The sequence below is a fragment of the Fundulus heteroclitus genome, chromosome 17 (genome assembly GCF_011125445.2).
Source record: "Fundulus heteroclitus isolate FHET01 chromosome 17, MU-UCD_Fhet_4.1, whole genome shotgun sequence".
Lineage (NCBI taxonomy): Eukaryota > Metazoa > Chordata > Actinopteri > Cyprinodontiformes > Fundulidae > Fundulus > Fundulus heteroclitus.
In genome coordinates, this window is record NC_046377.1 from 9,168,047 (window position 1) to 9,240,135 (window position 72,089).

Sequence of the window (72,089 nt, forward strand, 5' to 3'; positions counted from 1 at the left end):
GTGACGTCAGCTCATTTGTAAAGGTCAGTGGAGAGACCAGTGACCTCATCAACTTGCACCTCGGCTTGAGAATGGTTAGAGACGAAGGGTCGTGTTTTATCACGGAACTTATATCTAGATCTGCCTGGCCACCCTTCACTGCACCAATACGATCCTTGTTCCTGCGTATGTGGCGATAAGAGTGATGGTGCATCTTTGCTCTCTGCTCATTAGCCGTGGCAACGATTTGTCATGCAGACATAGTTTGTCTGCCTCTTGAGTTAAAGTAGTTTACCAGAGCAGGGTACGGTTCATTTCATATAAAGATGACTAATGGTGAACTACTGGCTGAACTTGTGTTTTGCATTTTTTTACTTCTCTCTGTTGGTATGAAAGCTGAAAAAAAATGCAAAAATTATTCTTTATTACATCCTGTCATACAGCCTGGCTTTAAAGTAATCGGCAGTGAACAGTTACCTGTCATGAATGGCCATAAACAGCGTGTTTCACAAAACAGTTCAGCCATAAAGCCACAAAGATAAGCCCTCTCTCCACTTGCTGGCCCTTTATAATTTACCAATTAAGTCTGCCATGTCATTTGTGGTCTTTCAAAAATGAAAGTGGGAATCAGCAGGGTCAGTTCACAGTGTTGTGATTAAAACGCCATCCAATATAAATAAAAAAAAAAAAACACATTGGTGACACATGACACCTTCTCAAATTTGTTCTGATATCAAGCCTCATCGCCACTGAAGGAACCATAGGTGGTTGAAATCCAGTGATCTGTTCTTGCTTTCTCGTCCTTCAAAGGCAGGATCTTAATGACGACAAGGAGTTATGTGTGACGCACCACATTACAATGGTCTCAATGAGTTTTTAGCCTTAAGTCAACCATCCAGTTGGTTGCACAGACTGTTATCGCCACATCTCACATTAAAACTGCAAAGCCAGCTAAAACTATTGTACCATGAAGGCGGTGGTGACCCTGCTGATATGTCGATAATTACGTGACTGTGACTATCTCGTTTGGCCGTTCAGCGGAGCAACAGCAGTTTGGCTGACTTCAACCGCATCCAGTGCTGCGCTTGAACGCGTTCATAGATGCGTTTATGGGTGGAGCTCACACGTTTGAGAACTTTGACTAAACACTGCTGGTTTTTACATGAACTTTAACTGAGGGCAGCCTAAGCTGATGTTGTTTAACGGTGCTCTATTCAATGCAAATGAAAGATTAATAACAATGTTTTCACAGACAAAGTTTGGATGCACTAAAGTGTTGCAATGTATTTTCTTTGAGCTGAGCTGGCTGCTCATGACATCTTTTTCAGTACCAAATATTAGTAACATATGAGTATCCCCTTGCTTTGAGCCAGTAAAGAGCTTTGGGGTTGTCAGACTTGATAAAGCGCTATAAAAGTAGGAGCCAATCTCTTGTGTCTCTACTCTGTCTTCTCTAACCCCCAGTCGGTCGAGGCAGATGACCGTTCACGCTGAGCCTGGTCCTGCTGGAGGTTTTTCCTACCTGTTAAAGGGAGTCTTTCTATCCACTGTTGCTTCAGTATGAGGGATTGCTGCAAAGCCATGGATAATGCATACAACTGTCCCTGTGGCTCTACGCTTCTCCAGGACGAGTGAATGCTGCTTGTCAAGATTTGATGCAATCAACTGGTTCCCTTAGATAGGAAAGATTTTTTTGACTAATTTGTATAATCTGACCCAATCTGTATAATCAGTTGGAATTTGACTTTGGAAATTGCCTTGAGATGACATGTTTCATGATAAATAATATTGAATTGAATCTACCATATTCTTGATTTAACAGGAAGCAAATAAAGGGAAGCTAAAACAGTCAAAATATGGTCTATGTTGTCAATTTTCATCAGAAATCTTGCTGCAGCATTTCGGATTACTTGGAGGCTGTGAACTGTATTCTGTGGACTTCCTGATAGGAAAGAATTGCCACAGTCCAGGTTTAGTGCTTTGTATTACAGTTTGTGTCATAGGCCTTCTTTTCCCAAACTTTGGTGAACATAGGCAGACGGGGCTCAATACATGGTGCTTTTAAATCCCTCCACTGGGTGCCGGTTTGTTAAACTCCCAATCAACTCCACTCAGACAACAGTTCACTGGACTTCCTCCTCCTCACTGGGCAAATCCCCGCATAAATCATGATTTGAGCTAGCGTTTGCTGCGCTACATTACATCATGGAGCAATGGTATGTTATGCCCCGATACACAAGTTCTTTATTCTGAGCGTTCTGTCACATTACTGAATGTTTTGTGTTTACTTTTGTTTTTTAACCTTTTTTCCAGTTCTAGTTTTAAGAGGAAAGTTGGAAAAATTATAATATATGCCTTTTAAGTAACGTGTTCCTGTGGACTTTTATATTCATGCTCAAGATGGGATTATTAAAGTATATTGGATTGTGATTGTTCAGCTTAATAGTAGTGCTTTCTGTGAATTTTTTTTTTTTTTTTACTTGTAAGCGTAAAAAGAGCCAGGTTGCGACACATGCCACCACTGCACTTTTAATTAATCATAGCTGCAATTCTATATCATCCATCCGTCTTCCTCCTCCTCTTTCTTTCTTTCTCGCCCTCCGCCTAAGAGATGAACCAGCAGTGCTGGAAGCTAATTTGAAGCCAATCAATATTAGTCTGTGTTTCTTCCTGTGTGTCAGCCCGGTTCGGTGCCCTTGTCTAACTGCGGGCGGAGAGAGGAAGCATATGCCGGGGGAAGTATCGCACGCTGACTGTAAATCTATGGCAGCCACTAAACACTACTCGGAAAAACACGGAGCTGAGTGCAAAAGGCTATCTGACTGCATCCAAATGAGATTGATTTCCATGCCAGATCCATTTGTTAAATGTGCGCGCTGACAAATAGACCTTTCACTGACTTGACGAACTGCAGAGATTGCATTTTAACTGCTGTTTTTGGAAACATAGGCATCTGAAGGTATGGAACAGACGCTTACTCGTGCGCACAGCCAAAACCAATGGCCACATAGTCACCGAATCCTCAGAAGTTAAGAACGGTCCACTCCCTTCAGCACTCCCCTCCTGTCCGCCCTCAGCCAGTCGCCGTCCTTCCCTTAAACAGCCAATAAGGATGCTGTCTATTCATGAACTGAAGTGGGAGCAGGCATGTGTAGGCAGCCTGCCACAGGAGGAGGTGTGTCTCTGTGAGCCAAGAGTGTGTGCACGGACGAGAGTACGCTCACACTGAGAGAGGAGGTGGTGGAGTAAAGAGTGTATGGAGGCATGCGAGTGAGAGCTGGGAGAGGGAGGGAAGAGCAAGAGGGAGAGGGAAGCCAGGTGCATTTTACTGAGTTAATTAGTAACTTGTATAGTTGTTAGAAATACAAAAAAAAAAATATTGGGTAACAAATGTGTGTGTGTGCGTGTGTGTGTGAGCAAGAGAGGGAGGGATCTCTAAGGATACACGGATGAGAAGGAAGAGTGAGGGAGGCGAAGAGGCGAAGAGGAGCCCGAGTGTGGATCGCCCTGGGGGGAGCTCGCACACGCCGCAGACAAGCGCACACTCTCCGGCGGGCACTCGGCGCCGTTTCCCTGACAACTAGGATGGGCTGCAATTTGTGCACCTTGCAAAAACGAGAGGAACACTACAAACTGCTCTACGAGATTGCACAGGTGAGTCAGACCTGGCGCAGAACCGGAGGATGTGACCGCACCGTATAGGGTGATGTTCACCCTCCCTGGTTGAAATGATTAGGTACCTGGGGAAGTGGATTCCTCTAAAGTGAGCACAAGGGAAGTGAAAGGAAAATGCAGGAAAGTGGTGGAGAGAAATGATTACTTCAGAACAGCCATGCAGTGTGAGATGTGTGTTTTTCTTTCTGCTTCAAAGTGAACGGAGCTAGTTATTTCTCCTCAGCAGCAGAAGATGTGAGAACAAGTTCAGCTCTTCTTCCTGCCAGACTCCAGGGGAAATCATCACATCTCCTCTGCCCGTGACTCTACAGAAGCAATACAGTTCAAAGGGAGTTCTGTGGGGTTTAAAAAAAGAAATGTTCTTCAGGATTGTGTTTATTGACCCAACGTAAGATCGGTCGTGTTTTGTTGCTGGTTTGAAAAGCCTATTGGGATTTATTTCTGCTCTACTGAAAGTTACTTTTTTTGTTGCCTTTTGTGTGTTTTAGTTTAGCTGTTTCAACATTAATAGATGGATAAATATTTTGTTTTAGTGACCACATACCGTTATACACGCAGACAGGATTCCAATCTTACAGAATTTATGAGCATTACGAACCTGCGGTGCATTGCAAACTCCGCTTTTCTTGAGGTTTCTCTCAAAACCTCCCTGTCAGACTTGAGGTCTGTTCAAAACAAACTGCTGTTCCCCCAGGGGACATCCCAAGATCTGCAGATCTCAGTTTTCTCCCTGTTTTTAAAGTACAGAATCAAAAATAGGGCTTCTGAAAAAACGTCTAACTCTTGTAGACGTTAAAGCCATCTTACTATCTATGCTCGTGTACTGAAAAATGTGCATTCTGCAGGTCTAAATGTAAGGACATGAAGCCGATTTTGTTGAACATCAAAACATGCTATATCTATTTTTATGCACTCCTGTTCTGAATAGTAGATGCGCATTGGCATCAAAGGTGTGGAATTCATCATCTTCTGTTGTCAGGAAAGGGTATGTTACGTTTGCTGTGACAACGCTGTCTCATTTATTTATCCATATGTAATGATTAACTAAACATCTGGTGATTTAGATTTAAATGCTCCATCAGTGGCCCCAGCAGGTCAAAGACCTACACTAATGGATGAACGGTTTTGTAACATGTCATATTGTGATGCGCTGAGACAAATTGTTTGTGAAACACAAGCTTTTGGTCTTCTGAGTGCGGGACAAGCGAACATCGGACCGGCTTTCATTCATCATTCAGTATCTTACACTGTTACAGACAGCGGGGAAACTCAGTAGGGCACGATCTTAAGGCATCAAATTACATACAGTGCCCATGCCTTTACATAGCTTCAGACACAAGTTCATCAGAAAGTCCTTCCAGTTGACTGCTGTTGATATTAATTATGGTAATGGGGAAAATCTTTATTCCTTTTTATGGTCTCAAAAGTAATAAAAATGCTGTGACTTCCAAAATCATCCATCAATGTTAAAACATTAACATGCTTAAACCTGCGCTCTCAAAATCCTGAAATCATTTCCTTTTCACGCTTACTGCCCCCATACATTTATTTGATGGTGCCATTGATGTTGGATGCCTGGGAAGCGTATGAGAAAGTAAGCCATGTCAATTAAAAGAAACTCTAGGAGGCTACAGCTCCTGTCTGCTGTTGATGTAAAAGGGAATTTACTTGCCCAAACAAAAGCAGAAGGTGCATTAGGTAACCAGCTGTGAAATCTAACACTACTAAGCGGTTTAAAGGTGAAGAGAACAAGAGCTTACAAATAACAGGCTTTGAACCATAATTAAATCCAATTTTTGAAAAATAAACTTTGTACACCACCTATCCATTGATATAAACAATAACCCATTTTTAAATAATGATACTCTGTGCACATAAATATGAACATTTTGTAGAAATGGTATTCTCTGCTTGGTTTACAGCTCTAACTTAGAACATGAACATCCTTTCCCAAACAAATTCACAAAGCAAATAACACCAGGCATCGTCTTGTATTCCATTCTCACCGTGTGAGACCCTTGAGCGAAAATAACGCTGTTCCACTGTCTTAAGTTAAAGTTTACAAAATAAATCTGTTGCATGATTTAATTTCTTTTATTTCAATTAGAAAAGCAACAAATGGATAATTACAGTTATCTACAACATTATTAATTGCCATTATGGTTTTAATACACAAACTGAAGTAAACAAATGGAGACTACACACATGCTAGATTTAGCACTCGTTTTTAACGAAGATGCTTGTGGTGCGTAGTTTTATAACTGTAATAGAGAAACACTAAAGTCTAACAAGCTCGTATTAAACTGTTTTGGCAGTCTGGCTGCTCGTGTCTTTGCCGAGAATTCGGTCTAAGCTTGACGGCTGTATTTTTAAAACATTATTCAGGAGTGACGGTGGCACTGCTTTAGTTCCCGTAACACGAGTTTCCTTGTTTTTCACAATGACAAATATTTCTCAATGGTTGAATTTTACTTTGTCGTGAGTGGGGGCAAAAGGAAGGAAACTACCTTCAGCCGGCTGACTGGCAGTGCACAGCAACGCATTGGGAAAGGGTAATGTTGCATTACTCTATGCTCCATATAGAGAGATGAGCGGCTCCAGCACTTTCACTGTCATCTCAGGAAAGCTCTTTAAATTGCATTACAGTAGCAGTGTGAAGGACAGTTTTCAAAACATTGGTAGTCTTTGCTATAGGAAACCAATGCATGACTAGGGCTGGAAAAGATTCCAACACCGTTTCCAAAAATCTTTATACATATGGCAAAACTTTTTCCTTAGCCATTTTTCTTAAAGCTCACTCTTTTGCTGAAGCTATTTATTGAGAGTAACTGTTTAAAAAGCTTATTTACAGTAGAAGGACTACAACAATTGGAAATAACTCTCTTCCTTTATGTTTTAGAATTGCCATTTGTTTTTGCTACCATCTTAACTTGTTTTCCTGGTTTGTCTGTTTGTTTAATTTAAATTTTAGGGCGGTACATTTCTTTATTTCTTTTATTTTAAGAGTTTTTACCCCCCTTTTATAGGAGAGATGGTGATGGGGAGGGGGGTCTTTCGGCCTCGCCCAGTGTAGCTGGGCAATCAGTACACAGGGCAAGCCATTTGGGGAGCCTAGCTATAGTTTGTAATGAAAATGTTTAAATGAACTGGGAGCAAATATTACTCGGGTTGCTATGCCAGACCAATACAATGTAATTTCAGGAAATATATCTTTGCATGTTCGATATAACATATATTACCAACACCCTTCTGAGGGAGAAATTAGATGTTAAACAACTGGCATTGTTTCTGCAGTATCTGTGTTCAATCGGGTTCCACTAGTAAACTAGATTTTATAGGGTACTCAAAAAGAGCCATAGCAACAAAAGAGCCTTTTGCAGTTTTTTATAGTGTAAAATTTCAGCAGATGAACCATAAAGCTTTGTGTTCACATAGAGATTGGCAAAACCAAACACTAAAATGGCCATAATGACACAGTTTAATCCCAAATTACTCTTGGCAAATGTCCTAGAGAGTATTATTTTTCTGCGTAAACACAAGTCAGCACACCCGCTTACAGCTGAATATTCTTTGACTGTCAACGGACACCTACAGTTCTAGTTTCCAGCGTTGAGGAAAGATGAAAAAGAGAGAGAAAGAAGAAGACAAAAGCCCCATCAGGCAGCAAGTGTGTCAGTGAGACTTTGGCCTGAAACTCGAGGCTCAGGCGGATTCTCCAAATCCAGAGAGACTCCTCAGCAATCCCTCTGTCTCATTTTACTTTCGTCGTTTCTTCTCCTTCCTTTTTTGTAGACTTCTCCTTCTCTATAACCTTCATTAGTTTGGCTCTCTTTCCACCCCGTTCTATTTCAGAATTACTTTTTTTTTTTTGCAGTCTCTCAACTCAGTTTTAGCACATACACACAACAATAAACGTGTTTCCCATATTTTACCTCCTGCAGTGATATTCAGTAGGACGCTCTATGCTCATTATGCCTGTGAACTACCGCAGGAAGCTGATAATGGCCCTAAAGCCAGGAGGGGACAGGTGTAAAGTGTGTCATATTAACACTTGTCTTGATGCTCCCATGCTATGTGTGGCTTCCCTCACCATGGTCACCGTGGTGTAGTTTTAGGAACCCCCAAAAGTGCACCATGCCAGCCAAAGATTTTTAACTGTTGAAAGAATGTGTTGTTGTGTCTTTAATTGTGTAAACCAGTGAACGAAAATATATTTTTTGAAAAGTCAAAGTTCAATTTCATGAGCTGCAACCACTGGCAATTACCACAACCCCTAAAAAATCAACACATTCCTGAAACAGAAACTGTCTGAAAACATGAAGTTGGCTAAAAGATCTGAAACATCAACACATCGTCTTCTGATTTATGTAACTGACATCTATCCGTCTGGCAATGTTTGTAAAGATATTTCTAAGACCTTGGAAGTCAAGTTAACTTCCAAAGTCAATACAGAAAAAGTAGAAACATGGAAAAGTGAACGACTCTAGGAGTGGCTGTCCCAGCAAAATTACCCCAAAACCACTGTAATATAAAAATATTTTCAGTAGCACCTGAAACTCTTGTGAAAATATTGGAGAAATATGATTCAAAGCACACCAGGAAGTCCACCTTTGATTGTCTCAAAAACTCCAAAAAGTCAATAGGGATGCACGCTTCAATAATAAATCGTACTGGTAATGGCCACAGAGTATGACACAATGAAATAAGATACACAAAGCACTTGAGCATCTAAAAGAACGCACAGAGCATTTTGCACCTTTGCTAAAAAGCTTGATATTTCACTGTAAGCATATCTGCAGCAAATGTTGTAGTTCACACCTCGCTGTGTTACCGTGCCAATTCTCCCCTCAAGAATTTTGCTCTCAGGACTGTGCTTCATTTAATTAATTAAAGACATTTATTTGCAGAGAAAGTGCTGAAACAGCTGTTTTTTTCCCCCCTTGACAATGTCAGCATTTAGCCTTGCAGTTTATCAGCCCTCCTCCTTGGTAGACACTGGGAAGCTAAACGCTCCTGGCCAAATGCTTTTACACCAATACAGATGAGTTATGCCATTGGACTTTTCCGCTGTGATAATGTCCTTTTTGGAGGATTTTCTTTTCCAGGACGTAAAATAACTTTTTGAGGCCTGAAACAATGGCACGTAAAATGGCAGCTATTTGGAGGTAGAGTTTTCTTTCCCTGCCTGTAACTGCTATGTAATATCGGGAAGAGACCTCTAACTGTTAAAAAAAAAAAAAACTGACTTTACTTTACAGAGACCAATTTGAGTTTTCACCCTGCAGGCCAGTTCCTCACAATACCAGCTATCTCTGCACACACAGCTGCACTATTCTGACAGGAGCACCGGGTGCTTGACCCCAGCTGCCCAGCAGCCACTGAGAGATTTATAACTCTCATCAGACCATTTACATTCAACATTGCATTTGTGATTGTGTTTGTGTGTGCATGTGCACGTGTGTGTGCGCTTGTGCAGCTTGGCAAAACTCTCTGCGTGGGGCTCCATTTAGGCCACAGCAAATGCTATTCCATGTATTTTGCTCGTGGCTGTGTTAAATTGTCCCACTGCCTCCGGCCGTCGATGTCTCAACGGGCCCACATGTTTTGTACTTTCAGTTTGACCAAAATCAGCACTATTATACAAAAGCGTGAAAGATGGCAAATTGTATGTGGATAACAGGGTTGGGATCCCCGCGGTATTATAACCATGAGTAAAAAATACCAGTTTCACTGTAACACGGTATTCAATTTAGATAGATAAAAAGAAATTAGCATGATCTAACTACTTTTATTCTAAACAATGTAGCAAAAAAACGTAAAGCTGCAAAATATGTCTATAATAATATTATCTATATCTTCATTGGTATAATTATTTTTGACTTACACTCAGTTTAGTTGTAGTTTGAGGAAACGTACATTATTTTTAACCCATTTTATTCTGTTATCACCAAGACGGCTTTAAACTGCTTCCAGTCCTCACACAGCCAAGATCTCTGTTGATGAATATTCAACAGACGTCAAGAACTCTGCTTTCACCCAGTGCTCCACTGTACTTGAAATATTGAAATGATTCAATAGAATGAATTGTCCAGGAACATGTTCAAATATAATTCCAAAGCTCTGTTCAGCAATAGCGGCATCTATAAAATAATCTGCATACCTCAGACTGGAAAAGATTACTGTTTACCCTCAATTATGCCTAATGTCGCGAATTTGCCTCATGCCTAAAATTATCTTCTATTATATTGGCTACATTCAGACCAGAAGTCCTAATCCCTAACCCCAATCATCAAATGCTTGACAGCAAATTAATATTTAATATTTTATGATTGTAAATAAATTCCGATTGTAGAAGTCTAATGGAATTAACGAGTGGAGCTCTGGTAGCCACAGTGCTGGTACCATCAATATTTGCTGTGATTGCAAACATTCTCAAACTACCAATTTTTTTTCCGTTTTATAAGAAGGGATCAGACCCTTCATTCAGTAGGCTGACCAATAAACAGCAACCGGTAGGGTAGGGGAAGCGCTGTGCAACTCCATCCCCTCCATAAGGCCAGAGAAACTATTGTTACTTTGAGACTTTCTGTGGTATCTAATTAAAAGGTAAATACAAATTACAATTTGTGTTGTTTTGAAACCATAACTCAAAAAAACCTTGATATTAGTAATTGACCAATACCTAGTGTACAATAGCAAATGCTGTGTTTTTATAAATTAAACAACAAAAAACAAAATCTTGCTAAAATAAGAGTAAAACCAAACAGTTTGCTGCAGATTCCTAAAGGATAAGTTCATAAAACATAAAAAATATAATAAAAAAATAAATATAAGATACATGAGAAACATATGACGTTAGTGTTGGATTTAACAAGAAATCTGGCAAAGCTTTTAAAGAGATATAATATAAATAAATATAAATATAAAAAGGATATGCACCGATCAGGCTTTTACACTCTGATGCCAGTTTTGCAGTGTCTTTGAGGTCTTGCTTGTAGATTACAATTTCCCCCCAAATACGAGTCTTTTCTTCTGAGGCATTTGAGTAAACCTTGTTTCAATTCAACAATTAAGCGTAACAAACATAAACCAGCAGAGGACATAAGAAAAATTGCTGCATTTTCCTCGGCTCCAAAACGATGCCTAGGTTGTTGGTTTGCAATCCAATACACATAATATAAAACAGTAATTATTGCATTTTAATTGGTTTCTACAAATGTATTTATTTTGATTGTGATACATAGAATTTGGATATGCACATACCCTCCCTCTCACCTAATGACCACTGGCGACACTACCCCCACCCCAACGCCACACGAATAAGTGGGTGTAGATAATGGATGGCTATATGAATCAATTAATGAACTTAACTAGCAAAACTAGTATAGTATAGTGTATTGACTTGTATAAGCACATGTAATATAGTATATGAGCAGTAAATTTGTTGGAGTTTGGAAACCTTGGGACGGCTTGACACCATTGACTCGTGCCTTATCCGGAGAGTCCATTGGCATGGTTAATGCTTTATCGGGAAGGTGAGGAAAATGGAAAGCGGTTTAACTGAACTTGTACGTGTGTGCTGTTTCCATGTCCCACACTATCGCAGGTCCTTTTCTGAACACGCTCCCACCCCCGCATACCTTATGTATACTGATCTGGTCTCTTTGTGCACCAGGCCAATCTCTGGTGTGAGCATTTCCTCTAGAGACAGATGCCGTGCCCCATGTCCAGCCTGTTAGACAGAACAGAGGGGGCTAGACGAAAAGCCCTTCACCCCCGCCGACTCCCAAGGTGTCCTGCAAGTGCCACGCGGAGCAGGGGAGGCTGGGGTCATACCCGCACAGCCGGCATATCCATATGCCCAAAACCGGACCTGGAGCTCGACTTCATTTGTAGGGATGTGTAGCGTCTGGCCAAAGAGGTTAGGGCTGTTTTTGATGGCAAAAAGTCCTAAAGCGCTGTAAAAAATAAGTTATATTGAAGTTATCCATGAAGACATAGAGTCAAAAAGGTGCAATAAAATCATGACATAAATGCCTGGTAGAGCAAGATGGTTTTCTTTGATTTATCTGTCGAGGGACCACTCTTCACCTGTTTCAGTCTTTTTCAATCGTTCTGATGAGGTTTTGAGCCACTGAATGAGCTGACCTTTCCATCTTTCTTGCGTTTTTCATCCAGACAAGTATGTTGCCCGCCTGTCTTCATGGGTCATTGAGGGTGACCTTTTTTTTTTTTTCTTCTTTTTTTTAACCTATCAGTGTAAATCCTCTTGAAAGTAGTGTATCCCCCCCTGAAAAATGTTTTCTTCATGTGACGAAAAGACCAAACATTTTCCGCATCTTTCCCGCCGAAGCGATCCAGCGTTAGATTTACTCGAGTGAAAATATTTTCTCTTCAAAAGGAATAAAACAATTACCCGAGCGTGAGGGGAAACGATTTCTGCTGCTTAACACTGATCATCTGGTGTCTTCCATCATGGTTATAACTGCTCATCGCAGCTCAGCGTGCTGATATTACCGCGTGATTTAGAGGTGCATATGTCGTCGTCGCTGGCGCTGTAGGTAGCGCGTCTTCTGGTTGCTCGCCAGAAAAATATGGGTATTCATTGTCAGTAACACAGAAAACACTATTAAACAACTATGTTTTGAGTAACTTCTAATAAACCGTGATACAAAGCGACGGAGTGATTAACAGTGACCAAATGCTTCTGTCCAGTGTTTATATTATGTTTCTTTATCTTCCAATCTGCCTGCCTGTGAGACTACATACACTTTGTCCCTCTATATCTGTTAGTAGGGGGTGGTGTGGGGGGGGGGGGTTGAGGCAAAGGCAGCAACAATTGCTGTTTTGCTCCACTGGCCAACAATCTCCCTCTGCGCTGGCTCTGATAAGCCTGGGATGAAAGCCCTTTCTCTGGGCACACTCACTCTCCTCGTTGCCTCCTCTCTGACTCCCTTCAGAGACGGCGAAGGATGAACAAATGATGCATGTGGACTCAACTGCACAATGGAAAAGCTGATATGCATATTTGCCCTCCTTATTTACCACACAGGAGGATAATAACAAAAGAGTCGGAGCGTTCACCAATTTTACGGCTTTTTCCCCCTCCCCGTTTTTTTTTATGACGGCGTAAAAATGTAATTCAAGGACTTGTCGGCTCTTTTTAAACCACCTAATTTGTTCACATTACCTCACAGATCGAGTCAGTGACCTACTAGGACGTTAAAAAGGTGTTTTCTTTAAGCATTTTGTAATGTTGCAGCGACACACTTTAGCGTAATTTCATGGGATTGCGTGTGATAGACTAAACCAAAAGCGCACATATTTGGGAAGTTGAAGAAAAAGAACACATGGTGGTTTATTAAAAAAAATAAAAAATCTGAAAATATTCACACCTTTTTACTCCGAACCCAGAACACACCATCGCCAATGTCAAACATGCCGATGGAAGCATCGATATGCGTGGCAGTTTCTCTTCAGCGGGGACTGGGAAGCTGATTAGTGTTGACAGGAAGAGGTAACTACAAGGCATAAGATGGAAGAAGATGTATTGAAAGCTGCAAAAATATGTAGACGGGGAAGAGCAAGACTATGAGTACAAACATCCAGTGATTAGATATAGGCATGTTCATCTATCAGATTGGCCTGGTTAAAGCATGGATGTAAAACTAATTCAAATTATGTGGCAAGACTGAAAAATTGCTCTTCACCTATGCCCTCCATTCAATGTGCCTGAGATTGAGCTATTTTGAAGAGAGGAACCAACAAATAAATATTTAGTTTGTGGTGTTTGAGTTATACCCAAAATTATTTCCACAGTCTATGCAGCGATTGGGATTTCTACATATTTTAATTGCTAAAATGTTTTTTGATATAATGGCTCTTTCCTTCCACTAAAAGAGCTGTAACTATAAATACGTCTGCGCTACTTTGTGTTGCCGTAGTGCTTAAAATCCTCACAAAAATGGATGGAAGTTTGTGATGAAAAGGTTTAAGGAGGTATCAATATTTCTTGGCATGGCCAATGAATAAGGGGGAAAAAGGGTTTTAAGAGGTTTGCATGGAGTGTACTGATCGGAGTAATGAAATGAAAGCTTTGAAAGATGAGCTGTCCGCCAGCGATGATTCCGTTAAATCATCACATTCTCTTCTAAATCATTCCAAAAGGGTGCCTGTGCAAATTCCTAGTTATCCGGGTAATCGCAACAGCAAACAGGCTTAAATCGGAGGCAACCAGACTTTCGCTCGCTTCTTTCTGAAGACGTTTTGACACCTACCATGGAGTCTTTGACAATTCTGGTGGCTCGCACTTGAGTAACCTGCAGTCGGTGCACTCCAAAACGGTGTTTCGTCCCCCCCCCCATCTCTTATTAGTGACCAAAACCTGTTTCGCATCTGTTCCATCTCACTGCCCCTGTCTGTTTTTTTTCTGCTCTTCTCTTGCACTCATCAATACAGTTTGACACAACCTCTGCTTCTGAGGGGCCATGGATTCATTGTTAGAAGGACCCTGCAGAGGAAAAGCTCCCAATTGAAGGCACAGAAGTGGCCGGTCATTCATGCGTGGCCCAGAAAGACAGTAATTTTTGTCTAGTGTTACACTTTGCTTTGAGACGATTACTATTATACAGCTTGAAGTCAGCCTCTGCCAGAATAACCAAATAATACACCTTATGGCCACATGCTGCAGGGTATGTTTTGTCAGGTTAGACAGATGCTAAGATGAACCATCTGGAGCAGTTATGGATGCAGTGCAGGCATTTGCTCCAGCGGAAATGCACACATACACATGAAATATGCACAAAGAAATCCCTAGACATGGAGCATTTAGAGGAGCGGAGGAAAACACTAAAACATAACTTTGCAGATGTAAAGAACCTCCAGCAGCCCTTTACATTTGCATAATATTTCTTCCGGTTGGATCTTGAGATTAGATCTTTGACAGCAAATTGGGATTCTCTTCTGAGACCAAGCGTCAGATCACATAAAACAGCGAGAAGTTCTGTTTTTCTTTTGTGTTTGTTCTCTTTTCCAAGAATATCTCTATTATGCTTTGTTTGAGGCGACAAACAAGAATAATGGCTTTATATTGCGACTCCCAGTGATTTGCAGCAGACTGCTGGCATTTTAAAGCTCTGTTATGTTCTCTATAGCCTATTTTTAAAGCCAAACAATTCTCCATGTGGTACGTTACAAACTTGCCTAAATGCATTGGACCATTTTCAGAACATTGTCAAGAGTGTTTTGAAGCTACTGCGCACACATCCTGGGACCAGGTGGTCTGAAGGGAGATCAGGTTACACCAGAGAGGTGGTGTTAATTTCTCGCTTAATCAGCTTGGGTTTAGAAGTCATTAAGCCCACTCAGAGCCTGGCTTCGAGTCCAGTTACAGATAGAATAACACTAAACCATCTGCATAGCAGGGGGGTGATTACATTTTGTGTGAGGTGTAACCATAAGCCTTATGCTGCTATGGGAAATATCCTGAGGGTGGAGAATGGTTTAAGCCCTGTTTGGTTCTATTTCGAAATGTGTGGCACAGCTTTAATGAGTCACACTCTTTTTATGTCTACCATGCATTACTATGGTAAATTAAGGTGCACAGCTTTGAATAAATAATGATGCACTATGTCTTTCTTTTCACCTATCTCTGTAGCATATGTCATCTGAACTCCAACTTAACCAGACTGTGAAAGGCTATTTGATCATGTTGTAAAATTAAGTGTCAACAAGATGAAAAGTAAGATTTGAAAACATATTGCACATATTTGCCACTGAGAAATGTACTACTAGGCATTTTATGCAACTGCTCTATAACTTACTTAATCTTGTGCTACTCTGAGCAGATGCTCCGTCTACACTGATGAAGATTTACTTCCCTTGGTATTAGCTGCTTTGACTGATGGCAGCTAGATCAATTCAGCTATAATTGTTTGACCTCCAAACCTCCACACTTACAGAACATTGAACTGTAATATATAGATGGTCTGTTGATCTTTTAACATGGCAAAAAGCGAAGTAAAGATCAGACAAAGGTACCATCCTAAAGTAGCATACCCTATCCTGGAGAATACTTAGCTGAGTAGGCAGGGAACCTAGCCCTACTTCAAAGTAATTCAAGTAGTAATTGTTTGACAACTTTGGAGTTACCTGCCAATAATAGCCTCTGTAATCAATAGGATTTGTCCAGCATGCTGTGTACTAACGGCAAAACATCAAAATAAAGAAAAGTTATAGTTCAGTAGCACTTTCTGTTATGCTGGGTAAAATCGTCCTTCCTTTTTACGTATTCACAAAAAAAGAGGTTCTCTGTGGAAGCTGCAGGCCTGTAAAAACTCCAACCAGTCTCTGGCATTCGGCCCGAAGGTCAGGAATTTGTCTGTTTTGTTCCTGCTCTCACCTCTCACCCATATATATATATATATATATATATATATATACTCACCCCCCTCTGTCCCTCAATTTCCAGGTGAATCGCCTTATTTATTCGTTTTCCACATGCCAATTATTCTGACGCCAGGGTGCACGCTCGTTCCTTCCTAGTTTCCGCTTGCTGGCTTTGCATCCGCACTTCTAGTAATTATGTATCTAGTGAGCTTATCGGCTAGGTTAGCAGTTAGCTTAGTGTTTAGCCATTCACTGTAGCTCCGCTGCTCTCCCCGTAGACTTTGAACATCACTAAGAGTTGCAAGAAGCAAACCACTTTCATGTTTATGATATGAAGAGGAAGGCCTCAGTAGAACTAAATAAGATCAGAGTGGAGATTTTTTTCACATGATCCCCCTGAAGAGCAGAAGAGCAAGGGAAGACAGTCTTGCTCGTGCACAGTTATTCAAAAAGGAACTTGGGGGAACTTCCGAAAAAATTGCCGAGCCTAACTTTAAGTAAATCACCTCCAACTTGCATAGTCTCAGCTCCAGCAAGTGCTAATAATCTGACAATCATGCACACCAAGTTTAAACCTTGATTCAAAAACATTAATACTGTATTTCATGCTCTGACCTTTTCAAACGCACTATTAAATTATCAAAGTACTTCTTTTCTGCCCGACCTTATTTTAAGGGCGATTTGTCTAATGAGTTTATATTTTTAACTAAGACCTACAGATAAACAAAGGACCATCCCCAGAAATTTGCAGGGCTCTCTGTCGTTTCATGCAGTTTTCTCCTAACATTTAAACATGCAGACCTGATTTACTTATCGCAGCTTCTGTTGGTAGAGCATCAATTCACACAGAATGAGATGACCTATTTTATATTTCTATCGGTCATTACCGACATAACATTGTTACATTCAAAGTCGCAAATTTGCACGGTCAAATTAAAGATTTGCACTCTTCCTGCAATAATGTTAAATGTTGTCTGAATCATGTTAAATTAGGAGTAAATTACACAACAGCAAATTTCTCACTTAACTAACCAGGCCTCTGTTTAGATGAAGGTATTTTTCATTGCGGGCACAGCTCTCTTCCAGCTCACATCGAGTGTGAAGTGTAAATGAAGTGTAAAGTCGTTTTTCTTCTCCACCAAAGGGCAGACTGAGGAAGCTTCGCGTTATGAATAATGCTAATGTGTTAGGTGCTCCCAGTGAACATAAACACGCATCACTTTAAAATGAAAAAGGGTTGAAGTTTAGTAGGAGGGGGGAAAACTTCACAGGCTCTAGGCTTCCATAAAAGAGAAAAAAAATTATATTTCTGCAAAAAGCAGCACATTAATCTTTAATTTCCCTACTCTTCAGTGTGTTTTTTTTTTCACTTTCCAGGCTTTAACTTTTTTTTCCACTAATTATCCCCCCAATTACATTTAGAGTTGACTTTTTTTTTGCCTTTAACCATTTCTGGGTTTGTATGAACAATAATCATATGACTGTGTTAAATGATGATCGAAGTAAGATGAAAAAGAATAGGATACTAATGAGGATCCTGAATGTCAAATATTAGTTGAAAGTAGCAGAAATCTTTAGGTGGCCTTGACCTTTTGTGACACCTCCAATGCCTCACTATTAAGGACGCAAGTTGACATGGGTCCACAGATGTTATTGGGAAGAAAGTTCAGGCTGGTTCACATGGCAGAATTTTCAAATTGTCTGCAGCTTTTCAAAGCCTGAGAGACACCACACGTAATAATAAAAAATCTTAGTTATAACAGGTTTGCTCATACAGTGTGTGGTGTCCTGTCAGACTGTAAGCACCACACACCACACACTCATGATCATTCAGATGTCAGACGGGAAATCTTGCGAATCCTCTCAAGATCAAATGTGAATTCAGAGTAAATAAACATCGGAAGAATCATAACGATTGTCTGTGGACTGATTTTAATGGGGGAAAAAAACCATTACAAAAAAGACGGTTAAAGGAGTGGAGACAGAGTGACGGGGGACGACGACAATCTAACATGTTTAATATCCCAGATGTGAGGTCGGATGGGTCCAAACCGTCTACTGAGTGGACCCAATTACTCTTACCTTATCATTGCTGTTCAAGTCATGCTGCAACATGACTCTAAACAAAGAGGTGCTTCATTTTGAGGGGCCTGAAAGTGGTCTGAAATCCTGAATTCCCTTGGTTCAGGATTTACTTTAACAGCATTTAGACTCTCATTTCAGTTTCACGGCTCGCCTTCATTGGCTAACATTACTACATCCAAGATTACCTAAATTAAAAGTATGCATGATATCAAATTGTTGCTCTTTTCCATTTGTGGCACTAGTGGGGAAAAAATGACTGCAACACCTTTCTTAATTATTTTGTGAACGAGTAATGGATTTGAAAAATAAAATCCCCCTGAGTTCCTTTCCTCAGGCTGATGGCCTTCAGTGTCCTTAGTGTTTTATTTATTTTGGAACAATTACAGTTGATGACTTGGTTTCATTTATTGGCAAAATGAAACCCTCATTAGACTTTCTACAGATTTTACCTCCCTCTGTCTTGCCTTGTTGTCTTACCAGCATTGGTCCTTCATCGCTGTCAATCATTAACCGCTCATTAAGGCAAGGTTGTGTCTCATCTTATTTTAAACACGCTGAGGTTACTCCACTACTGAAGAAGCCCAATCCCGATGGCAGTGTTGTTGGTAACCATCGGCCAATTTCAAAACGGCCTTTCCCCAGTAAATTACTCTAGAAAATTTTGCAAAGTCAATTCAGATACCTACTACACAAGTTGCTTGTTTTTTAGTCTTTTCAGTTTGTTTTTTAACAATTCCAATCTACTGAGGCGGCTCTTTTATAATGATCTTTTAATTGCTTCTAATTCAAGGAAGTGTTCTGTAATTATTTTACTTGACCTCTCTGCTGCCTTTGTTTTATCATAATATTATACTAAATAGGTTGAGTGTTTAACTTTTATCTCTGGAGCTGCATTAATTGGTTTTCCTCTTATTTATCTGGAAGGACATTTTCTGTTTTGGCGAACAAGTACACCTCCAGAACTGCCTCTCTAACCTGTGGGGTTCCACAGGGGTCGGTTTTGGGTCCTTTGTTGTTTGCTTTTTATATGCTTCCTTTAGCTGGCGGTATTTAATCTTTTAATGATATTTCTTGTCATTTTTATGCAGATAACAATCAGCTTTATATGTCTTTTTGAGCCTGAGCTGTCCAGCCATCAGCCATCAGCTGGACAAGCTGTTCACCCTTCTCCACTGTTTACCCAAGATGGCTGATTGGCTTTCCAGCAATTATCTTGTTTAAAACACCAAAACAAACTGAGACAATGATCACCTCATCCTAAAACCAGTCACACTCTTGTTCCAGCATCAAAATCTTGATAGAATTTTCAATTCTTCTCTGGGCCTTGACTCACATAAAAAAAAAAATCTGTGTCTCAACTCCTTTTCTTTCATTCAAGAACATATTTAAACGTGACATGTCGTCTTCTCAGCTGAGTTGGAAAAATGTATTCAAGCTTTTTTATCATTGTCCTTAGATTATTGTAACGCTCTCTTTCCTGGATTGAATAAATCTTCACTCTTACACCTCCAAACTATACAAAATACTGTGGCCAGACATTTGACTCATTCCAGAAAGAAAGATTATATCAACCTCATTTATTATGAGGTTGATATAATCTTGAGGTGTATATTCCTTACACTGGCTACCAATAGAGTACAGGATCCACTTTAAAATTATCACCCTAACAGATAGAGCACTAAACAGCCAGACCCCAGGTTACTTATATAATATTCTTACAAAATATACCACAGCTCGTTCCCTTTGTTCGAAATCTCAGATTCTGTTAGCTGTTCCACGTGCCAACACTAAAGACAAGGGGGATCGAGCTTTTTAATCTGTGGCACCAAAGCTTTGAAACAGTCTACCTCTGCAGCTAAGTTTAGTTGACTCTGCGGAGTCTTTTAACAAGCAGTTAAACACTTTTTTATTCAAACAGGCCTTTTGTTAAATGTTTATTGTTATTGCTATTTCATTTTAATTTTGTTATTTTTATTATTTCATTTTGTTTGTTTGTTCATTGGTTTCATGTACAGCACTTTGTGATTGCATCCTCTGTGAAAGGTGCTTAGGAAATATACCTCACTTACTTTATTTGACAGTAGGCTGACTTGGAAAAGCATGCATGCATGTGGATAACATGTAAACCTCAAACAAAAACATCCAGCCAGGAATCAGATCTGTTTCCGCTGTGCTACCGACTGCATCACTGCACAGCTACGCTGAAAACAGCATCTGTAATATCTTGGCTTTGGGGAAAAAAAACAATGTTTACAGAAAAAAAAAATCCAAATTGCTGTGAATAGGGCTGAAAAGACTGAGTTTGTTTGAGAAAACCTGCATTATTCTTTTAGCAGTAGTTGAGGAACATTACCTCATATTTCCTAGCTTTTTTTAAACATAAATAACATTATATTGCTATGGTAATAATCGTAACTCACTAAAACTATCAACTTCCATCAATGACAACATTTAAAAGTGCATCCTCATTTTTCCAATTTTTCATCACCACAGGTATATTTATTTTTAAAACTAAAAGTGATAAATATGTGAAAAGGCCTGAAGACAAATAGAGAGAATAAGAGAACGAAAGTTAAGCAGACATATTTATGCCATTGTGTTTCAATGTATTACATAATTTCCAGCCAAGGCAAAAGCAGGGATAACAAAGTCTTCAGCACATACTTGACTTTGTAAAGAAAAGATCAATATGACTATCAATCCTGTGAGTAGTAGAATCTGTAAAAATATTGTCTGACAGGAAGCGTTTAGAGATTTAGGGTTACCCTACCCAAGGATCCGGTGGGCAGGCTGGTCTGCCATAAATTCAACACCTATAGCAAATGATCATTTAAGTCAACTACTGTATTTTAAAACTAAAATTCTGACAGTGTTCAGGTTTGACCCTCTAGCTCTGACCATCATTGTTAACCGGATGTGTGTGTGGGCTTTCATCAGCACCAGAATCCTACTCCTACTGTAAATTAGCAAGCCATGCAGTGGTTGTGCTTGCCAGGCTTTTCTTCACACAAGTCAGTCCATATTTTGTGCATAAAGATTTAACCACACTACAGCAATTTAGATGTCAATATGTTGTTCTGAACAAATAGTGATGGGTCATGCCACTTAAGCTATATAGGTCCAACTGTAGCTACATTCATACAACCTCTTGTTCATTTTTCTCAGACGCAGAGAGTAAAACAGTTGCCAAATATTTATTGCACGAAGATCATTTGGAACAGGTTGTTAAATGTTAAATACAATCGACAGGCATAAGCAGATGTCTTATACAGACAGAAGATGTGTAACAAGAAAAATAATTGTTTGAAAAAAGCATGAGCATTTAACTTTATGCTCACAAACAACAGCTGTAGTTCCCTCCTTGAGCTATCCATATCTGTGCTATATGTAAATTTTGGAGTAGCTCATATGGATTTCTTGAGAGATGTTATTTTTTTAAGTTTATGTAATATATATATATATATATATATATATATATATATATATATATATATATATATATATAAAAACGAATATAATTTTGCCACAAAAAAATTATATAGCCACCATAAGAAAAAAAAAAGTTGATGCTAAGGTACAGGAGTAACTAATGTAATTAAATCGAGATTCTGAGTTACTCAGCTCTCAGATAGGAGAGTAAAACATAACCTCTTGGTGAACTCAGCCATCTGGATGAATTATGAGGGTCTAATCGGTGACCCCAGAGAGCCTAATTCAAACTCACTGCCAGCGTGGGTTGTGGGGCTCGAAGACGGGACCCTCTATTGTTACGCTCGACTCACTGGCTGTTGCTCTAATGGCAGATGAGAGATTAATGGCAATATAATGAGTTTGGGGAGGACACAGCGCAACAATAGAGTCCTGCTACAGCACAGGCCAATTACATTAGTCAGTCAAGGCAACTACCTGCATCAGCGAGAATACACCCAATTACATGTGCGCAAAATGTTCATAAAACACATTCAGGCATTCCCCACAGACACAAATGCATGCATATATATACACAAGCGGGAACCAAAGTGGCATTTATTAATTTTTTTCAATGAAGTGGGCTTTTTTTGCCGCCATTCTTCATTAATGCTCTACATGTCGTGAGGAGGGGGGGAAAAAACTGAGCCCATTCTCAACCTGCCAGCCTCCTGATGTGACAAAAGGGAGGCTAATTTATGCGTCAGTGACAGGAAATAAGGAGTGTGGCAGCGAGGCTGGGTGCCCACTTTTGGATTGCGATAATTGTGATTTGGTTGCTAGGAGGTTGAGGGTAATGAATGTCTTGTTGGTGCAGTTTGTCATAACCCGTGGCATCCATGGCTGCTCAAAGACACAGGACCTATTAGTTAACTGGCAGCGCATGATGCATGGCACCAGTAAGCAGAAGGCATCAGTTTGTGTATGAGAGAAAATTATATTAAAAAAAAAACTAAGATGGAGTTAATATGAGGCAAAAAAAAAAAGATTGACACTGCATCTGTAGAAGACCTCTTGAATGTTGTCATGAGATGTGTAGTCTTAAAAATGAAGTTGTTTTCATCTTGACCCGAAAAGTGGCGTCTTAGTTCCAATGACAAAAAAAAAAAAAAAGAGACAGCAAGACAAACCGTGTTTCTTTCCAGGACTAAAACCGTGAATCTGTATTCACGAAGCCTAATTGAAAGGAAGGCTGTCTTGCATGAAGAAGTGACACAAAGAGGAGAAAATACGAGGGTTCCTACTGCATTCACTGACGGATAACCTTTGATTTCCCTTCACTTGCATCAGGAATAGCTGCTTGGAATGACAATCACAAGTCAACAGTTTCTGATGCCGGTCTGCGTGCTTCAACTGCCTGTGATACGCCAGACCTATGAAGAAATGTCTTTGTTTGTGGACTGCTTCAGCAACATGCAAGACATTTTTTTCCTTACTTATTCAAATTAGTTTATTAACAATGACAGTGGTGGGTAAAGAACAGGGGGTGGTTCCTTATAATACAACAAATAAGAGAACAGTGAATGTAGAGGGAAATGTGGGGATTATTCTATAGAGACCACATAAAAAGCCTTCAGTTAATACAAAAAAGAAAATTTACCATTTTAATAGACTGGTTACTGAGCCTGATCTATACTGTTAAACACTACTTACTTACTTACTTACTTACTTATCCTCTTTAAGATTTTGGCGCCATACAAATTAAAATCACACCATGCATTTGTATTCTGATTCGATACTTTGCAGAACCAAATCTCACTGTAATGACACTTTTGGGGCAGCTCTCTACAAGCTTTGAAGTTCCAGAGACTGAAATTTCTCTAAAATATCTCAAGCTCGGTTACACTGGATCAAAAAGATTTGTGAACAACACTTTCCAAGTCATAACGGGGAGTCTCACCTGGATCAACGTTTGCCCATTCTAGCTCTAAAAATGCATGTACTGTATGTTTGGTGTTGTTTTCTTGCTGGAACATGAACCACATGTCCAGAGTCCTGATTCTTCTGCAGCCTCTGACATGTTTTCTACAAAGTCGGACTTTTTCTGTAGCTCCATCCATATTCCCATTAAGCCTGAGCAGCTTTCCATCCTCAAATTATGACGTTGTGGGGATGCTGTATTAAGGGTGATGTACAAAGTTAGTTGTTGCATTTAGGCCATACGGTCCCATTTTGCTTTTATTACCTGAGAATCTTATTACACATGTTTCTGTCGCAACACATAGCTTTCTTTCAAAATTAGCTTCATTCACAGCAGTTTGCCATAAAGGCCAAGTTTTGACTGATAGTTGTCCTTTCAAAAGAAACCCCCAACTGAGCTGTGGATCTCTGCAGCTCTTTACTATGAAGAATTACTATGGGATTTCGCCTGCTTAATAAATGCTCTTCCTGTCTGACCTTCCAGTGTAGTTGGATTGCTGTCTGTTGGTAGGTTTGCAGTCGTAAATAGCACATTTATAAATGACTTTGTTGACTTCTGAAGGCAATTAGTTGCCCTGGAATTACTTTTTTTTTTCTAGGGGTGTCAGGTGAAAGAGGACTTAACAGAATTGCAAACTCTACTTTTCAGAATTGTATCTGAAAATAATGTATTTTACCTTCCCTTTTGCAATTATTTACTACTTTGTTCGGATCTATCACCTACCATCCCTAAAATACAAAGAATTTTTTGGTTGCAATGTGAGAAAATGTGGAAAACTTTGCGAGGCAGTCTTCCTCGAGCTATAAAAAAAAAAATCACATAAACTACAACTGTGGCTTGTAAAAACGCGGGTTTATCTTTTACATTGTTGGTTAGTTTTCAGCTTATAACTCTAAGTACACATTACAAAAAAAAAACAAAAAAAAAAACGTTTTGCTTCAGGCTTGCAGAGTGTTGAAGCATCAGCTGCAGAGAAGCAAAATCAATCGGATTAAAGGACACTCGAGCGTAACTCGTCCTTCGTGATGAGAAGTTTGAATACAAGATAACCAGTTGAAGGACGACACACCAGTGTGATACTTTTAGCAAGCATCACTCAACACAGCCATATGGGACTTACAGCCTTCAGTTGTTGCTGTAGAGCTACTCGGAGCCTGCCAGTCTTTAACTAAAAAGGTACAGCTTTATCTTTAGGCTCCCTCTGACTGCGAGATCTAACGTCTGAACCTCTGCGCAGAGTGATTCCTGGAGGAAACGAGCTCTAATCTGCCGCACACAGATCCCGTGTGATGTGGAAGGGACTGACCTAAGTGGGTCTACTTAACATCCGTCTCGACAGCAGCTGCTAAGTCTATGTTTCATGTTGTCATGCTGATTTTCTCATGCGGAACTAATTGGTTGTTTTCGCCTGTTGTGCCGGAGCCACTGTCTGTAAAAACATAACTCAAGGACACTCGTGACAACTTGTGCGCATACTCACACGCGTACGCTATCATGGGGGTGTGGAAGAGAACAGGTGGGAAGAAGCGGACTAAATTTCATTCTGCTGGAGCCCTGAGTGAAATCTCCTTGAACCTGTTGCCATAGCTAATCACGCACATGCATACAAACCGACATGCTGAGCTCGCAACAAAAATTCCCCTCCACACACACAGACACACACACACACACACATATCCCAACCCTATACTCTCTGTCCTTGTCTGATTTGCATTTTGGTTAACACTCTAATTGCCTCTCATTAAATACCTTGTCACTTTGATTAATTGGTGTGATACAGAAATGTAAAACAGCGGAGCACCGTGATGCGCGGCGAGCAGTTGCTGATTGGAAAAGATGATCAAGTCTGCCTTAAAAAGATGCAAAACAGGGTGAAATGTTACTCGTGTAATTAGGAGTAAACAAAGTAAACACATTTGAGTCAGGGGTTTTGCTTTTTCATTTCTTTTCTTTTCTTTTTTTTTTTTTCCTTGTGGTCCTGAAGAGGTAAAAGTTTTGGAATCTGAGAGCAAGACTTGACAGTTTGTTTTGGTCTGCAGTTCTCTTCTCTCTAAAGGAACCACAAATGTATGTCAAGTAGGCTAAAGTTAAACAAAACAATAAAAACGAAGAAAACTGAAGTTTAGGCAACAGCTTTATTGAGTTTTATCTTTGAAGTGAGAAAAAAGTAAATCCTGAATCAAGGGAATTCATACCACCATCAGGCACCTGACGATGAATCACCTCTTTGTTTAGAGTCATGTTGCAGGCTACTTACTATACTATTCTTCAACAGCAGTGATGAGGTCATTTCTGAGATTCTGAATCGGATTTAGGTCTGTACTTTGGGCCATTCTTAACAAACGAAACTCATAAATATTGCTTTGATCCAAACCCTTCTGTTGCAGCATGTTTTGGGGTTGTAGCCTTGCTGGAAGGAGAACGGCTGCCGCAGGCTCTGGTCTTTCGCCGCCTTTAACATGTTTTCTTCCAGTGTTGCCCTGCAGCTAGCTGTATCCGTTATCCCTGCAACTCCGACCATGTTCCCTGACCCTGACGAGAAAATATCATCAAAGCTTAATGGTGTAACTGTGGTACCCTACTCTTCCCATTTTCACGACATGTTGAGCAGTGCCCTGTAAGACGGTCAGAGCTTTGAACGTTTGTTTATAATTTAACCCTGTTTAAAACTTTATCCATGACCTGCCTGCTCTGTTTCTTGGTCTTCATGATTATGGCTGTTCCAAAATGTTCTCTAACCAAACCTCTTATGTCTTTGTAGAAGAGCTGGGTTTCTATTAAGATGAAATCAAAAACAAGCGGACTGCATTTTCTAATTAGGTGGCCTCCAAAGGCACTTGGGGTCCACTCGGTTGTATTTAGGGGTATCAAAGTAAAGGATGCTGGGCAGATTTTTCAGAAAAATCATTGAAAACCTTGTATCATTTTCAAGGCTTTCTAGGCACTTTGAGGTCACCCGAACAAACATGATAACGAAATGCAAATAACGAGGCGTACTTTCTATTTACAAAGGGAAGTGAGTCCACCTCACTCCAAGCCCCTTTTCCATAACGCCTAAGAACTATTCATTCATTAGTCACATAGTCAGGGATGCAAAAATACAATAAGAAAATACATTAGGACTATCAAAACACTTATATACTGAAAAAGCTGCGAAATATGTCTCAACTCTGCACACTGCAAATAGAAGATTTCTTTGGAATCTCCAAACAACGACTAAAACTCATGCTCATTTCAACTCCCACTGATTCTATTAACTTTGTTTTCCCTGGTTGCTTGTCAGAGGCGCCTCAGCATCCCCGCACTGCTCTAATCACATCTCCGGCCTGATTCAATTGACCGATCATATATCCACACGGTGCACACACCTGTCACTCGAATGTGTGAAAACATGATATTTTTCCCTTTGTTGCACTGGATGATATTGTCTGTAAGAGACTTTTATTATTGAAATGAGACATTTATGAACAGTGAGCCCCTCTGAATCGTCACAGTGCAGTCAGGGGAGGAGAAAGAAATGAGATTTGGCAGATTAAAGTGGCATGCCACCTGCGTTTCCTCACTCTTCACAACATCCCACTTTCTATGAATATCAAAGCAGCTTTTTTTGTGAACAGAGTGGAAGTTTACAGAAATCACGATCTAGGGGTAAAAGAGAAAGATCGTGGTGAGAGCGGTGGCTCCCATAGGGGCAGACGTGGTCCGGCCTGAATGGATAAGGGCAGCGTATTGTTTCCATTGTAATCCTATTCAGCGTGAGACAGAAGTTATTCAGTCAAATGTGGTTATATTCAAACACTATGTCGAAGTTTCAAGTCGAGGGGGTGTTGTAATGCTTAAATTGTGCATGAAAATGTGTTTGTATGCGTGTGTTTGTATGCATCCTGTGCATCCGCTTCCATTTGTTCACAATGACACCATATCTGTCAGATTTAGCTGTGAGGTTGAGTGGTTTGGCTCTTATCTCAGTTTAGCGAACACATTTATTCATGAGCGCAAGCGTGCATGCGCGCGTGCACACACACACACACACACACACACACACCCTTATCTGAGGGGATTTCTTATCACTTGCTGTTTGTTTGAGGACTGGAAATAACATTTAACCATCTAAAGTGGCAAACTGATAAAAAGCCTGTCACATTTTTGAGGGGTAGACGTGCAATATGCTTTCAGTACATTGAAAGCTTCAAGCCCAGCAGTGATAGAATGATAGCTATCTCAACAAACCAACAAAGTTGGCCCCTGGTTCTAAAATGCTGGGACCCAGCTTGTAATAAATTAGGCTTCAATTTTTCTTTTTTTTTGTTTGTTTGCTTGTTTGTTTTTTTAATCTGAAGCATTTTACTGCTATTTCATAGTTTTGTAAGTTTTACTAGTTCCTTAACTGACTATCTAGTACTAAAGAGAACCTCTTGCCTTTGGACATTTCATACCAACAATGCTTCAGTTCAAACTTACCTAGTTCCTACTGTGCTTATGGTCTAAAGGCTTTTTTCAATGAGATGCCCAATAAAGCTTCAAATTAACCAGAGCTTTCTTTGGCTTTACTGGGCACGGAGTAACACTGCACTGCACATTGATTGGTGGTTTCACGTGAATTTGCGAGACGCCAATAACACAGAAAAATGTTATAAGATTTGCTGCTAATTGTTTTTAAAAAAGGCCTCTAAACATAGCAACAAAGTACCTGATGTTTAAAAGGCTTGTAAGTATTAAAAGAGGTTCAAAGTGATTCATTTGTACAAAGCTGGTCATCAAACCAGGAGCAAAGCAGTTTGTGTTTCTAAAATGATCAGAACAATGAGAACAAACTTTTTTGTGGAAGGCCTTCATGAATTTGCAGATCATCTGCTAATGACCAAACTGCGCAAATATATGGGAGTGTATGTGTTTCTAGCTCGGTCCTCCAACACATTTCTCAGAGATTACATCAGCAGTCTCGTCATGATTCAGGTGACCGAGTACTCCACTCACACCAAGCAATAGCTTCTAACGACCCAGGACAGTGCCGGGTGGGTTGTTTGCATCTGAATTAGAGTGCGCCTAGGAGGATGGGCCTCCATGTCCTTAAAATAGTAATAGTAATATAGTAATAGTAATATCATCTTTATTGTCATTAAAACATACATTACAAACATACATTACAACAAAAATTTTTCTCTCCTTTTAACCCATCCCCCTTGGGCTGCCATGTGCAGCGCCAGGGGAGCAATAAGGAGTTAAGGGTCTTGCTCAGGGACCCAGAGTGCAGGCGCTGGGGATTGAACCGGGTACTTGCATCCTTCTCTGAGTGCAAGCGCGGTGGTCTAACCTCTAGACCAAAACCCCCCTGTGGTGGCCTAGTGCTGCTAAAAACAGCAGCGCTCCAACTGCAGGTTGCTCAAGTGTGAGCCGCATTAACTGACAAAGACTCCTGGATAGGTGTCAAAATGTTTTCAGAAAGAACTGAACGAAATTCCCGTTGCCTCCGATTTAAGCCTGTTTGCTGTTCCGATGACCCGGATAACTGAGAATTTGCACAGGCAAATGGCAAAGAGGCAAATTGACACCTCAAACAAATCCCATTTTCTTTTTTGACAGATTACTGTCATCCTCAATGCTAATTAGTCTAAACCTTTATGTGTTATCTGATACCAGATTATTTAGCTACATTTTAATAAGCTTAAATTGTATGTGTTCTGAAGCCTACAAATATTGTGTAATTCTGAAAAAAATATGCATGCAAAAGGCAAAATGGTTTTGCCATTCCTGTTACCTCTACAAAAGGCAAAACCAAAATGTATTACTTGCATATTCATTTTTTTTAATCAGCTATGCTACACAAAAACAACCATCTATATCTACAAGGACATTTTTCATACCTATCCTAGTGCATATTCTGGTGAAATCTTTTGCCAAAATGTCAATAAAACTTTTCAACAGAAACCATATAGTTTTATGAAAAGCAACAAAAAGTAAAAGTAGGTACCTTTGCTACAGTGTGTTCTTTCTCACCAAGATTAATCTCACTGCATTGAACCTTGACCTTTAGGAAGGACTGTTTAGATAGACATGATCTTGGTTAAGGGCTATTGGGGTCCATTTTATTGGCAAATCTAACCTTTAACTTGAGAGATATAGGGGACCTAGACTATATCTTTGGTTCATTAGAGCTGTCCCTATTGGCGGCCATGTACTCAGGCTATTTTTAGCGCTCCTATGTTACTTTGAAGAGGTATTTCATAAGATGAGGTATTATCACGCCTTTGTCATCTTGGTCAGCGGAGCACAGCTGAGTAATGGGAAAAGAATGGTGTAATCACAATGGAATTAGTGTTTGATATTGAGTTTGAAGCCATTCACCAAAAAGGCATGGAAAGGCAACTGCAAATGTTAAAATAAACTACAGTCATTCAGCCACTGAACGTAAAGTAATTCAATCTAAGACAAAAACGGTGGTAATAATGGAACAAAATGGAAATATATATGTTGGTCTTAATATTTATTTCCAAAATGTATTATATAGTAAGAAACTGGTCAGAATAATATGTAAAACATGTCTATATGTCCTTTACATTAACGGGATAAATTTGAAACAGAAAAAATGTTGGAATCGTTGAACTTTACAGCATTTTGGTGCTGGTTGTGTGTAATTTTGCCTCCCTTGCTTGAGAAAGAGCAAATCTGCTTCTGTGCATGGGAAAGTATGTGTGATGTATGGCTGTATGGAGGGATAGGGTTGGCTATTAATTTTCTGAGGAGGCATCCAGCTGAGCGAGTTGACCAAGTAGGGAGTGTGCTGTGGTGTGTTAAAACCAGAGACTCAACAGCAAATGCTTGGAGGGATTTATTTACTTATTTATTTTTACAGCTGCAAGTACACATGTGACACATACAGCTGATAGTATGTGTCACATCTGATAGTAACCAGATAGCTAATAATCATTTTTTTCTTTAATTTCCTAACTGAGCTAAAACAATAAAATAAGTAATCAACTGCAACGTTAGACACTGAGGAAATAAAGTCGTTGGTTTTTATTTTTATACAGCACAGATAAATATAAAGTTTCAACTGTACGTTCGCATGTAGGAGGCTACTGTGTTTTTGTTTTCGATTGGCCAGAAAGCCAGAAAATGTCTCTAATGCCAGCCAGATGCTTGAGGGGTCCCAGCAGCTGACATCCTTCAAGGCATCAAAGCAGTGGATCTTCTGGATAACCTGCAGTTTGCAGCATCTCTGAGCTGAAACCTAAAATGGTTAAGGAAGTGTTTGGGACTTCATCAGCCAGTAGAACTTTTGGTTGCCATAGAGATTGGATGAAAGCTAATGGAAAGACAGTGTAGAACATGATGACCCCTGCTGCTTGAGCATCAAGAAGTCTGATAGTTGTACCTCTTGTCTGTGCAATTGCATTTAATTTTGTTATACAATTTATAAAATGACAAATTACTTGTTACTTAAATGCCAAGGCAAAGACATACAAAAAAAAAAACTCAATTTTCTGCTGACTGAAGCGAAAGAAGGGAAAGTGATCATTAAGGCATCCAAGATATACATGTTTAATGAATGTTCAGAGAAAGTGCCAGAGGTGCCTGAGTTGCCTTCCACTGTACTTAGCATTGCACTATAAAATGTAAAGTCTTTAATGATAAACCAAGGGAAACCACGGGACTGTGGGTTACCCAGAGAGAAATAAACAACAAAGATGAAAAAAACCCTTGAGGACCATTTGGAGGAAACACATGAATCTGAAAAATTACTTAAAAGAAGTAAAGACCAGGGTGGTTATGGAACAAAAAAAAAAAACAAGTGAGTGTAATTAGCAGGGTGGGCTGGAGCTTTGTGTGGGATGCATGGCTGCAGGAGCTGAGGAAATGGCCAAATGACACAGAATCAACACACAAGGTGAAAATCAGGGGGAAAAATCTAGTAAAATTGAACAGAGCAAACTACCACATAACACTGTTACACCCACCTTTTTATCTTAAGCTAAATGTAACTGAGTCTCCAAACGTGTAAAGTAGAATGAAGTTTACATTTATTTTTCTCGAAAATTAAGTAAAGTATGTCGATACTTTTGTAGCAAAAAAACAAAACAAAAACAAAGCAACAAACATATATACTTTCTTGTATGTAAATAGTTTTTTCCTCACCGGTTCAATGAAAGAAAAAGATCAGCAAAATGTAGATTCACCTATAAAATCTTTCTCTTCTCCTGTTGGGTTTTACTTCATGCTATTGTCCAGGTATATGATAAAAACTCACGATGCACAGAGACATTTGCTCCTTGGACAAACATGTTCTGCGCTATCGAGCGCTACCTTTGTCTCATTGAAACGGCAATGAGCTTCAAGTTAGTGCTTCCATTATTATATACCCAGCTACTGCTCATTAAAACGTCTAAGTTTATTAAACTTTGCCTGTTTTTATTTTCATTTGATTTGTTTTGATTATTCCTTTAGTGTCAGTGAAATCCACTCTGTTGGATGATGGTTGTGATTGTAAAAAGTTAACACATTTCATGCTAATTTAAGTGGCATTATAGCTTTGGACTGTATTTTGTAACAGTGTTATTTTTTTTTTTTGACAAATATCAATATATGTTTGGTCTTTGGGTTTACCTTAAGTAATCAGAAGAGCAAAGACAATCTACAACTTATTGGCAGCTGGTGCAGTGTGTCCCACTGGACTAACATTGATGCTGAAAATTGTCCGTATTTTAAACCCTAACCAAACAAATTGATATTTGCACATGTTCCAGATCAATGCAAATGAACAGTTTGGATAATCGTGCAGATCGATGTGTATGTATTCAAAAGCAGTCACTGAGAAGTGTTGCACAAATATTCTTCTCTGCCGTGATTATTGCATTGCACAATTATCGCTGTTCATGTGAATTATATACGGTATGTGATGCTTGCTAACACCTGGATCTCCAGGGGTACACTGTGTACCTGATGGTGCTTTTTGCCGTTTCAATTCTCATTTGTCTCAATCTGCATTGCTATTATGCACACAATGGGCTTAATAGTAGAATTCCCATGTCATTAATGCATCTTGGTTAGATTGATTGTTGGAAGAGTAGGTTAAGCTTGCATTTGAAAAAAGAGACAAGATGAGCACTATAGAGTGCACCTATATATTTCCTATTCTGAGCAAATGCTATGGCTGAACACATTACACAAGAACATTTCTAGAAGTAGCATGTGGATGGATGGATGGATGGATGGATGGATGGATGGATGGATGGATGGATGGATGGATGGATGGCCAGACACCATTTTGAGAAGGAATAAACTCTGCAAACAAATATTTCCGTACTTAACTGGACCTGGAGAAGTAAAAGATAGGGTAGTGAACAGTTGCAATGGCTTAGCCTACTGGGAAAGGCACTGTGAAGGAAAAGATATTCTTCTTATAAAGAACCCCCCCCCAAATTTTGCACTTACAGTTTTTATCTAGCACATGCTTTATCGGATGCTGTTTACTGACTGGGGAATTTGGGGGACTGATGCAAAAAAATGTCAAAATCATTGTGAAAACAGGTTCTGCCGCATAGCACGAAGGCTCCTGATTGATCATTTCTGGTAAAATAACTTCTTAGCTGAAGGTTTAAAAAGAAAACACCGCTCTAACAAGTAAACCATCTCCTATATGAATTGTTTTCAGTCAACATGAAGGAGAAGACAAGCCATTTTAAAAGGTTTTCACCTGCTCTCACTCAAAATGAGACTTCTCTCATGATACCTTTTTGCTCTCTCTCACCCAAGGTGAACGGGCGCGACTTCTCCAAGGTTGAACACGATGGATCCGTGGTGGAGACCATCAGGCGAGACCCCATCGTTGTCCAGGTCCTCCGGCGAACCCCCACCAGAGCCACTGTTGTGCAAAGGAACAGCGGCTCGGCACAGGATGTGTGCGTGGTCGACGTTTGCACACAAACAGACATCACTTTTGAGCACATCATGGCGCTGGCCAAGCTCCGGCCCGCTACCCCGCCAGTCCCAGACATCTGTCCATTCCTTCTGTCAGACAGGTGAGGACAAGCGCTTATTGTGTTTGCTTTATAACAGATATAAATTGTGTAAAAACCCAAGTAAATCCAAGCACTGTGATGTGGATATGCACAGCCAAACTGGCATACAGTAATCGCTTTGGTGTGCTACATCCATTTACCTTAATGAAGGCTTTTGCCAGGCGATTAAAATCCAATGGACTGATGGAGTAGGCAGCCAGCTTTGCTGGACAGCAAATGAATTCATTTTGCCTCATAAAACCACAGATTCAACAGCCTTGGTCAGTAATTATGGAGAGGCAGCGACGTGGTCAATTTTCAGAGTTCACGGCTTTAATGAGGCGAATGGTTGCCTGTTTTGCTGCAAAATGACACAAACTATTATAAAGACGTGGGATGTGGAAAAATGGTAAACAACTGCTAGTAAAGCCTGGTTCATGAAACATGTACAAGATATCCTATTCTGCAAATTATATGAACAGATGTCCACCTAATATATTTCACAGAATGGCACATGTGCATGTGGGGACACAACTTTTAAGTAAATGGTCTCTGACGTAATTATTGTCTTTTCTTCAGCTGTCAGTCCATCCATACCATGGAACACGAGTTTTATGAATGTCCAGAGTACCTGTCTAATACTCCAGCAGACGTTGAGAGGACTGAGGAGTATGAGTACGAGGTAGGATTTCCCATCATATACATTGCCTTGAAGTAGATTCTTCGGAGTGTTCACATTTTGTATGAAAACAAACCACAAACCTTTGTGTATCTTATTAGAATTTTCCCTTGCAGCTTCACATTCAGTTCATTCATGTGTGGCTGTGAGTCCACAGCAAACGCTAAATCACCCAGCCAATCCATGCCACTTAGCTCTTCAGCTTCCTCAAGAAACTCCAGAAATGAGATAATCTCCTGTTTCTGTGTTTAGCAGGCACACATCTCATATAATCAGTTATAACTTCCTAAATATTAAACTGATTTTCACACATTTTCTTGGTCCAAACCTTAAACATAAAGCTATCATAGCATATGCATCAGTGTTATGTTCTTAGTGGGGTTAGCGTTAATAGCTTGTAATTATTTGTAAAACACAGCCACTCCTATGTTTACATACATATATACAATATATATATATATATACAATATATATATATATATATATATATATATATATATATATATATATATATATATATATATATATATATATATATATATATACTGCGTGTATATATATATATATATACTGCGTGTATATATATATATATATATATATATACTGCGTGTATATATATATATATATACTGCGTGTATATATATATATATATATATATACTGCGTGTATATATATATATATATATATATATATATGTGTGTGTGTATGTATGTATGTATGTATGTGTGTGTGTGTATCATGTGGTTTTGTGGACTTTGTGTTTTTTGTTTAGTGTTAGTTTTAGGCAAATAAAGTATGACTTCTCTAGAAAGATTAAGGCTATGAATTCTACATTAAGGGTGACAAATTCGCTTCTCCTCTCTAGTAGGCACATAGGTCTCTATAACATGTGTGCAAATGTGTGTGCAAATTCACCAAAGTTATGGTGAGAGGAATAAACACAGAAAAAAACCTTACAAGATTAGTTTGTTCCCATGTTTTGAGAGGGAAGGAGGATACTTCAGACAGCTGGAATATTAGGTTCTCTATTGATAGTCCTAAAAATGTCTTTTTCTCTTTTTTAAAAGAGAGGGAATATGTTCTCATACTTTAGTGACACTTTAATAGAGGAATATGTTAAGGACTTAAATAATACATTTGCTAGAGCTGATTTCACAAAACACAGCAAGACATTAACAGTCATAAATTAGCTACTAGAGCTGTCACTAATCCGGTATTGTCATGTTTTATATTAGAATCCAGCAGAATAATAAGCTACACTCTCATCCTTTCAGGAAGCCACATTTTCCGTGTCCTGTAGGACAAGCTTCCATTCTTTTAATACCAGTAATGCAAAATTATAAATAAACAAGATGTGTTGGAAAACAGTGTTTGATGACTGACTGATATCTGTCAGGTTAACGTTAACATGATTCAAGTGAAGACTTTGATTCTATCAGCGATTAAAAAAACAACACAAATTTATTAGCAGGGTGTTTATTTAATTTTTTTTTTAAGTAAAAGATTAAAAAAGAAGCAAAGCAACAACCTCGACATTACTACGTGTCGTTTTACTGACAAGTCAATGAGAAATCCTGTGAAGACAGTGGGATCCGCCTCTCTGGCACTCTTGTGCTCTAAGATTTCAGCATTTCGTAAACAGAAGGAATGGCCTGCAAGCAGACGAGATGCACGATGAGGAGATTCACAACAGCAGTTTCAACCTTTTGGACAATACTGTACCAATATTTAGCAGACCAGCTGAAAAAGTGTGACCAGGCAGCCACGGTTTGCCCGTACTTGCTCTAAAGGTCGAAAGCTGGTCGAGAAAATGCCCTTAAATAATTGCATCTGTAATTGTGTCACAACACGTTTCACGTTTTTATTTGAAAAGACATTTGAAAGCCCTGTATCCATTTCTCAGTGGGGAAGAAAACAGCATCATTTATACATAATAAATACACAAAATACATTCAAGGTTGTTGCTTTAATGTGATACGGGACCAAAAAGCTCAGGGAGGATGAACACTTTTGCAGGTCGTATGTGCTATGGTGGTGCAGACGAAACATCTATCTGTTCCAGGCGCAGGTTGACCTTTTGTGCGGTCTTTTTGCTGATGCATTGTGCCAGTTAGATGATGTTACCTTGAGGTTTTCTCAGGTTGAAAGTCATGAGTATTATTTGCTTTGTCTGTCTTCTTGTTTGGTTTAATAGGGCCTTCCTGGTTCAGTGGACCGTTTTCTTGGTTGTTAGGATCCCTTTGCTGCTAGCATGGGCCTTTTACCTCACATCATCACCTCTATAAAAAGGGGCCCTGGTTCGGGTCAGGCGTAGGGTGGGCGATGGATGGGGTTTTGTGTGGTAATAGCAGTGGTATCACAACAACGTTGACTGTACAACATTCGCTAATACACACTTCCACCCCCACCTGCCAGACATGCACGCACCAAATCAGCTGTCCCAGCTTTTCCCAGTCCGTCCATGTGTATCTAACCGAAACCGAAATGGCTTTCCTCTTGCAGGAAGCCGAACAGGGCTGCCATTCCCAGGAACATTATTTCTAACTGACAGGTTTTGCTTCACTTCAAACTGATTGCCCACATGGGATACAGCTGTCATAATACACCTGGTGGTTCTGCCAAATCCAGAACACCATAATATTACCAGGCAGCAGCGCAGTTTCAGAGTTATGACTTTGACAGATCGAACGACTACTTTTGAGGCATGCATGGGGGAGTGGGGGGTGGAATTCCACTACATTTATATACTAAGACACTGTGTAAACTCACCTCCAAGGCAAGATATAGTTTAATAAAGTAGTAGCGGCTTGGACTGAATTATTAAATCCCAACTTCGTTTGTCCACAGGTAGCACATTCAAATGTTGCATTCATTTAATCTTGAGAAACAAAATAGCCACAAACGAAAAACAAACAATTTCAGGCAAACCTGTTTTTGAGAACCTAGAATCTGGTGGAGCCTTAAGCAGCGCAGGATGGAAGCAAGGTTAAAGAAAGCTGATTCACATGCATTCGACATGCTTGCACAGTGCAGGGAATTTGTATTTTTGATGTTTCAGATAATCAAAATTATTTTAATATCAGAGAAACTATATTCATAGAGCACTTTTTATACTCTTTACAGAGGTAAAAAAGGATAAAAATGTGATAGAAATGCAACAATCCATTTGTTGGCTCAGTTTTTACTGGTCAAACCCAGATGAACGACCAGTGGGTCATGAATGCTTTTGCATATTCTGCAAAAATATATAATAAAAAATACACGTTTCAGTCATCTTTTCATTAAAATAAAAAGTTTGGTTTACTGGCAATAATGGATTAACCATTGGGGAAATCCAAGTTAGAACCCTGATTGACCAAATAATCTCTCTTTTGTTGAAAGCTGCTTTCAGCTGAACGAGTGTCATCCTGTGAAACAAGGAGACAATAATGTTGTGCTTGGCACTAATTACAGCTGAATAAAACATGGGATGTCGGTGAAGCGAACACCGGATCTAGATGTTTCTTCCAGATGTTTAATGTCACCCTAAAGGACAGAAGGAATGGCACCTGTTGTCAGTGTGGCTTCACTCTTCCTTGCACATTTATAATATAACTGGGATACCCGCGAGTGGAATTTCCTGTAGTATTGCAAAAATTGAAAATCTTCCAGTTCGTATAACTACGGATCAGTATAGAATATAATCCGTCCATACTTTATTTAAGCCACAAAGCCCAGTAATCTTTTGCAACCTTTGACCCCGGCCAATTTTTTTTCTCGGAGAAAATTATGTTTAATCTCGTTGCAGACAATATCGAGGATTCAGTTCAACCAGTTTACCATACCGCCGAGGAATGTGTCTAGTAAGAAGCTGTGTGTTGCCGTACAAAATTATAAACTCCTTCCACCACCCAGCCTTTGAAGGTCAGGGCTGTTTGCGCAGGGGGTCAAATGCCACAGAAATTAATTTCTTCCCCTGTCAGTCTCCGCTAGCGTTGTTTCCCATGACAGTAGAAACACGGGAAGGGGGATTAACGCTCGCCTACCCCTCCATCACCCTCAGCCCCCCTTCTTTACCCGAAACCCTTCTTTCATTTCATCATAGAGGTGAAATGGATTTGGCAGTGTGAGGTTAATAAAGATTACCCCCCAGAGTTATCGTTATGTGATTACCTTAATACACAGCAGAGATCAAAAGGAACCAGCGGTGAGTACGGCTAAATTTGGGGAAATTTCCTGTGGGGGGGGGGGTGCAAAGACATGAAAGACCCAGCCTGTATGGCTCTACTGGATTGGCTTAGGTTGAGTCTTGCATTCTTACAGTTAATTGATATACACATCCCCAGGTGGAGCTGAGACCAGAACGAAGTCAGGCAATATGCAAATAAAGGGTTGCTTGTGCTTCAAAATTGACTTTTCTCCTTGGTTTTCATTCACGAGCTGAAAATGTTTGAGACCCTTCCAAAGAAATACAAACTGCACAACCATGTATTCAACCAAACTGTGGTTTGTTAAAACCGTCGGCACAAGCGAAGGTTAAAGTAGTTTGAAAGAAAATTACCTGATAATCATCGAGACACAGGCCTGCTATGAACTAGAACCTGCTGGAACATGTCCCAGAAAGACTGAAGATTGCTCTCCAAATCAAAGGGTCCACCTCAAAATCAGTTCCCATAAACAAACCCTTTTTGCTTAGTAAAAGGGGTTAGAAAAAAGACTTCAAATGTAGACTGTGAGAATAATGATTAAAAAAATCCTTACATTGTTTGATGATGAAGTGAAAGGGCACGGTATATTGCCAAAAGTACTGAGACACCACTATGAATCAGTGAATTGAGATTAAATATAGGCAGCTCCAGGTCAAATTGTGCCTTCCCTAATTACTTCCCTTTCATACTGCACTCATACCTATCCATTGCCATTCAGTCCCTCCCTTTATGCATCCATGCAATTAAATTATATAATATTCATTTAAATTATTTTTTCTGGTCAAGTATTTGCATGAATTAAACTCTCATTGGAAATGAAAAGCTCTAACATGACAAGCCAGATTGATAAAGTGTAGAGCTAAACCAAGAGTGCTACACACTGGGCTTGCACCCATTGGATCCATTCAGGGGGAAAAAGGGACGTTCAGCAGAACTTTCCGAGTTGATTGGATGAAGCCACACCCAGTGCCTGCCTACCAAACTTTGGTTTTACCAAATCACTGTATCAAATGAAAATGTCGTAAGCGGGAGGCACCATAAGAAACAACAAGAAGCTACGCCTGTCCAGGTGCGCTTATTTGGACGTGACGTAACAGCAGCAGATGCGTGGGCGTCCTCCTGCACTGCCACATTTATTTTGGTTTGGCTTTGGGCTCGGCAGCTCTTGCTTTCGTCACTGGTGTATTCTCTGCCTTAAACCATGATACAGCAATTATTGGGCGACTTGTGCTGGGTCGCTTCTCGAACAGTTGAGCGGAACAAAACGGATTCTTGTGTGTTTGTGAACCCCCAAAATACTACGAGAATTCAGCTTGCAGGCAAGGTTAGAAAACCTCATATCCTATACATATACAATTTAAATTAATCATATTTTTCAATCAAAAAGACTGTATTACACCACAAAAATGTGGTTCTGATCCCCATTTTCCAGTTGTCTTCTGAAATATTACATATTGTGCACCTTGATCAAAGTATAATAACTAAGCAACTTTCTGCAGGTTAGATATTAATTACTCCTGCATACCCACATTTTCTGACAGCATGAATAGAATATAGACAGTTACTTTAAATCATCAGCTTGTCAAAGCAGATATGAAACCTCCCCTTGTAGGTACAAACTGATGTATGGTCAATGTAAAATGTCTCATGGCAAAAGCAGATATTGATTGATGGATAAAATTACCAGTCGGATAAAATCAAGCTCCAAGGCATACAGCTTGGCTCTACAAACAGTGTGAATGCGACACTCTAAACAGCTCCGTGAATCGCAGCTTGGACCAATGATATGATGCCACCTGTTCAGTAGGGAAGCTTTTTTTCCTTACTGGACAGACATTGAAATGTCCTCGCTGCTACATTTCATGGTCAACTGTTGTTTGTATCATAGAGTGTAAGCAAATGGGAAAAGCCAAGAAGTTGCTCATTTCCTGGAAGACCTGTGTAATGTCACAAAGCATAGTTTCAAGTCAAGCAACGTTCCACAGAGTGACTTGCTACAGACCTGCCCGCTTCATTTGACCTTCAGATTAGAACACTGCATGGAAAGCTTAATGTTCTGAGTTTCTATACCTAAGCAGCTGCATCCAAGCTTTCCGTCAAGTGCAACGAAGTGTGCAGATGCGGCGTTGTAAAGCATACCCCTTCTGGACTCTGGTGTATTGGGGACGTGTCCCTCAGAGTGAAAGATCATGCTTGTTTTTAGTCTGGCAATCTTGTGTGTTTGGGGATTGACAAGAGCGCACTACTTGCATGGCGTATGGTTATGATGTTAGGTGGTGTTTCCGGGATTACGCTCTTCCCTTTAGTTTAAAATAACTGTTACAACATACATATACCTTATGGACAATTTCCAGCTCATCCAGTTGCAATAATGGTGTGCACTAGTGCACAAACCAGAAAGCATAAGGACGTGGATGATTGGGTTGGAGACAGAGGAGTGGCTCTCAGTCCTCACGGCGCACCTTCCTGCATGTTTCATGTGTTTCTCTGCTGCTATTCACCTGGCTTAATTAAATGGATGATTGGCAGACTTCTACAATACTTAGCGGCCTTTTGAGGAGGTAATGCAATCAATGGAATCAGACATGCTGGAGCAGAGCCACTTCTTAAACATAAAAGAGCAGAGGGCCACAAGGACAAGGCTTGGAATGCTTGAAAAAAAAGGTAAAATATTCTCCTTGTGGACAGGGAAAACAGAAGAGACAAAGCCATTAGAATAGAAGGAATAGAAAGATAATTTATTGTCGAACGTTGGGATAATTCTAGCTGCAAAGGGAAATAGGCAACTCCACGAAAAAGTGCCTTGGAATAAGAACAGGAGGCCAATGAAGTTTGTGTGTGTCTAAAGGCGAGCATCATAATGCTTTTAATGATATAATGCATGTTTAGAGGAATTCAAGCAATATGTTCAGTAACTAGAATGCTAAATTATTTCTCTGTCATAGTGGGTGGTGGGAGTATCATGATCTGTGTAGTTGTGTTGCTACCTTCAGAGATCTATTGCCCTTTTCTTGTTTCCATAACAGAAGCTGTCTCTGTGTAGCCTGCTTTGTCTCTGTAGTAATTTGCACATGGTAAAAAAAAAAAAGTGGGATTCAGCGTTTACACACGCTGCCTCTTTTACCACCCGAGTGGGACAAAAAAAAAGAGAAAGGAAAAAAGAAAAAAAAAGCTGTTTAAAAACTTAAATAAAGAATGTTGCACATTATGAGTTTTATAATGACAGTGAATTGTTTACTTCAGAATACGTACCTAAAACCTTAAACCAACCGACAGTGGAGACGTTGTTACAATTAGGTCCTCAAAGGAAACAATGACCCCCCCTAGCACATGCATCCTGTTCAGACAACTATTTAAGCTTTTATTAAAGCTACATAAAGCTCTTGATATGGTTTTCCATTTTCCAAACCTAAAGGTAAAGGAAAATATGTGCTATTGGCACAAAAGGTGGGACTCCCTAAACCATGGAATACCATGGACGTTATTTGTTTATAACTATTTGAAGTCAACTAGTCCTTGTCTTTCTTTTCATTTTTAGCCAAGACAAGTTGTTGTCTTCACAAAGACGTTGAAAGTAAGGCTTGGTAAGCCAACTGGATCAAGCCCCGACTAGCTTTCAACTTCATGTAGATACGATTGTACTGAAACTGAATTTTCGATTGCAATGCAAATTGTAGTTGACAATAAAATTGATTGATTGATTGATTGATATTAAAAGGCATATTTATGTAGATGTCTTTTGAAATTTCACTATTCAATACAATTTCATGTGGTTTTGAAGAAAGGCAGTGTTGTCTTTTCAACAAATAAAAAATATTGCATTTCTTTGTGTCTAACAGGAAGTGGAGCTCTGTCGGCTGAACAGCCAGGAAAAGCTTGGTCTGACACTGTGCTACCGGACTGACGATGAGGAGGACACTGGCATTTACGTCAGCCAGGTACAGAGAAAGCACTGATGAAGCTGTGTAAGAAAAAAAAAAAAAAAAAAACATTTATTTTTGGTTTTATTTGACTTGACATTTTAAAAGTTAAATTAAAGCACTTCTAAATGGATTGTAGCACAAAGTCTTGGTTCTGAGACTCATTATTAGTCTCTTTCAAGCAAGAGGTTATTCAAGGATTTCTAGAAACCCCATTCCCATATTTATGTTATAAAGCTGAGAGGGAGCAGAATTGAAATATGGAGGAAGAAGAAAAAATAGTTTTCCAGTCAAACATCAACTCCAAATGAGATACGCATGGCCTAAAAGGAAGTCAGGTTTGAAATGTGATTCACTATCTCCCCTTCTCACTTCTCATCCTTTAACATGTTGCTACGCTTTTAATTAGCTCACGGCAGCTGCTTTCTCTTCCTTTCCTGCATAAAGTTTGAAATGACTTACTCTCCCATTTGCTGCCACTCATCTAAATACCAAACACGCAAAGCCAGACAGGAATACATTACAGAGATTCTCCTAATTCACATGATTGTCAGCCAAGAAAAAAAAAAAAAAAAAAGAAACGCCACATTCCGTATTGCAAAAGTGTTGATAAGGCGGAAGGAAAAACTAATTATGGAGCTATCCAAGAGAAACCCAAATGAATGAGGGAATTCTGAGGAATTTAGGAAAGGGGAAATAAATGAAGAAATCATTCAGTTTGACTGCAGGTGCAGTTTCAATCCTATTATGAAGACAAAGACATGCTGAGAGGAAAAGTAAGAGCTGCTATGAGGATTAGTTTTCCAGCACAAGGACATAAATGGCAGAATTACAGCAGTCTATTTAGCTCCCTTAGAATCAGTTACATGTGATAGACCAGATCAGCGTAGTGCACAGTTGTGAAGAGACATCATTTTAAATGTATTGCCTTCTATTTAACCCCTTTTTACTGTGATACCCCTGAATAAAAATCCAGTGGAACCGATTACTTTCAGAGGTCTCCTAATCAACAAAAAGGGTCCAACTGAGTGTAATTTAATATTTGCATAAAATATTTGTGTTGTGTTTTGTAAGACGCGAAAGAATAAACCACGTTTTTTAATATACTGTAAATGACAGCTGCAGAGATACATTGGTCAGGCTGGAAAAATCTGATGACAGGACATGGATGTAGAGACTCCGGGGTTATGATTACCTTTAAGTTGCAATAGGATCATTAAGGCCACTAGTCCCTGACCAAACTTCGTCACGTCACTCTTTGACTCATTGCCACTTGTAAAAAGCTTCTTAACAGTGCCAACATGTTTCAAGATGTGACTGGCTGTGTCTAACAGCCGTCTGAGGAGACAAATCAGTCTCTTTAATGTCGGTGTTTAATATTTCATGTGCATGGCACCTTTTACTCCTCTTTCAAACCGCCTCTCTTCTCTTTCCAAAATGTGCCCATTTCTGCATTCTTGTCCTGGAGATGTACTCCCTCCCCCCCCACCGCTGAATCTTTGCCTGGCCCTGTAATGCCAGGTCAACTGCACTTCCCAGATGTTGCTTTCACGGAAGACCGGCCTGAAGAAAGACGTTTTAGAAGAGAGTCACTAGAAAATCCTGTTTAAAGTTTGCTACAAGCCATGCAGGCGACCCAGCAGACACGTGAACGACGGTGCTGTGGTGACGTGAAAACAAAATTGTACCTTTTTTGGTCCCAATCTAAAGCGCACATCCCCTTGGACACACCATCCCGTTTGTTACACATGGTGAAGGTAGCATCACGTTGTCGGGATGTTTTTTCTAAGGCAGGGACAAGGAATTAGAGATCATTTTACATTTGGGTCGCTTTGTCGTATAGTCACGGGGAAAACGATGCCCCCATGGGAACTATTTCTGACGTCTAACCATCATTGTTTGTACAGGAGGTTTTACTTTTATAGACTCTGCTTTCAAAAAATGGGGGGCCCTCCTTTGATTGACACATCTCTTGACCAACTGCGTTAATCTGCAGTTTCTCCAGAGACATTTATTCACCTCAGCTCATTTTTTAAACTCCCTTCATGCAGGCAGCTCATAGCCAATAAAATTAGTCACATGGATGCATCACTTCTCGGCGTAGAAATTGAAATCCCCACAGCAGCGGCATGAGTAAAGCAAACCGGTTCGCTGTGCCCGGCCTACGTCCTTGTGCGTAAAAGCAATTTCACTGTGTTAAACGTTCATTCTTCCCCTACTGTAGTTCAGTCATGATGCCAGTGAATCGGTGTAAAGACCATGATTCCTCTGGATGTGAACTTTCGACAGGGCTTCACTGATGTCGCAACATAGAAGTAAACAGGAGTTACAGCCTTTTAAAGTTGGCATCTTTGCAGTTTGAATCCATTTGTATAACTCTTGGAGAACAACTGAACATGTCAACAGAAAAAAAAAGGCTCAGAATAATAATTTTCCATGCTACTGACCTTAAATTTAAACCTGTTGTAGAACAGACTTGTCTCCTTTGGATCCTTTTTTTTTTTTCAAGCCGGGACCTCTTTGCATCAGTCTGCAGCTGCGTGACAAAGAAATAATTAAAAGATGAGAACAAAGAAGTGGTGAATTTATGCGTGTTACAACTTCAATATCTACACACTGGTTACCAGTGCAACAAATTGGACTGCTCAGTGTTACCATTACAAAGGCACCAAGCTTTTGCATCTACTCTACACTGCAAAAAGGGAACTAGAAGTAGGTAAAATCCTCTTGAAATTAGTGTATTTTTCATTGATTTGAGCTGGTAAATCAGACTATTGGCCAATGGAATAAGATTTTCACACTTAAAATAAGAACAATTCATCTCCCTCATCTTATTTCAAGTGCAGAATGTCTAATTATCTTATTTTAGGGGTAGACATTCTCATTCCATTGGCAAATAGTCTTATTTAGCTGCTCAAATCAAGGAAATTATACTAATTTGAAGAAAATGTTGCTTACTTTTAGTTCCCTTTTTGCAGTGTAAAGGGTTCAAGAAAAACATATAACTGAATTTGGGCATGCTTTTTTTTTTGGCGTTTTGTTTTGGCATTTGTGGGTCTCAAAATGTGAGATTGTTCAAGTGGCATGAAAACTTTTGTAAGGCATTGTATCCTGGCTGCTAGTTTTGTGCTTTTCACTTGTAACTTTTGAACATGACAAAGAAATCTCCAAAACCGTTGGAAACAGGCTGCACAAGCTGTCGTCCAACCAGCGGAATACATATTTTTGTCTGTGTATTTGATATGAAGGATACCAGCGCTAGTCTTTCTCATTGAAATGCATCCGTGGATAGCATTGATGCAACTTCAGGAAATGCATCATTTCATTCTAGCCTTGTCTACTATTTTGTTTTCCTTTTTTTTTTTTAGGTCTTGCACACCTTACTGAGACTTTTGATCTTGCACGTTGGAAAAACATCAAAGTCAATGATTGTGCCCTGTTGGTGTAGGCTATGTGCAAATCCACCAGGATGCCTTTTGAACAAGAGGATATAGTGAGCTATTCAGCTCAAAACGTACAAGTTGTTGTTTTACGGTGTTTCTACATTTTTTTTATCTCAGTCCCCCACTGTATTTTTAGTTGTCTCCATGCGTGACACTCTATTTATGTAAAAACCTCCATGTTAAATCAGCGGTTGTTTGTCACTATCTCCTTAAACTTGAATCTGAATCAACCCCAGTACTGACAGTCTCCAAAAGCCACTCTTTAACATATGAAAAAAAATGCAGGGTTCAGAGCGAGGTTAAAAAAGGCTTTTCTTTATAGGGAGAAGCCGTGTTTTCTGCTAACGGCACACATCAAAGTGCAGTTAGAGCGTGAAACATTGCGGCTATATTTTCGAGAAGAAAGACAAGCTCAATGACTAGCTGTCAGCATTGACTTCTGTGTGGGGGGGGGGTGTTTGTGTGCAGGTGGAGCCCAACAGCATAGCAGCGAGAGACGGGCGCATTAAGGAAGGAGATCGCATTCTGCAGGTAAAATATTTAATTTCAGGGGCAACAATCCACAAACATCAGGTTATGTCATGTTCTTAGAAATGTAACCTTATTTTCTAGTACTTATCAAATTACTGCAACCCTTTTAATTTATAAAAAAAAGGGAAAAAAATAATCTCAGTAAAAAGTCCTGGCAATAGATTCTCTCCCCTTCTCTTCAGACATTCATGTGAGAGAGTATCTGAGCTGCTGGTGTATCGAGTCTGGGCAAGGATATGTATATTTAATCACCTCGTTTTATCAGGGAAATTAAAGTCCTTAGTTGCAGTTTTGCAGGCACTACATCATCTGTGAGAACACTTTCTTGCTCTGTCTTATTATGCAAACCCCCCACCCCTACCATGGGGTCAGAGAATGCAAGTAGATTGTTTTTTTAACAAAGGCATGTCTTTGTAAATGTAACTGGCTCAAAACGGCTGAGAAATATGAATGAATAATTTTGTTTTAGAACATATATACATTAGGTTTTTTTAAAAAAAACATGAAGTTATACCAGATTGTTTTGTTAATCCTGACTTGAAAATGTATTACCTCCTAGCCTAAGCCTTCACAATAAATGGCATCAGGCATATGAAACCAAGGTGAACCATCTCTTTTAAGACACCAGCATTTTTTGTTTGCTGTGTTTTTCAAGCTCAATGTTTTCCTGTTACATTGTGGAAATATCGTGTGTCCAATCAATATTTCGGTTGATACTAGGATGCAAGCATAGTGAGTTTTCAGTGTTTTTTTTTTTTCATGTGCACTCCTAATCTTGACTGAATGAAAATTATTTTCATAGATGTCCTTGATAAAAGATTCACCCCTGATTGGTTCCTGCTGTATGCAAGTCTAGTTGAAGCCAGAAAAAAGATCAACAAGAAGTCATAAAAGTGTTTAGTGAGTCTATAAACTGTAGGTTGTGGCCATGCTATTCACTAACATCTATTGTATTTATTTTTTCCACATGAAACACATGATGGTATATCAATGGGTAAATTTGAGAATGTGTACATCTGTTCAAGTTTCTTTGGTGTTTGTCCAGCATTTTCCTATAATACATTCAGAGTAGCTGTTATCTGCTGACGTCTATCTCCACGTTCCAAAAGTAGCAGCCCAGACCAACTGTCTGTTATGTGTCGGTGTACAATACAGTATAACTTCAGAGAATTTATAGAAAACTTGTGTGTGTAAAGACCGCAGTGATACTGAAAATAGCTAACTTTGTCTTCTTCCTTCAGTAATGATTGCCTCACTGAAGAGTGTTGTTTTTAGCCTAATCTGTTAGCACATATATGGTGCATATGCGCAAAATGGAAAATGATTCAATGTTTACGTTTTGACCAGGATGCTACCAGTATTGACCCGTTAAGCTAAACGAATAGTCAACAGCTTATTTATCATTGCAGATATTGCTGTGCTCACTAATGGGAAAAAAGACTGGATTTTTGAGTTTGTGAATAACCAGTAAGGCTTAATAAATCTGAAAGTCTGGTCACTGCTCTGATTATAACCACTGTCTGATTTCAATGTGCAGTTGTTGGTGCATTCACTGGCTTTCTGCTGAGTTCCACTGAGTTTCCAAGAAGTGGCTCACCAGGGTCGGTTTGACCCAGGTGGACAGACGATTATTTTCTCCAAAACATTCCAGTTTACTAAACTGAAATAATGATCAATTAATAAATAATTTGTCACCCTTTATTAACAGCTTTCACGCCACAAACTTGTGGTTGGTAAAATGTTTTGGCTCTTAAGTATGTTGCGGTCAGTAATCCGGAAAAAAAACATTGGATTTTTGTGTTTATATCCTATAAAGTCACTGGTCAGATTGGTCAACATTAGTGCCAATTACTTGCCTATTTTTCTGTGTCTCTTCGTGTCCTAACTGATCTGAAAAGATCAGGTTTTTGAGTTTTGGACAGGCGAGTTATAGGGCATGTGAATATTGGCCAATTCCTGTCACCAGGCGATTTCTCTGAAATACTCTTAAATGTCTCTTCGTCTCTGGCACAGGGAAACGAAAATATGATGTCTTCAGAGGTGGTCATGCGGAACTGGTTTACATTAATGTCACTTTAGGGTTAATATTAAAGGAAATGTTTTAATTTAGGAAACAAATGGGTTTTTCAAAGCACCTTCCTGCCAAACACACTTTGTAATTTTGTATGCCAAGTTGTTAAAAGCAGCTTGTGTTTAATAAAAAAAAACTGTTAAAAAAGATTTTTACCTGTTTGCTGTTAATATGACCAGAAGGAGTTTCCTTTTATTTATGCTTGTTTAAGTCGGATCCCCTGCTATGTCAACGCTAATCTCAGTAAAGTGATATCAAGTAGCTTTCAGTCCAGGTAGAAGTCTCTGACTCATCTTTATTAATTGTATATTGACCTCCAAGTATCTCCATTCTCTCGTGTGTTGTTTGTTTCCTCGTCCTATGAAAGATTGGGGGGGGGGGCAAAGCCTGCTATACTCCTGGCCCTATTATCTTCCTCTGACAGCCCCATTACTCTAGTGAAGAAAAGATGAACGCCACCTGTCAAAGAACAGTTAATTGTATGTCTGGATGGTGTGGCGAGAGCAGAGTTCCACAACTGACTCCCTCTCCTGAGTGTGTAGCCTCTCCTGTGTATTCATATTAGGAGTAGGTGGCCACTGAGAGGAGGAACGGCAGACAGCTTATGAGACATATGGAGAGATTAAAAAAGAAATGTGTGGAAATGAAGACTAATGGAGAGTGAAACTGTATGGATAGGGAAAGTGTGGATAGGTTTAGAGTTAAAAAAGAAAAAGGATAGACTATCGTTACAAAAAGGCTGATCGATCTCCTCTTGCAAGGTAATTGCATATAACATAAAGGACATAAGGATATTATGCTAATTGTCGCCTATGTAATGTTGGTCTTTGGTGTGCAGATAAATGGCTTTGAAGTGCAAGACCGGGAGAAAGCCGTGGCGTTGTTGTCAAGCGAAGAAGCAAGGAGCATCATACTCCTAGTGACAAGGCCAGAGATCCAGGTAAACACACGCACACACCCACGCAGCTCTCCCGCCCTGTCTTGACAACCTGTGTCATGTCAGATAAAAGCAACGGCTGCCAGAGAGCCTTTCACTTTTCTTTCCTGTCAAAGTGATTGTTTAGAGTTCGCCCACACACACACACACACACACACACACACACACACACACACACACACACACACACACACACACAGGTACAAAACCTGAGAGGGGACTCTGACAAGCTACTGTGATTACAGCTGGAGGAGGAGGCCGTGTGGCTGGATGATGAGCAACAGCAACTAGTTGAGGACCTGAAGATGGAGATTCTGGAGGAGAGGATGAAGCAGAGGGAACAAAGCTTTGAGATGGCAGATGAGGTAAGGTTGCTCACAGAGGAAAACGTATAAAGAAAAGAGACAAAAAAGGCCAAAAAGAGAGATAGCAGCGGAAAGATGGTGACAGTGATGCATTCCATTTATGCAACCTTGGCATCAATCTTACTAAGGCTGTAGGAAATGGGAACAGACATGATGTTGCACTTATCACTCTCAAGTTACCCTGGTTTACTCTAATATTCCATTGATTATTAGAGTAACTGCTGTTTCATATCTTTAGATTTGAAGTGTTACATATTTTAAATTTAGCTTAATCTTAATTACATTTGGTTGTACATCCCTGGTAAAGGCGTTAAATAAAATAATTGCAATACACTGAAGTTCTTGACTGCCATATTGTCCCTTTCACATGGGATATGCCTCCCACAAATGTTTTATTTCTTTCAAATGAAAGGAATTTCCCCATAAATGCAAAATGTTTCTGCAACTCCACCACCACTTTCAGCTTTGCTATGAAATGTGCAGCTCAAGGGATTTTCTGTATAAAGCATTGCAATTATTTGTGTACAATGCACACTAATATTATACGTCGGCTTGATTAAATCCTTTTGGTTGCAGGCACACCATCAAGAGGGTTTTGAAATAACATAGCATGAATGTGATGAGATTGAATCCGTGGGCATTGGCAGTCCTGTTTCCAGTTTGAACTGGTGTTGATTCATTAAAGTCCTGGCATCATTTCTGAGTGCTGGGTATAGCATGGTGGAGCGTGGTAGTATTACTGGCAGAATGTGCTGAAGATCTGACCACTGCCAGTAGGCAATGCGGGTCAAGTGCCTTGTCCAAGGACACAACAACTTAGACCGAACCAACAACCTGGTGATTACAAGACAAACTCACTAACTCCTGTGCCACTATCGGCCCACAGTAATGGGGAGTTTGATCTTGATGCATCCCAGAAGACATTTCTGAGACCCAGCAAAGCCCATCCACGTTCTAGAGGATGTTGTGACCCACTACTACTTTGGTATAAATCGTGCATTAACAGCAAAGTTAGTTGATTTCATGTGTAGATGTGTTCAGGTAAAAATTTGAATATACTTCCCACTGTTCCTGGAATGTTAGGGTGAAAATAGCAACGGAAAGTCATTCATCATTGTATTTATAGTCAGAGCAGCTGAAAAGACCAAACTTTTGTAAAAACAAAAAAAAATTTTTTTTTTTTCAAGTTTGACTCCCTCACCTTTCAATTATAATGGGAAATACTCTCTGAATGTGCATCAAAGTTTGGCATTGAACATAAATGTACAGAGTCAACGCAAACACCCACAATTTATGTGTATGTAATTTGTCCTTTCTATTGAAGTGACAAAATCAATGATGAAAGCCTAAGCTCTTGTAAATTGATTAAATAGCACGCATTAATGGGAGCCTCCTTGTCTTTGTTTAAAGCTTCAAGGTGATGGGGACATGACAACAGACACAGCCACCTGTTCTTCCAACAATCAAGACAGTGGGTTTGGACGCAGCACAGACAGTCCCGAGCACCAGCCCTTATTGGCAAGACTTTATAGGAGGAGCCCGGCACACTGCCTAAGGGATCGATGGCAGTCAGAACATCAGCACAACAGGCGAGGGACTGGTGCGCCGCAAAAATCCCAGCACACAAGAACGCATTCAACAAGCCAAGGCAATGAAAGTCTAATGAGCATCCACAATGGTGGATGCGGAGTCCGAGGTTTAGATAATTGCTTCCAGCAACTCTTAGAGCTAAAGTGCCAAATCCGCAATGGAGGTGAATGTGGGGTGTACTCCATTCGACACAGTATAGAATGTAGTCTCACTGGGCAAGGTGGAGGAGATGGAGATAGTGAAGGTGAGGTTGGCGCAGGAGGAGGGGTAGAGCGTGAATTGAAAATGCTGAATGAAGAACTGCGTAGCATTGAATTAGAATGCCAGAGCATAATGCAAGCCCACCAACGACGCCAGTCACAACAGCTTGAGCAATCACATTCTGCACCATCCTCACCAGGAATGAACCTGAAAAATGGACAAAAGCTGCATGGGAGGCTGGCTGACATTCACGAATACCCAGAGAGGTCTGACAATGATAGAGTTCGTGAGAAGGACAGCTCCAGTGCCTACAACACAGCAGACAGTGCTCGGTCAACGCCACTAGGCATGGAGAGATCCCCTGATCAGTCCCTGCAGAGAAAGATCAGCCTCACCAACCAGAAAAACCTCAGACTGGCCTCTGCTGCACCATCCAATCCCATTCCTATCCCCAAGCCTGAAGGCACACATAAACCTTGCAGGCCAGCAGATCAAGGTCCGGCTATCCCAAGCAGCCCTGATCAGAGCAATCCTTCTCGGTCTGAGTCAGACCCTGCACTACCAGCGGACGATGAAAGATGTGACAAAAAGGGAAGGAACAGAGACTCAAGGAGAGCTCTTCCCTATGGCGCTTCATATCAGACGGGCACATATCATGGCCAGGGAGGATCCAAACAACTACAGGTTTGTCTCATCAAAAACATACAATGTCCATGCAATGCACCTGAAAGTACGGAATTTGTGAATAACTTTGTGCTGAATGTAATTTGTGTTGCAGAGCTACATGCAGCTGCTGCAGCAGCACTCATCCCTGGAGTACTCGCAGAGCCAACTGAGCCTCCTCAGTGTCTGTCGAGATCCTATGCACCGTAATGGACGTGCAGGAGAACCTCGTCTGGAGTGGAAAGTCAAAGTTCGCGCCGATGGCACACGTTATGTTGCGCGGAGGCCTGCTCGTGACCGCATACTGCGGGAGCGGGCGCTTAGAATCAGAGAAGAGAGGAGCGGGGGCATGACCACAGACGACGATGCGATGAGTGAGATGAAGATGGGCCGCTACTGGAGCAAGGAGGAAAGGAAACAGCATTTGGCAAGGGCCAGGGAGCAAAGAAAGAGGAGGGAGTTCATGCAGAAAAGCCGCCTTGATTGCTTAAAAGAAGGACCAGCGAGCGGAGCCGAGGGCAGAAAAGAGATCAATATCTTGGAGCTCAGTCACAAAAAGATGATGAAAAAACGGAACAAAAAGATTTTGGACAACTGGATGACCATCCAAGAGCTAATGAGCCATGGGGCAAGGGTCCCGGAGGGGTCCAAAGTTCATAATGCCTTTCTTTCTGTCACCACTGTTTAAGAAACCTTGTTTAAATACTTGATAGGGACATCTTTCATATCAGGTGTATCACTGTTTGGTTTTGAAAACTGTCGTTCTATGAAACTACTTTAAATTGAGATATGTCAATGGTGAGAAACCCTGTAGCATTCCCGGGCAGCTTTCACTAAACGTTGAAGAATGTTCAGCAATCAGTACCACACGTCAGCCATTAAATCCTGTCTCAAGACGCTACCAAGCTGGACAAACCTTTTTGGTGATGAAGTGGTACGTAGTAGCAGGTTGGTTCAACCAGATTCATAAAACATGAATGAACCAACAAGTTTTTGTATGCGCTGTATTGTGTCTCCATTCCGGTCTGTCATGTTTATGTTTCATAGTATATGAAGCAATTTCACTTGCCTTGTTCAAGTTGGCCTTTTATATGGGGAAGATTGCAGTATTTTTTACACTTTGTAATCTCAAAAGATTTTGTAAGGATTTGTTTTTATGCAGGATGTCAATGTATTGTAAACGATTATTGCAATTTCCTATTTATATTTGTATCACCAAACCCATCCCTGTCAAGGTGAGACTATTTGATTGTAGTATAGCTAGTGCTGTATGCCAGACCAGCAAAACGAAACATGAGAAATCTCAAATGAACAACCTTGCTGGAGACAGCTCCTTTACGTTGCATTTGTATCCGAGTCAGAGTTGTCTCGTAAAAGTATGGCGGTCAGTTTACAGCACTGAAAAGGTCAATATGCCATCTCAAAGAGACATTTTACACATGAGTTGGCAGGGTTTTTTAAAAAGGATTTACCTCAACTTACAGCTAAAACTGAATTATCAAGAGTTCAACGCTTTGCTAATGAAATCAGTAACTGATACCTTATGAATCTGTGAGTTATGTTAAAATGTTAATCATTTTCTATTTATATTGTTTACTGTTAATGTATTTATTGTAAATTAATTTCATTGTCTCTAATTCACTTAAAGTGGCTATCCTGGGGAAAGCAAAACTTTTCAATGCGACTTTGTATATTTGCAGCCTTTCAGCTCAAAACTGCTGTTTTCTACTGTAAAAGAGGCCTCAAGTTCAGTACTTGTTGATAATGTTTGTAAAATTGAATAAAGAAAGCAACAGAAAGCATAATTCTCTTTTCCAATGTTTTTAACCTTGTGCATGTATGATCTTCCATCCATCCTTGTAGAAAGCATCTGGCAATAGGCATCATCCAGTTTAAGATTTAGCTCAACGCCCCAGAGACGCTAGCTAATCCCCTTCTCGCATGTTCTGGCAGATAACAGGATGGCAACATTGTTTTGGTATGGCAAGTTATGTGTTTGTTCATTCAATACACTCCATATTAGCTGTTATTTTTCTCTACTAGCTTGTGACTACACCGCATGAGTTTGAGCTTTGATCGCACTAGTTCAACTTTGATGTAGTAATTAAAAAAAACTCTCTTACTGGTAAAAAAAAATTTTTTACTACTAGTAGCACCAAAGCTTTTTGCGTCATGATCCTGGTGTGAGTGTGCGTTTGTATGCTTGTGTGAGATATTTTCTGAACGGATGATCTCTGCTGAAGTGTGGATTCTACACACCTGTCTTTAATCTCCTCATCTGCTTTATGGTATTTAAGGAGGTACTGGACAAGCAAACCTGATAGCCAGCCTTTTGTCATAGAATCAAACCCAACTATTTCCTGGTTGATTTTCTTTGTCCATGATTGAATATGATTATTCTTGTTCATTTACCTCCCCTAGAGCTTTCTTCCAGTGTAATCTCCTAGGAGATAGCCTTTTACCCTGTTTACACTACCCCTTTTTAACCGTGCCGAGACCAGTCCGAGCTCAGTAACTGAGATAACTATCGAGTGTAAATGGAACGCAAACTGAACAGAACTGAGCCAGACACAACCGGACCATGCTAAATGCAGCCCAGTTCCATGGGTGAGCTCGGCCTGGTTTTTCCCTGGCTCGGTTCTCTAATAACAAAGAGCGCAGGAGTTGACCGTGTCATCTCCTTACACCCACCTGACATTTCAGACATTCATAAAAACACTAGCTTCCCTACCGTGCCACACGGTTTCCAGTGTTGATTCTGCTTAGCAGTGTGATGAACCTCAGCGTCTGTCGTTGTTTCCTGCGTCTGTAAAGCCTTATTACACGTTTGTTTGTCTTATCCACTTCCCAAAAGCCGAGTCTGTCAAGTAAATTCACCAAAAGTTGCCGTCTTCGCCTGACTCTCCGCAAACAACAAAATATTACAATAATAATCAAGCATAACTTCCTGAATGTTACTGGCGCCGCCAGTTTGATATGAGTCCCTCCTTCAATCCTAGAGAGCAGTCCATGCGGACCGAGCTCGGTTTAACAAGGGTAGTGTAAATGGGGCTTAAGGTTGGATTCTAAGCCCAGTTCTCTCCAGCATATCTTTTCTTCAGTCCTCTCCTGGAAGATCTATCCACAGTGGTCTACTGCAGGTCTGCCATCTTGAACTATCACCTGCTTTCCCATTCTCCGATACTCTCAGTCTCTCTCAAGAACTCCAGCCTTCATCTGCTCCACTTTATTAAAATCCCTTCAGGGATATTTATCCTTGGTATAACACCTCCCTCCACAAGCCACCAGGGTCTCCTTCCCTTTAACTTTCTCTGCTCATGCCAGAAAAGTAAACCATTCAATTACCTTGCTGATTATTTGAAAAAGTCATGTTTTGGCCCAATGCTTCGTCTAACAGCTCCATTCTTTCTCCAGATGTCATAGAATCACAAACACAGAAGCCTTCCTCATTGTACAGCCATCTCACTTAACCTCATAAATAAACCTTTTATTTGGATATATCCAAAGTCCAGGGTTTGATTCTTGCTGTGGATCAGGAAACCTTCAAGAAACATGACATTTTGCATTAGTTAACAACTAGACCACACTAGTTGACAGCAGTAACATACTAGTAAGAGGTAAGCATTAAAAACTCAAAACATATTGACTAGTCATCATTTTCTGCCTAAAAGAATACACGTTAAATATTTTTTTCTAAATTAAAGCCAAATGTAAAATTGGCCAAACAGTAAAGCCTAAAACATGCATTAGACGCCTACCTTATCCTCACAAGGATGAATGACCACTTGTGACAGTATTGTTATTAAAATAAGATTTTCTGGGTTTTTAAGCATTCAGGTGGAGGTTTTTCAACTATGGTATAACCAGGATACTACACATTACCAAGCCTGCACTGGGTGTGGGAAAACAGCTAAAACTCTCACTTTCTATCCATATTTACTAGTTAGGGTGTAATTACTCAAGGAATTTAGCTCTTAAAACCTTATTTTGAAAAACAACATCCATCACACCACTCACTCTGTCAGTCTACATTTAGTATTCTCACAACATGTAGTCTGGTCTTTAAAAAGTAATTTCAAGCTTACGCTGCATGTGTTGGCTTGAAGAATTCTTAATACTAATAAACCTTCTTTTAGTTCCCTCAGACACCAAGAAAAGTGATTTTAAATTTTGATATTAAACCAGCACCATGCAAATTGTAGCCACTAGGGGTGTCTGACCCATTCAGCAATGGATCCGACTCTCTCAAGTTACTTGGGCGAGTTTTTGAGAAGGCCAGCCGTCGCATGGAGCGTCGACACACGGTGCTGTTTATTGACCTGAAGAATAATTTAATATAGCTTAAATTAAACTAATACACTGCAAAAACGGAACTAAAGGAAAGTATTTTTTTTCTTGAAATGAGTGCATTTGTCCTTGATTTGAGCAGGCAAGTTTAAATGATCTGCCAATGGAATAAGATTTTTGCACTTAAAATAAAAACAACTCTTCTCCATCTTATTTCTAGTGCAGTATATCCAATTATCTTCTTTTAGGGTTCAAAAATTTAATTTTCCTGCTCAAATTAAGGGCAAAATCACACATTTTAAGAGTATTTTACTTTTAATTCCCTTTTTGCAGTGTTCTTCGGTCAAAACATTAAGTCTCATTGTCATGATCTTTAGTCTTTATCATTCTTCCGATTGTATTGTGCCTTAACTGTATATTTTGCTGTTGTTGTATTTTATTTTATTTCTGTGTCATATGTACCATTTAAGATCAGGATAAAATTGGGGTCTTCTTTATTGGGTTTTCCTCTGATAAAATAAAGCTACATTAATGTGTTGAACATTAATCTTTTGTGTTTTTGGATCATTCCTTTATAAAACTATAGATCATGCAATTTGATTAATATAAGATGAATAAAAAGTGTACTTATTTATAAAATTAGTAGGATTAATATAGATCCTTATTTACCACATCAAACTTCTGAAATTGTATTTCAGACTTATTCTAGGAAATCAAAGCATTTTGTTGCCGTATGGCCTAATGATGCAATTGGTGATTTACCCTGTCCCTGTCATTTACTTTTTCATGTATTCCTATTGGACATGACTGACAGTGTGGGGGTTAGGACATGTGTATGAGGGAAAAGCCTGTCCACGCTGCTAGAATGCATCAAAGCTAAACTACCCACCATTTCAAAGCATTAAAGAGACACCGGTGAAGTCTCCTTTCCCCCCTGTCAGTCTGCGGTGCCTGTCCACAGCTCACTGAGCTGAGGAATTAATGAGACACTTCAGGCTGGCATCCTCATCACTGGGGCCTTTATGCATAATATTAAATCAGGTAAGCAATACATCCACCTCCCTTAAACCCTGCTTATCTTCCCCATATTATATCCAGGGCACTGTATCTGCATGACAGGAAGCGGGGGAAGTACTAAGAAATAATTTATTACAATCAATTTCAAAGATGCAAAGCAATAAAATATTTGGATGTGTTTGAATGTTGATCTGTTACACACCAGTTGTATCCTAGACACAAAAAGGCTTAAATTTCCATATATATATATATATATATATATATATATATATATATATATATATATATATATATATATATATATACATAGATAGATAGCAAAATAGATAGATAGCAAAATAGCATGACAAAGAGACTTGAGGCTGTAAGTCTGTGGAATGAGCTTTGAAGTGTTTTAAATCTTCTGAAATGTTTTACAACTGTAGTTATCACAGAAAATCAACATCTTGGCTATAAAAAAGCAGCATAAAAGTTTTATTACATTTTTGCAGACTCATGGGCCTCGGGATCATTCATAAAATAACATCAGAAAATTGTTAAAGGCGAGTTGAGAATGTGGATCGCACGGTCATTTATTAAAGCTGCATAAGGCTGCTTTCAGTCAGTGTTAATAACGTGCCGGCAATACTGACAAATCAACCAACAGATCAATACAACACTTTGAATTGTTGGTTCATGAATACATAAACATCCCCAAGATATCCTCAAATTTCTAAGAGCTAGGCACTTTTAATTGGAAATGTTCTGAGTGCACATATTTGGTCGAGATGGAACTGACTTACTTTGATATGATCAAAACCAAAAGCCAGAGGAGACGAATGCACACATGCCGGTAGCTGCAGGAGAGCAGGTTAACATGCTTCAAGAAAGCAGAAGTCAGAAATGATGTCAAGATGTTGATTAAGGTGGGTCAGAATCCATAAGAGATGCCCCCCCCCCCCCCCCCCCCCCCCACACACACACACACACACACACACAATGGGGAAAGCACAACTCAGTAGTCCAGTGATGGTTAAGTGTGACGAGCAAGAGAAAATGTATTGATGAAGGTATAAAGTCACAAAATAGTTGAAGCCCTAATTAAATTTCTTGCTATAACATTGTATGCCATTTGTTTATAATTTGTGGGTGAACACATTTCATAATATCTTCCAAGCTAAATCTGTTTCAATAAACCACATTTAGACCTCCCGGGAAAATGTATTTAGACCTTTGGCCATCTATCTAGATAACAAACTACTGAGAAACCTTGAAATCTGGTGAAAGTCTGAAATGTACTTTTCTTTAAGGCAGAACAGTCTGAATGTGAAGTCTAATTTGCTAAGTTGCCACAAAAGTGTATTAATCTTTCTGAAATTTACTATTTAACATTTCATTCATCTGCTCTTATTTAATTAACAACAAAATTATAGATAATATTGGGGCTGGAGTCGGTTCTTCGGATATTTGGGAATGTACTAATGGGGTTTTGATTGCAGAAAATTGGTGCTTTAAAAATGGAAGCATACATGGGCCAGTGTAATAATAATAAAAAAGATCCCTTATCTCCCAATTATGACTTAGGTATTGGCACAACCAGACCCCCACCCCACCCCCAGCGGATCATGAATTACCTGAATAGAACAATTCTCTTCGCCGAGATAGGTGGATGATTTCTCCGCATCCGACTCGGCCTCATTCAAATCCCAACAGCATAAGCAGAGCAGTAAAGTAGCAGACCTGAGAAAAACAAGCCTACCCCGGCCCTTTAATCTAGCGACACCTTTGAAGTGAGCGGGGGGACCCAGAACAAAGTCAGCCGTTCTTTGCTGAGATGTGGGCTTAAACGCCGGGATGAGAAACAGGTGACACATTGTGTATGACTGTGTGAGTCCTTGAAGGTGATTATATAGTGTTTATACTATATAGAAGAAGTCAGCTGAAAACCTCTTCGCATTGAACGAGGAAAAACTCTAAAATATGCCAAATCTGAATGTTTTACAGCATGATAACAGACTGAAATCTATAAAAAAAAAGGCACAGAGATATATGGTTATTTACCTTTCTGCTTTGCATCTTTATCTTTTTATATATGAGTTAGCAGCTGAATTTTTTTCTTGCTCAAACATCTTTTCCCCCATTTTGCTGTTGTTACATGTAAACTGCTGTGAGTACTTAAGATACTGTATGTTTTGGTTCGTGAATACATTGTAAGCAACATAATAAGATGGAGAAAAACATTACCTCCCTTCTACAAAGTACATGTTGTATGTGATCCGGAAAGACGTGCAGATTGAAATATGATCTGGTTTGTTTGTCGGCCCAACAACCATAAAGTCCATCATACATTCTCTATGCAATACAATCAGGATTTGTGCCTTCTTCTAGAATAAACGACTGATTAGAGCTGGTTAATGATGGTTAATTTTCCATTCATTACACTTCTATTCATGGCCCCAATTATACACTAATGGCTCATTCAGAGTTCTAATTAACAGTTTGCATATTTCTTTGCTGTCTCGTTGCCATGAAGGACAACTTAGTGTACCCCATATAGAAGTCCTATTTTGTACATTTCTGTTGATGAGCGTGATTAGACGCTTTAAAGTTTTGTTTTGGATAAAGAAACACTAGACTCAACGCTGACTGCTAATGGGTTTCTTTATAGCGAATAACAACATAAACAGAAATAACCAAAATGTATTTACTAACCATAAAACGGGTTTATTTGTGTAGCAAAACCATTTTTTATGTTTATTGGCAGTAGTATCCTTTACTATTGAAAGTAAGCTGACAGGAAGGAGGAAAACATGCGGCAAAGGTCCATGGGCCAGAGCCTAACCCAGGACTTCCTGTTGAGGACTATAGCCTCCATACATGGATAGTATAACAAAGAGTCGTGCACTCAACAAACTTGGTCTTTATGGAGGAGCCTCCACAGTTTGCCTTCTGAGGCTACACCAAACATGTGGAAGAAGTTTGTGGTGGTCCAATCAGACTAAAATGTAAATGTTTGGCCTACATTTAAAACCCTATTTGTGAGGGGAAGCTAACACCCTGAACATGGACATGGTTTTTTTTCATGCTGTGGGATGCTTCTCTTCAGCAGGAAAAGGAAGGTGTTGGTCGGAGTTAATGGGAAGATGAATGGAGGTAATCTGCGGGGCAGTCCGGCAAGAAACGACGCAATGAATGGGTTAGCTTGACGTATAATCGTGTTAGAATAATCTAGTCAAGGTTCACATCCAAATCACATTGAGAATCTTTGGCAAGACTTTAAAATGGATGCTCACAGACGCTTGCCATCCACTAGAACTGAGCCTAAGCAGTTTAACAGAGACGAATAAGTGAAAATATTGGTGTCTAAGTGTGCAAAGCTGCTAATACTAATACCCCCAGCAGCTATCAGTAGCAAAAGGGGAGTCTGCAACGTGTTGTTCGTACTGCAAGTGTGGTACATCACAAATACTCAGTTGAGATCAGTGAAAGTCAACAATACGATTGAGACCAGGGGACACCTTGAGCCTGTGATGCCAAATGTATCATCTTTGGAACATATTTCTGAAATCTCTACCTGTTAAACAACATTTGTATTTTCCCATAAACTTGCTGTACTGGAACCAAAGATTTGTCTTTACATGTATTTTGAAATGTTTAAAAGACATAAAATATTTAGATAAGAAATTATCCTGCGGCCCCCTTTCTAATGCTGCCCTGGGAGACTGCTCATGTTACTGATGTTAAAAACTCCTACATACACAAAATAAAATTAAAATAAAAACATTAAATGGTTTATGGAAAGTGGTGGTCTGTGTCTGTCATGATTTCTACCATGAAGGGTATTTGTTTTATGCATTCAACCTAAATCCTTTTATTTGGGAATATACTACTAATTGAATCAATGAATTTTTAAAATGTAGCGTTGTCTGCCAGTTATTTCTTGTATTAGACATTACCGTTGAGAAGGTCAGCCACCAATATCCTTCAAAGACATACGCTCACCAACCAGGATCCACTAATAGTCAAGTTTTTTTTTTTTTTAAGCAGAGTTGTAAGATTCTAGATAAAGGTGTCTCAACCTCTGCTTAATTAGAGGTATAAAATATTCAGAGGCCTAGCACCAGTGCAGATTTAACATTTGGGATAATTGGGACAGAATACAGAGAGGGTGCAGAATGGCAGGAGGCAAAATGACTGTAACCGTCCTTTTGTGGGATGTTGGAGACTCATGTTAAGGATTTCCCACGTGTAGAGTGGCGCGGCATCCTTATAGATCACCACAATTTTACCCAATGCTCTGTGTCGCTTTCCTTTTTCCCGTCGGTGCTACATTGCAGCATATGAACCAAATCTAAAATACTATATGTGTTTGTTTAAAAAAAGACAGATTTTTTTTTTTTTTTGTCTCAGGGTAGTGACATTAGAAGGAGGTTACAGATGGTTTCATAACCCAGTCGATGTGAAACATGGTTTATCCCGTGGGGTGAAGGCTTTGATTGAACACGATGTGCTCAACTATTGATCCGCCTGACTGCTCCTGATCTTACTGGTTCACTGAAAGCATCATTACGGGCTCACTGGTTTAGAGTGCTTCGCTGAGAATACCAGCTCGGCTCCGCCTGGAGAGTTCAGTGCACCCTGAGCAAGACGCCGTGCACGACGTAGAGGAAACAACAGCTTTATTTTCAGAGCAATCCTCTCCATTTTATGTTTTCTATTGTTCTTTTGGCAGCAGACATCAGAAAAGCCTTTTGTTATAGAAAATCCCGCCCAACAAAGTTGTAGAAAAACTCACATTAACCATGTAAAAGAGATCAGCTGTACTCTAAGAGCACGGCCTTAGTTTGTTCAATGAGTAATAAAAAAAATTTAAAAGTCATGCCTGACCTTTAAAGAAAGCATTATTTCTCACCAAAATATTGTTTTGAAGCATATAAACATGGCTTTTTTTTCCCCAAAAGATTGTAGCCAAGCTATTTTAATGTGAAACTCTTGCCACAATCTGTTATTGCATGAATGACAGAAATAGCGAGCACAGCAGAGGTCTTTACAGTGGGCAGATATATGGCTGAACTCCCAGGGTGCCTTTCTAACAGGAGGCAGTTGGGGCTCAGTCTCTTTTTTTTTTATCTATCATTAAGTGAGTTTGTATTCGAAGAACGTTTTCCAGGAAACAGGTTTCTTTTCTTTGACCGTTTTTCAGCCCTTCGAATGGAAGGGGTGCTATTATGCTATTAAGGCTTTGATTCTACAAGATAAGAACGGCATCTCACTCAACTTGGCTCTCTCCTCATCAGTTTATCTGAGTTTTTGATAAAGTTAGACTTTTAATTAGGTGATATTTTGAATACACATTTCTTAGACATTTTAGTTGCGGGTTTTCTTTAGTTGCTAAAATCATGTGGCATTAATAATCGTAACATAATCCTCAATTCTATTCATGTCTAGCTCCAAAAGTCATTCAGTTTAAATAGAACTGTCAATAATGTGATTTATAAAATAAATATGATTTTATCAAAGGCAAACTCCTCTCTTTCTTTAAATGGTGCAGTTAGATAGCACCCTGATTACGAGAAGTTCTCTTTAAAACAGTTTCAGAGACAATGAAACTTGAATGGAAAAATATGATCCATCATAGCTGTATTAATTACTACAGTTATTGAAACCTTAACTATATGCTTCTTGTACCAGTGTCTGGCTGCTGATCTGTGGTGGAAAGAGAGGCAATGCATTAGTTTCCAGCTTGGAGCAGAAATGGTGATGTAATGCTAGGTAATGCTTGTCAGTCGCTCGCATTGTTGTGTTTTATGCCTGTCGAGTTGTCATCTACGGGGTGATTAAGTCCACTGACTATGCATGTTGAGAGGAACATTCTGCAAGCTTGCACAAAGTCGCGTTCACATAGCACTGGATCCAGATTAGTCCTTCTTAAAGGCTGTGAAGAATGAGCCACGATTCGCCCAGCTGATTTCTCTGCCTGATGCAATATCATGAGATAGAGCCACACTTTAATGGATCCTGTTGTGATATACTGAAAATCAGAATTTTTTTTTATCTTTTTTTTGTTTAGTCACCGCCTATGAGCTAAATGGTCAGTATGGCAAGGTGGCACTCCTGATTTAAACAGATACAACAGATAAAACCTGAGTAAATAAACATAGTATCTAAGTGAAACGTGTGACATTTAGAAAGAGCTCTTTTGATTATCCCAGTATATGTGTCCCTAGACACTGAAGTGTTTTCAGAAAGTTTCCCATTCCCAACAAATAGTCTCTAGATGGCCCGCTCCAAGTGGATCCCCATAACCAAGAGCCATTAGACTTGATGAAAGCAAATTGATTTTCGCTGGCAAGAGGATTTTCAGAATGAGAAGTGTGACAGTAAGATTACCTTAACCATTGAGAAGACATGTTTATGTTGTTTTAATACGTTTTATAGCACTTGGCAACAGGCCACAGATGGAGCTTCCTTCTTACACAGCCCCACAGACCCTTTGAAGCTGCGAAGGAAGAAATTAAAACCAATAAGTCCTGAAACATGAAACAGTTTGTCCAGATTTACAAGTAGCAGCAGACTGCTGTTGTTAAAACTGTCTGGGAGTGAGACGTTGCTTGTAACTGAGAATATGTTTTTCCTACATCAATATAGTATATTAGAAGTGTTGTGCCATTACACGTTTTTAAGTTATTTAATCTGTACCTGTACACTTCCTGGCCTCTCAAATTGATACATACATGCATTCTAGTTGTTAATGTGAATTCTAAACTATCCTTAGGTGCATGGTTGGTTGTTCATTTGGGGAACTTCACTGTAGCCTGCTGACTGTTACAGATAGGCTCCAAAGCCACACTATAACCATGAACAGGACTAATCGAGTATAGAAAGTAAGTCAGAAAGCAGTTCATCAAATGAACATGATGGTGGTGAGACCACTGGATCTCTCCACTATATCATGGGGTTGTTATTATGTACAGCAGGGCTCCATCCCATTCAGTGGACGTCTGAAAAGGTTTAAAGGTGCATAGCCACGTTATTTGACATACATCAGTAGCTCGCTCTCGTTGCATACAAAGTTTTTAGGAACGATTATCATGTCCTGCTGGCGTATTAGTTCTTGTTTTGGTGTTTTATGCTTTTTTATTTATTTTTTGCTCTATTTGTTAGTAAATAAAGCCTTTCGCGTTTATTTACAATTTTAACGTAAGTACGTATTGTGCATGTGCAGCAGGGTTTAAAACAGGGAAGCAGCTAACGGGTATTAGGATCTCCAGTCAAAGCAATGAAGAATGTTCCAAGATCTAGTGGGGGGAAAAAACAACACAAAAAATATATGATTCCAAGGCAGAAAAGACTGGAATGTCGCTGGGAATACAGTATTACCATTGGTGTTCACTAAAGCGGACGCTAAACCTGCCGATTGCTCGGATGTGATCGCAAAGTTGACTGACGTAAGTAAATGTTCTGATATGTTGCTGTTAGATAATTTCTTTTAATTAATAACAGTAGATGTTCGATCATGCCAAGCTGCCGCTTTACTGCGAGGCATTTTAGAGGGTCCGGCTCGGTCTGGCATTGTTTAATTTTAATTTTACTTAAGCAAACCGGCAAATACAAATCTGTATATTCTGACTGAATTTGACTTTGGAAAGTGCCCTGAGGTGACATGTTTCATGAATTGGCGCTATATACATAAAATTTTATTGAATTGAATTATAATATTTCTGCGATACTGTCGTTAGATGGCGTCACATCTGTTAATATCTGCTAATTGCGGCAGGTGCTTAGGCTATATTTATCCACAAAAAGGACCATTAAAACATCAGGATGGAGGTTTGGTGTATTTAACCTAATGATCAAATGGTTTTTGCTCTTTTTTTAAGCGTATAATGTGGCTATATAGCCTTAAAGGTGTAATTAACCACCTGGATCACTGACAACACAGATAAAGTTCTTGCTTTGGGCCAATTAATCCTTGTTCTGCTTCAACAGCAGAACAAGCTGTTCTGCAACAGTAGTTGCAGATCAGCTGTACTGCAACAGTAGTATTTAAAAAGTTATAATAAACTATTTCATTTTCATTTGATCAGTGGTTTTACAGTGCTGTGAAAAAGTATTTTCTTCCTTACAGATTTCTAATGATTTATTTAATTTATTTTGTTACATTAATCTTGAGGTTAACCCTAATCCCTAACCCTTGTTAGCACGAGCAAACTGTCTAGTCTATCATATTAATAATCCAATCTTCATCAATTAAACCTATTTTGGAAATATATATTAAAATCTTTTTTTAAAGACATATGGAAAATAAACCTGAACAGTAATCCATCAGGTGCTGTCACAACAAAATGTTTATATGGAAGACTAGAAATCTCAGGAAGCTAAAAGGTCAAGATAATTTACAAGAATGAGTAGGAAGTCCAAGGTTTATCTGAGGTTCCATTAATTTCCCCATTGCAACCCCAGTCCTTTTACACAATTAAAACACTGAGATTTAATCTTCTGCTGTCTGCTTAATAAGAATCTTATCTTAGTTTAAATTTCCTGTTGGCCTTAATAGAGCTCAAGGTCCACTCAGAAGGGAAGCTTCTCTATATACAGTGCTCTCCACAGTTATTGGCAGCTGTTAGTAGAGATGAGTTAAATGCTGTGTTTAGAAATTGGAGAAAAAAATCTGTCTTTAAATAAGCATAAAGCAAAATTGCATTACTTTAGATAGAAATAAGTGAAAAACAGACATGTGAAGAACTAAAGGTAATATTTCTGTAATGTTCTGTTTTGGCTTAGGTTTATTGTTTGGGTAGGTTAGTTCTTTCCTGCCTCTGGGTATATTTCTGCAGTAGGTTCTGTCTTGTTTTAGATTCATATTTAGTCTGTTTACTATTTCAGTTATCTGGTCTCTTTATTAGTTCTGTTTTCTATTCTGTATTGTTCTGTCTTAGATTTTGCGTTCAGGTTTCTGTCAGCTCCCTCAATCGCTTCCACCTGTCCGTGATTAATTAGTTTACTCTGCTCACCTGTTTGTCTGTCTATTTAAGCCTCACTCCCTCCTCAGTTATTTGTCGGTTCGTCACACTTGTCACCCATGCGTCTGCTGCCTCAGTTTGGTAAGAGCTCCCAGCACATTGATCCTGTCTGTAACCTGATCTGTTTTGTTCTGCCCAGTTCTGTTGCCGGTTCCCTGTCAAGTTGTCTGGATGTCTGCCTTACCCTTTTTGGACCCTGTTCTGTTTGCCTGTTTTGATTCCCTCTCCTCACCTTCCCTCCATTAAAACACCGTCAAAAGCATTTCTACAGTGTTTGGCTGAATTCTGGGTTCTTCACCACATCATTCATTACAATTTCAGATGGACTATGATCTGATGTCACACACCATCTCTCTGTGTTGTTCTCCAGTCTCTTGTTTACATAGCCGTACATTTACGGCAGACGTGCATGCATGTACGTGCATGTGAATAGCTGCCGCTCAAGACTTAGCCCCTCCTTGGCCTTAAAGGCCACCGTCAGAGCAGTGCAGTGTTGGAGCAACATGGTGGAGAGCACCCCCACCAGATCAAAAGCTATTACTTACTTACCTCTTCAATTGAAACATCATTCTGGAAGTTGATGCTGTTTTGATGTGTTTTTATCCTTTGCAAATATGCACAATAGGAGGCGAAGCGTGAGATGGGAAAGGAGGGGCCGGGTGGCAGCTTGAGTGACGGTAGAGAGGCGGGGCTTGTCTCACATCTTAAGTACCACCTAGTGGTGAAATGTCGCTTAATGCTGTTTTCACTGAAGTGGATTTGTTCATTTGGGGAAAAAAGTCCTATGTTAAAATATTTCTATTTTTTTTTTTATCATAGGTGCATCATTTGTTGGCTCCCAAGCTTTGATACTCTATGCAAGAACCCCAGCTTGCCACTAGGATCTTGGACCATTATTTCTCAATCTCACTACATACCATAATCCAGAATCATAGAACTGGAGTTCCTGGATATAAGATGGTTAGATCCAACAAGCATTTGCTCTGATTTATATTATTTTGGATCAGTTAAACCCCATCTGTCCATTCAGAAATATACAGTTTTCACCAATGCTTACAGGGGCTGACAATGCGCTAGTTTGTTCACCAACTGAGAATAATGAATAAAGTGGCTTCTCACCTGATATCAATGCAGTTATTATCTGTGGGGTTCAGGTGAGATAAATTAGGTATTTGAGTAAAGCAGCAGATCTCTCCACACAAAAGAAAAATTTTTTTTTTTTTTTGTCTTTTCTTCCATTGTTCCTGATCTGACTTGCCATTTCCATGAACAGCCACGTGTCTCTCACCATCTTTAAGCAAATATCCGCAAGGAGTTCTGGTTGACCCTTATTACTAGATTTAGTTCTGGAAACTCAGATTAAAAGAAAAGTTTCTTTTGTGTCTTGTAAACTATTTCTGTGTTGATTTGGTTAAAAGGTCTAATGGGGAATTATTTTCCATTTCTGGCAGATCCATCCAACCAGACTTTACCGCAAATATAACTTAAAGGGTAACTCACCCCCAAATCATGTTTCATCTATTTATCTATTTATTTATTTTTGTGAATAAACTGTATACATGGTTGTCTTATAGTTCTGTCTATGTATCCCGGTCATTATTTTGGGACTTTACTGCACATTTGCTGAAATCGTGAAATCGGGATTTTGAAATTGCGTTTCTAAAACTGTCTGTATGGTGCCCTCCTAAGGTTTAGTGAGTGCATTGCATTGAATTTTGAATCAATATTGGTATTGGCTCAAAAGACTTTGTGACATCACCCAGAATAGCTCGCATCGGTAGCTCTGCTGCTGAGGGGTATAAAAGCAGCTGTGCCTCATACGCATCCGTAGCGAGTTTGAGTTTTAATAGCGAGTTTTAGTAGCCCAAACCACACACAGCGCTCACCTCCCGTGCGTTTTCTGGTCCACCGCACACCGCCTCCTCTTGGTCACCAGCATCATAGATTCTCCACCATACTTAACAGTGGGCATGATGTCCTTTTTATCATAATTATCCTTTATTTCATCATGTATTTGATTGTTGAAAAGTTCAGTGATCTGAGCAAGGCTCCAGAGGTTATGAACGTTTTCATTAGGGCTCTAGTTGAAGATAAGGACTCTAGGTGAGTTCCCACTTCCTGACCTTTGAAGATCAACACCAATATTCCTTGCTGGAATGATATGTTCTTGTCTTTTTTATTTTGAAAAGAAATGTCTCTGTGTCACATTATATGTATTTCCAAACAGAACAGGAAGTGAAAGATTAGTCATTTATTTGCTCCAGAACCTAAAAATTTTATTTGAAGTACATGTACTCCTTATGTATACAGTCAATATGTGAGCAGCATGTTTGCCTTCCACAGATAGAGCTATTTTGCCAATGCATACCAAAAAAGAACGCTCCTGTAGGTCTTTACGCAGGGTCCGAAATTAACACTCACCAGATGCCAAATGCGAGTGAATTTTCCATTTGGCGAGTGAATTTAAGAGGGCTAGCTGTCACATGGCGAGTAAATGTCTGTACCACATAAATCATGTTTTCAGTCATCATTTGCGTGGATGCTTCTTTATGTTCCTCTGCTGTCAGCTCATATGACAACAAACGTGCACGTACACAAACACTCGCACGAGATGACAGCAACTACATTATGTCCATTTGCTAACAACTAGCGTTTAGCTCAGGCTAATTACGTAGTGGGATTATGTGGAGATATTTATTTGGAGTCATTCAGACTTATTTTGGCTAGTAAAAAAAATACACTTGGCCGGCTGATTTTTTACGTGTACCGACCAACTTGGCTGGTGAATCAGGAAGTTAATTTCGGACACTGTACGGTTCCCATAAATTTGTTGGACATGCAGTTGTCCGATCAGAGCCCGATAAATGTAATGCGGGTCATACGGAAATTATGCACACCAAAATGGTACCATTACAATGCCGGAAAAGCCTAAAGCAAAATTGGTCAAATTCCTTTTTTTAGAGTCGAACATTCTTAGTTTGTTAAATATTTATTTATGCAAAAACAGCATCGGTTACAATTATGCAAACTAATAAATGTATCATTTGTCAACTTTTAATTAATTAGATTGAAAATCACTGTGGATATAGATTCTTGATGCATTAATTTGGTCATGAATTCCATATCACCCACTAATTAAATTCACTACTTGGACTATAACAGACAATAAGTAAAATGTCTACATTCTGTTGCTTTTCCCATATTGAGGCTGAGTAGACAAACTCAAAGGAAGCCAAGCTTTTTCAAATATGGGAGTCTATAGGTAGGGTACCCTTGAGCTCTGTGTTACAGATAAAAGGTAAAGTCCAAACTCAGGACTGGGAAGGTGTTTGCTAATGACAAGGCGTTTTACTTCAAAGGCACTGAGGCTGGCAGGCTGATGTAGCTCAAAACTTCCAAGTGTTTTGTTGGCAGGCAGGCAGGCAGGCAGGCAAGCGCAGGAGCAGGCTTGTAATGATCCCGGAGTCGTAGAAAGGTACAGGTTGGCAACAGAGAGCAGAAATAATGATGGCGAACAAAGCTGGGCTGGGCGTAGAAAGCATCTACCACTGGGAACATAGAAAAGGGGAAAATCAAGACAGCATTAGGGAGTCTTCTGAGTGTGTGTCTATTGGCCAAAGACATGACAACTGGAGCGTTGGTGCTCTCTGAAAGAAAAGCAAGAAAGCACTTTTAGAAATGGGTCTCTGTGAGCAAAGAATCACTGACATGTAAACTGCTCTGGTCACTTTAAAATGAACTTTTCTCCCTATACCACATCTATTGCCTGTGTCTGTCTGGTTTTGTTGTCCTATGTGATCAGCATCGTACATCTTAGTTTCGGGTTGTCACCTGCAGTAACAATACGCAAAGTTCAAAACAGCGTTCAATCTTGGCATTAAGGATTAGACAGTATTTTGAGGAGCGTAGGGGGGGAGAAAATCAATAGATATGTCGGTGAACAACCATAGAATAATCATAGACGCTTGTTCGGCAGCCTGACAGAGAACTGTATGCTTTGGGATTGATCTTGCTAATTAACTGTTTCAGACATCAGAGCTCTCTGGATTTCTACTTAATGACCAGTCGATACAGACCAAATCTCTACACTCTATAATTTGCTTTGGTCTCTCAAACTGCCTTTGCAAATTATCATTTGCTTCCAGTGTTAATCAATAGAATGCTTCTTATGATTGCTGTAACACTCACATTGTTGCTGGAACAAGCGATCTCATTCTCAGGGGGAGTAATCTTGAAAGTAGCAGTCACTGTAAAGTCGAATGGAAAAATGTATATAATTTTTGACCAGCGTTGTTACTCTGATCCGCACAGACATGCTTCAGCATGTTGCTCCCAGACACTACATCACAAGAATAGCCTACTTTACATTAAAGAGTCGTGTAGTGATCATGAAACTCTTCCTTTGCTCGTCATTATCAGTTTTTGTTTGACTAGTGAGGATCTAACTACCAAACAGTGATGCAGCTTTATTACGAGGACATCTGTATTTAGTTTGCACACAGTATTTTTGCTAAGCCCTAAAAATCACTTAAAGCTAGCTAAGGAAAGTGAAAAAAAAATTGCTATTTAACCAGGTGGTAGTCGCAGTCTGTCGCTTATTCATTTTGTTTATGCCAGATTTTGAAATTGTCAGCTGATTTGCCAAACTTGAGACACTGCATATGATCATAAACATCATTGATATAAGAAGTTTGCACGTACAGTGTGTTGTTTCTGGTCAGATTTCACTCAGGAACATTCAGATGTGAGACAGGAAATCATGCAAAATCTCTCAAGATCAAACGATAGTTCAGAGTAATTAAACTTGGCTGACAGCGAAGAACAATGGTGATAGTTTTGCGTACTGGTATTCACAGAGAAAAAAATATTACAAAAAGAAAAGACATTTGTTAAAGGAGTAGAGAGTAAAATTCGAGCTAATTATAATGCGTTGTGAACCCGGCATTAGACTCAGAAAAATAACAGCTGTTGCGTCTGAAGCTAATTATTGTGGTTACAACCTGCAGGAGGATAATTTGGAGAAAGTAGTTGACTTCACAAAGTCTGCAGACACCAGTACACCGTTTTTACTGACAGACGATGCATAAAAAGTAAAAACTGCTGGCTGATTAACTTTATGCCCACAAATAACTGCTACATCTTATTTGAGCTGTCTCTAATAGTCCCAGTTGGTTTGGTGTGGTTTGTGCCTGCCCTTAAATTCTAGATTTCAAATGTATCAACATCTTTGGGGCAGAATGTGTTTCAAACCTGAGTTTTTGGTAGGAGCTCTCCCAGCCACCCTGCATTAATGATCTTAGTAGCAAGAGGGATTACTCCATCCTTTTTCTGTGTTGCCATTGCCAATGTGTGGCCACACATCCATTTGATATTTTCCACTAAAAAGACCAGGGGTCCGTTCTTCGTACGTCGCTAACTCAGTTAGCAGGATTTCATTGTTGACGATTTGGCATGATCTTGGATCGTTTGGTTCTTCGAAAGACTTCCTGCACTTGTTGTCATAGCAACATGTGCGCCAGCTTAAGCCTGCTCCAGAGCAGGCTTATTTCATGTAAACAAGATTAGATCACGGCTGTATAAGCGGAGGAGATAGGGAAGTCTGCCGTAGCCATGTCCATTTTTACGACTGCAACCTGTTGCGGAAGGTGCAAGAATAATTTGCAGAGTTTTTCGAATTAATCAC

At 39.6% G+C, this 72,089-nt stretch overlaps 1 protein-coding gene across 1 annotated transcript; it reads left to right on the plus strand.

Moving 5' to 3' along the window:
• The first annotated feature begins 3,184 nt into the window (after nucleotides 1-3,184).
• On the plus strand, nucleotides 3,185-53,072 carry pdzrn4 (PDZ domain containing ring finger 4). The gene is made up of 9 exons (XM_036148965.1): nucleotides 3,185-3,633; nucleotides 33,269-33,534; nucleotides 34,093-34,195; nucleotides 42,219-42,317; nucleotides 46,211-46,273; nucleotides 49,183-49,284; nucleotides 49,527-49,646; nucleotides 51,057-52,121; nucleotides 52,216-53,072. The coding sequence occupies exons 1-9, from the start codon at nucleotides 3,565-3,567 to the stop codon at nucleotides 52,786-52,788; spliced, it is 2,460 nt and encodes an 819-aa protein (XP_036004858.1). The 5' UTR covers nucleotides 3,185-3,564; the 3' UTR covers nucleotides 52,789-53,072.
• The last annotated feature ends 19,017 nt before the right edge of the window (nucleotides 53,073-72,089 follow it).

Bases quoted from the DNA above. Each gene is read 5' to 3' on its own strand.
- pdzrn4 (XM_036148965.1), top strand. From the start codon at position 3,565: ATGGGCTGCAATTTGTGCACCTTGCAAAAACGAGAGGAACACTACAAA. The intron at 3,634-33,268 runs GTGAGTCAGACC...CTCTCACCCAAG, and splicing joins TGCTCTACGAGATTGCACAG to GTGAACGGGCGCGACTTCTC. The intron at 49,285-49,526 runs GTAAACACACGC...CTGTGATTACAG, and splicing joins TGACAAGGCCAGAGATCCAG to CTGGAGGAGGAGGCCGTGTG.